Here is a 72,089-nt window from a genome sequence, read left to right as displayed (position 1 = left end):
ACTTGCATGTCTTAACCACTTAGCACATATTGCAATGACATGTGTTGGACATCTAAACTATCAAGTCAACTTGACTTGATCTAGATTGACATATCTGAGCTCCAACATCCTGCAAAGGTCACATAGAATATATCCAAACATAGGAACAACCCAAACTAAAGATCAAGGTGAACTTAGCTCTTTTGGGCTGCTTCCAGTTCTGGCTTTGACACTGCTCCTCCTTCTCATGACCTTGTTCACTTCTTAAGCTTGATCTTGATCCTTATGACTTATACCACATAATTGTAGATGTTATCTCATTGGTTGTAAGTCATGTCCTTATGTAGTGATCCTTGATGTGTCATAACTCTTCTTAACTCGATCAACCTTGACTTTGCAAGTCTTCTTCTTCACCCCTGGCTTTGGGTTCTTGGTCTCCTTGACCTTCTCCCGTGCACTCGGTACCTCAAAGCTCTTCTTGCCTCCATCCTTGGCCTGATCGGTTGTCTCTGAGTTACGCACACCGAGTCTCACCTAAGCAATGTCCATCTTACTTGTGATGTCCATTATCTATAGATAATCCAGTCTTTGGACCATCACACTTGTTCACTTGTGTTGAGCCCTGTTAGCTTTGCATTAAGCATCTGTTCAACACTTAGCACACTTGTTAGTCTTTTAATTGGGTTATCATCCTAACCACCAAAACCCACAAGAGAGCTTTCACCTCCCCTATGCAATATGCATAATGTTAATAATGTAGCATGACCTTTTTGTGCCAACATTTGTAACTGGAACCATCAAATACATTTGTAACTACCAAATGCCTACACAAGTAAAGTTATTGGATTTTGAAGATAGGGTGTGTCGTTGTGCTACCTGCCTACCTTGTATGAACCAAAGTTTACCAAGTCGTCGTGCATTCCATTGTCATCAGTGCAACTAGGGGTGGTAATGGATCACGATCCAAATGCCTCTTCACAAAAGTTAAGGTCCTTAAATAATATTAGTTCAAAAATGAATAAGAATAGAACCCAACTCTAATCCGATTCGATCCTTAAAATTTGCAGTGTAAAGTTTATAGCCCATTACCACCCCTAACTGCAACTAATTAGTGATGGGTTGTTAAAAGCGAAAATGAAGTGTGTTTCCCCTTGCTTGCGTTTTAAGTTCCTTGCAGCATTGTGCAGGAGAGAAAAAATGTTAGGTCAAGTGACCTGACCTGCACATCTGGACGTTACGTATAAATGGACGTACATACGTATAAATAGAAGATGCAGGTGCCAAATGATATCAATGAATATTTGGATTGCCTCAACGAAGCAAATTGCTCGAATCAGTTCCTCATCAAGTTCGATGACTCCACTAATCACATCCAACACCACTGAAACAACTTGAGAAGCCTAGATGGAGTCTCCCATGAAAAGAAGAGAAAAAGGTGGAAAGCACGAGCAAACCAATCCAAACGAATCTATAGGTTGTCGTGCCGACGAGGTGAGGTCAGCAAAAGAGGACGTGGAGTGAGTCGTTCTTGGTGGCTGCGCACACGGGGCATGCCTCGATAGCCGCCTCGCACCCACCGCAAAGGCACAAATGCCGGCACGGCAGCAGCAGCACGCACACATCCGCCGGACCACACGCCCTCGTGCCACAGACCTTGTCGTCGGCACCTCCCTGCTCTGGCTAGAAGTAGCACGACCGTGTGTCCTCGACCTCATCCTGGCCCTCGTCCGCTGCTCCCGCTCTCACGCCCGCGCACAGCGTCGGGAGGAGCTGCTCGATGGTGGTGCGCGGACTCAGAGATGGAGCCAGAAAAAAGTATATGAGTGACTGAACTAAATTGCTGCAATATAAAAGCTCATTCTATATTATATTGTATACATTTTAGATTAGGGGAGGATGTAGTGGGGCTCCATAGAATCCAAAGCATTAGGGGGGGCTCGAGCCCCGCCTGCCCCATCGCTGGATCCGTCCCTGCGCAGACCCGCGGCGATAGCCTCGTGGCCATTGGCGATGCCCTGCCACGTCTGGCCCTCTGCGCCCATCTGATGGACCCTATCGCCGAGCTCCGCATTGCGCTCCAGCGCGCGCTCAAGGTCGGCCTCCGCCGCCCGCAGGCACCACGTGGCGGCGCGCTCCATGGTCGACACCACGGCCAAGATGTGCCGGCGCCGGGCCTCCTCCAGGCCCGCCCGCAGCCTCTCGTTCTGCATGCACGCGGGAGTCAGTCTGATACTTTTAAAAGTTAAAACAGACGCGGGTTTGTCGCTGAGAAGCGAATGCAGCGCACCTCAAAACGAACGAGCAGTGCACCTAGGGCCGGCTCTGAGGGGGTGCTAGGGGTGCCACCGCACCGGCCCCCCATAGCTATTGGGTCCCCATCCCACCAAAAAACAGTGGCCCCCATATCTCTATTCCACAGACCCTGCAGGAACTAGCAAACCAGGAAGTTGGAGCGATCGTGAGCTGTGAGGACTCAACCACTGCCAGCCGCGTTCGCCTGTTTGCTTGGCATCTCTATTGAAGAACTATTTGAGATCAATAATGACTCAAGATAAATTAAATGGTTTGGTAATTCTGTGCATTGAGAAAAAGCTGTTGGATGAGATTGATTTTAATGGTATAATCGATGACTTTGTATCATAAAATGGTAAAAGAAATTTCTAGCATGATATCAGGTGACATGTGACAAGTAAGTGTTATGGCTCTAATTTATATTTGTTATCTTATAAACTTTAAGTCATGACATATAAGTTTTTTTCTATTGAATGTTCAATAATTTGTGTTTATAATTATATATAGTGTATATACACTGTGGATGGGCCTTCATATTGGATTTTGCCCCAGGCCCCCAAAAATTCAGGAACGGCCCTGAGTGCACCCTGCTGCCCTGTGCATTCCCCGCGGGCGCCAACGCCTGCGTCATGGCAGCAGCACGCGCTGCCCCTCCATGATCAGGCCAGCGCCCACCGCGTCGCCGGTCCACGAGGGCTTCTTGGGCAGGGACCAGGTGGCGTCGTAATTGTTCTTGCAGGTGAGCTCGCTGCATGGGTTGCCAGCCACAACCTCAGCCTGGCGCTGCACCGCGGCAGGCTGCAGGTGGCCGCAGCCGCCGCCAGCGTTGTGCTCGACGAGGAAGACTGACGCAGTTATCGTCGTGTTCTCCAGCACCGGCCTGTTAGACACGAGACACACAAATGCACCGGTGGTGAAGATGAACCGACGGACCAGGAAACATATAAATAAATGAGGAAGATGGGGAAGGAGGGGAGCGCAGGACTAGAGATGGCCAAACGGGTCGTCAGGCTCGGCCCGGCCCGGGCCCGGTGAAGTCCAGCCTGTTTTGGTCCGGCTTGTCAGGCACGGTTAGAAAATCGGACCGTGTCGTCTGAGCCCGCAGGCTCGTTTTTCTGTCCGAGCCTGGCCCGCAGCGGGCCTAAACGAGTCGGACCGGCCCATTTAGCATGGAAAAAGCGGGCCAAAAACGGGCGAAGCGGGCTAGTAAGCATGGTTTAGTGCCAAGAAACGGGCTATCACACCCGGTTTTAAGGGACAAAGCCGGGTGCATCTCATACATGCGCCAAAGAAGACAACATATATAATAACAGAGTGTATAGAGATAAATGTCACAATATAATCAGAGTACTTATTACATAGCAGAAGTCTTACAAAATAAATTATAAATATAAAAGGATCTAAAATCCATCCTTGGCGCCAGAAAGTCAACTGGAAGACACCACCTAGATCGAAACGAACTCCTCGATATGTGGCTCCTCTTGAACCACCTGATCTTCTCCTGTGGGGTGTGTGAGACAGTAAGGGTGAGCTCACACATGTTCATCGCTCAACAAGTTGTGGGGAATAATGTGACATGAACTCACCAAAGATGGGAGATCATGTAAAGTGTAAGGCTTACAAAAAGAATGGTTAAAGCTGAGCATTGCTTTTAAAGTTGGTCAAAATTTTATTAGCAGTTACTAAGTGTAAGTAAATACCAAACCATAATAAATAATAGAACAAAATTAATAACGAATCCCATGCAATGCATATGACAAATTGAATTTAAGTTCCATAAATTAATCATGCGAGAGTCCTGAGCTGCTCTTGACCGTGAGCTCGGCTAGTATACCGGTTTTATACTCTGTAGAGGTTGTACCCTTTACCCACAAGTCATGTTTCCCATGTCACCAGGGTTTGCAAGGCCCTTAGACACTACTGAGGTGAATGGCTAGGGATCCACTACGAGGCCTTTACAAAGTTCCACTAGCTTCCGAAAACCCGCTACAGTTTATGGGAAGAGCACTTGCAATAATCCCTCGTCTGACCGCCATCGCAGCAAAGTCAACCCGAGAACCTCCTTGCATGCAACTCCCCTACTGCCCTTGCCCCTTTCGGGTAAGGTAGTCTTCCACTAGCTTTCCTAATTAGTTAGCCAAGGGGTCCCATTCCTCCCTTGTGGTGGCACGTGTTTCTCAAGTTAAGCTCCATGTTCCAATTAAAGATAATAATGATCTTGATATGAACATAAATAAAATAATAGAACAATTGGAACATGGATATAATGAAATATTAACCCAAAACCAAATAATGCAATAACATAACTACCCAAATGATTCAGGGGTAAACAAGGTAAACACGATAAACAAAATAGGGTGACCTATTGGGTCCCATCAAAATTAAACCTATGCATGAATAAGTGATATTAAAGAACATTATTAGGTAAAAAGTGATCAAGGGCACAACTTGCCTGGCACTTGAGATTCCAGTTACCAGGGTGATTCTTCAGATCCTCGCGACCTCACTGCTAATCGTAGCAATACAAACAAACATGACATGTATAAAATTAACATCACACCAAACATAAGAACAAACTGAATAATAGTGATCTACACGTTGCTACGAGATCGGGGATCGAGAATTACTAAGATCGAAGTTACGATTATGGAGGTATAGAAGATCTGTGTGATTAAAATATTAAATTATATTATAAATTAGTTAATATATATCATATGAGAGGTTATTCTCTAAATAATTATCTCAACTTGAATCTAAGTTATAAATTGATCATAGATCATTTTCTATTGCATTGATAAGCAGATTAACAAGACTAACCAACATAAATTAAATAAAGATCCAATTATAAATAATGAGACATGATACAATAAGTGTTGTTATTGCATAGTAAATATTTATACGAGACTAACACAACTTGAACGGATCAAATCGGAGTTAAAACGGAGAAGTTATGAATTTCCTAAGGTTTTATGTATTTGATATGGGTTTAATTAGGAAATAAATTTTAAAGTGGCTTTCATGTAAAATCAGTAGCACTATTTGATAAACAATAATATTATAAAATTATAGAAACTGAAATGGACTCATTTGGACTTAATATGAATTTTATATGAATTAAACCAATTTCAGCATTTATTTCTACATTAAAAATCTATTTCTAAATTTATTTCCTGATTTTTCTAATCTTCTGGACTGGGCGCATGAATTCTGGAAAGTGTAGGGGCCTCTGTGCGAACAAATCCAAGACTCAAATCGTTATAGCTTGGACTACGGGTTGATTCTCATTAAATCCGGGGACTCTTACGCAATTCAGACCCGCGAAGGGGTAAGATCGCATCTGAGCCGCATGATCTAAAGTCTATGGTCTAGATTAGATCGCCTAAAACTGAACCGGTACGGGATCACCACCATCCATTTACGGATCAATAGCCTGGGTTTTATTGAAGCGCGCCTTGATTCCGGCCACTAGATCCCGATCGGAGGGTCCTGATCACACGCGAGGGACTCTACATCTAGGATCTAATCTGCCCGTCCATTGGTCGATCAATGGCTGGTCGTCATTCTCCTACCACAGTTCGAGTTGGGTGACGATGCCCAGATCATCTTCTACCTCTGGCAGCACCCAAGCGGCGGTGAGTGAGCAGGTGCTCCGCCAACCGAGTACCAGTGCATGCTACCCTCCTATGGCAAGCGCTACGCAGAGCGGATAGCGAATCAAAACAAAGGTTCTCCACACTTACCGGAGATCACGTCGTGGAGACCAACAATCCTGGCGGGAGGCGGTTTGGCGGTGATCCGAGAACTTCGACGAATAGTTCGTCAGGAATGGGGCAGTGTTTCCCCATGGTGACACGAGCGACAGCTCTGAAAGGGAAATAGGCTTACACTTTTTTCAAATTGATTTTGGTGGTTGAATTGCCCAACACAAATAATTGGACTAACTAGTTTGCTCTAGATTATAAGTTTTACAGGTGCCAAAGGTTCACAATTGACCAATAAAATGACCAAAAAGGGGTTCAAACAAAGAGAGCCAAAGACAACCGAAGTGTGCCCTGGTCTGGCGCACCGGACAGTGTCCGGTGCACCAGGGAACTCAGCTCCAAACTCGTCACCTTCGAGAAAATTAGAGGGCGCTCCGCTATAATTCACCGGACCGTGTCCGGTGGCGCACCGGACTGTCCGGTGTGCCAGCGGAGCAACGGCTACTTCAGCCCCAACGGTCGACTGCAACCGCATTCAATGCGCTACAGTGCGCGCCAGAGTCAGAGCAGCGTCAGAAGGCGCACCGGACAGTCTACAGTACTTGTCCGGTGCACCACCGGACAGCCAGAAGACCCCACCTGTCAGAGCTCCTACGGTCGAACCCTAACGGCCGGGTGACGTGGCTGGCGCACCGGACAATGTCCGGTGGCGCACCAGACTGTCTGGTGCACCATGCGACAGCAGCCTCCACCAAACGGCTAGTTTGGTGGTTGGGGCTATAAATACCCCAACCACCCCACCATTCATAGCATCCAAGTTTTCCACCTTCCAACACCTTACAAGAGCTATAGCATTCAATTCTAGACACAACCAAAGAGATCAAATCCTCTCCCAAGTCCGGAATCTCTCCAAATCAAATAGTGACTAGAGAGAGCGACATTTGTGTTCATTTGAGCTCTTGCGCTTGGATTGCTTCTTTTCTTTCTCATTCTTTCTTGTGACAAACTCAATTGTAACTAAGGCAAGAGACACCAATTTTGTGGTGGTCCTTGCAGGGACTTAGTGTCCCGTGTGATTGAGAAGAGAAGCTCACTCGGTCTAAGTGACCGTTTGAGAGAGGGAAAGGGTTGAAAGAGACCCGGTCTTTGTGACCACCTCAACGGGGAGTAGGTTTGCAAGAATCGAACCTCAGTAAAACAAATCCTTGTGTCTCACTCTTTATTTGCTTGCGATTTGTTTTTCACCCTCTCTCTCGGACTCGCTTATATTTCTAACGCTAACCCGACTTGTAGTTGTGATTAACTTTGTAAATTTCAGTTTCGCCCTATTCACCCCCCCTCTAGGCGACTTTCAATTGGTATCAGAGCCTGGTGCTTCATTAGAGCCTAACCGCTCGAAGTGATGTCGGGAGATCACGCCAAGAAGGAGATGGTGACCGGCGACAAGCCCGCTACAAGCCACGGGAAGGCTCCATCGGGAGAGTCCCACAACAAAGGGAAAGAGAAGGAATCCTCTTCCCTCAAGTCGCATCAGAGTGGCGATAAGAAAAAGAAGATGAGAAAAGTGGTCTACTACGAGACCGATTCTTCATCGCCATCCACCTCCAGCTCCGACGCGCCGTCCATAACTTCTAAGCGCCATGAGCACAAGAAGTATAGTAAGATTCCCCTACGCTACCCTCGTATTTCAAAGCGTACTCCTTTACTTTCCGTTCCACTAGGCAAACCACCAGTTTTTGACGGTGAAGATTATAATATGTGGAGTGACAAAATGAGGCATCATCTAATCTCACTCCACACTAGCATTTGGAACGTTGTTGAGTTTGGTGTACAGGTACCATCCGTAGGGGATGAGGACTACAATTCGGACGAAGTGGCCCAAATTCATCACTTCAACTCCCAAGCCACTACTATACTCCTCGCCTCTCTAAATCGAGAGGAGTATAATAAGGTGCAAGGGTTGAAGAGCGCAAAGGAAATTTGGGACGTGCTCAAGACCGCGCAAGAAGGAGACGAGATGACCAAGATCACCAAGCGGGAGATGATCGAGGGGGAGCTCGGTCGCTTCATGCTTCACCAAGGAGAGGATCCGCAAGCCATGTACAACCGCTTGAAGACCTTGGTGAATCAAGTGCACAACCTTGGGAGCACCAAATGGGATGACCACGAGATGGTCTAGGTTATTCTAAGATCCCTCGTTTTTCTTAACCCTACGCAAGTTCAATTAATTCGAGGTGATCCTAGATACAAGCTAATGTCTCCTGAAGAAGTGATAGGAAAATTTGTGAGCTTTGAGCTAATGATTAAAGGCTCAAAGAAAATCATCGAGCAAGGCACCTCCTCCACGCCCGAGGCACAACCCGTCGCATTCAAGGCAACAGAGGAGAAGAAGGAAGAGTCTACATCAAGTAGGCTCCCCATCGATGCCTCAAAGCTCGACAATGAGGAGATGGCTTTAATCATCAAAAGCTTTCGACAAATCCTCAAGCAAATGAGGGGGAAGGATTACAAGCCCCGCTCTAAGAAGGTTTGCTACAAGTGTGATAAGCCCGGTCACTTTATAGCAAAATGTCCTATTTCTAGTGACAGTGACAGGGGCGACGACAAGAAGGGGAGAAGAAAGGAAAAGAAGAGGTACCACAAGAAGAAGGGCGATGATGCCCATGTTTGCTGGGAGTGGGACTCCGATGAGAGCTCCACCGACTCCTCCTCCGACGAGGACGCCGCCAACATCGCCGTCAACAAGGGACTCCTCTTCCCCAACGTCGGCCACAAGTGCCTCATGGCAAAGGACGGCAAAAAGAAAAAGGTTAAATCTAGATCCTCCACTAAATATGCCACCTCTAGTGATGAGGCTAATTCTAGTGATAATGAGGATGATTTATTTACTCTTTTTGCCAACCTTAACATGCAACAAAAGGAGAAGTTAAATGAATTGATTAGCACTATTCATGATAAGGATGATCTCTTGGATAGCCAAGAGGACTTCCTAATTAAGGAAAATAAGAAGCATGTTAAGGTTAAGAATGCTTATGCTCTAGAGATGGAAAAATGTGAAAAATTAACTAGTGAGCTAAGCACTTGCCATGATGTTATTGCCAACCTTAGAAATGAAAATGCTAGATTAATTGCTAAGGTTGATTCAAATGTTTGTGATGATTCATATGTCAATCTAAAAAATGATCATGCTATTTCTATTGCTAAGATTGAAAAATTGAATGCCTCTCTTGCTAGCCTTAGGATTGAAAATGAAAAATTGATTGCTAAGGCTAAAGATTTAGATGTTTGCAATGCCTCCATTTCCGATCTTAGAAGTGAAAATGACATTTTACATGCTAAGATTGTTGAACTAAAAACTTGCAAACCCTCTACGTCCACCATTGAGCATGTTTCTATTTGCACTAGATGTAGAGATGTTGACATTGATGCTAAAATGATCATATAGCAAAATTAGATGCTAAAATTGCCGAGCATGAACTAGATAATGAAAAATTTAAATTTGCTCGTAGTATGCTTTATAGTGGGAGACGCCCTGGCATCAAGGATGGCATTGGCTTCCAAAGGGGAGACAATGTCAAACTCAATGCCCCTCCTAAAAAATTATCTAACTTTGTTAAGGGCAAGGCTCCCATGCCTCAGGATAACGAGGGTTACATTTTGTACCCTACCGGTTATCCCGAGCATAAGATTAGGAGAATTCACTCTAGGAAGTCTCACTCTGGCCCTAATCATGCTTTTATGTATAAGGGTGAGACATCTAGTTCTAGGCAATCAACCCATGCTAAATTGCCTAAGAAGAGAACTCCTAGTGAATCAAATGAACCTAGTATTTCATTTAAAACCTTTGATGCATCTTATGTTTTGACTAACAAATCCGGCAAGGTAGTTGCCAAGTATGTTGGGGACAAACACAAGGGATCAAAGACTTGTGTTTGGGTACCCAAAGTTCTTGTATCTAATGTCAAAGGACCCAAAACTGTTTGGTACCTAAAATCAAAAACTAAACTTGTTTTGTAGGTTTATGCATCCGGGGGCTCAAGTTGGATCATCGATAGCGGGGGCACAAACCACATGACTGGGGAGAAAAGAATGTTCTCCTCCTACGAGAAAATCCAAGATCCCCAACGAGCTATCACATTCGGGGATGGAAATCAAGGTTTGGTCAAAGGATTGGGTAAAATTGCTATATCACCTGACCACTCTATTTCCAATGTTTTTCTTGTAGATTCTTTAGATTACAACTTGCTTTCCGTTTCTCAATTATGTAAAATGGGTTACAACTGTCTTTTCACGGATACAGGTGTTACTGTCTTTAGAAGAAGTGATGATTCAGTAGCCTTTGAGGGAGTATTAGAGGGTCAACTATACTTAGTTGATTTCAATAGAGCTGAACTCGATACCTGCTTAATTGCTAAAACTAACATGGGTTGGCTCTAGCATCGCCGACTAGCCCATGTTGGGATGAAGAATCTTCACAAGCTTCTAAAGGGAGAGCACATTTTGGGACTAACAAATGTGCATTTTGAGAAAGACAGGATTTGTAGCGCATGCCAAGTAGGGAAGCAAGTTGGTGTTCATCATCCACATAAGAACATCTTGACGACTGATAGGCCACTCGAGCTCCTCCACATGGACCTATTCGGCCCGATCGCTTACATAAGCATCGGCGGGAGTAAGTACTGTCTAGTTATTGTGGATGACTATTCTCGCTTCACTTGGGTATTCTTTTTACAGGAAAAATCTCAAACCCAAGAGACCTTAAAGGGATTCTTGAGACAGGCTCAAAATGAGTTCGGCTTGAGGATCAAGAAAATTAGAAGCGATAATGGAACGGAGTTCAAGAATTTGCAAATCGAAGGCTTCCTTGAGGAGGAGGGCATCAAGCATGAGTTCTCTTCTCCCTACATGCCACAACAAAATGGTGTAGTGGAGAGGAAGAATAGAACTCTATTGGATATAGCAAGAACCATGCTTGATGAGTACAAGACTTCGGATCGGTTTTAGGCCGAGGCGGTCAACACCGCCTGCTACGCCATCAACCGGTTGTATCTACACCGAATCCTCAAGAAGACATCATATGAACTCCTCACCAGTAAAAAGCCAAATGTTTCATATTTTAGAGTCTTTGGTAGCAAATGCTTCATTCTTGTTAAAAGAGGTAGAAAATCCAAATTTGCTCCTAAGGCTGTAGAAGGCTTTTTACTAGGATATGATTCAAACACAAGGGCATATAGAGTCTTTAACAAGTCCACTGGACTAGTTGAAGTTTCTTGTGACATTGTGTTTGATGAGACTAACGGCTCCCAAGTGGAGCAAGTTGATCTTGATGAATTAGATGATGAAGAGGCTCCGTGCGTCGCGCTAAGGAACATGTCCATTGGGGATGTGTGTCCTAAGGAATCCGAAGAGCCCATTCAAGCACAAGATCAACCATCCTCCTCCATGCAAGCATCTCCACCAACTCAAGATGAGGATGAGGCTCAAGATGATGAAGAAGAAGATCAAGAAGATGAGCCACCTCAAGAAGACGACAACAATCAAGGGGGAGATGCATTTGATCAAGACAAGGAGGATGAGCAAGCTACAAGGCTGCCACACCCAAGAGTCCACCAAGCAATCCAACGAGATCACCTCGTGAACACCATCCTCGGCGACATTCATAAGGGGGTAACCACTAGATCTCGTGTTGCACATTTTTGTGAGCATTACTCTTTTGTTTCCTCTATTGAGCCACACAGGGTAGAGGAAGCACTTCAAGATTCGGATTGGGTGATGGCAATGCAAGAGGAGCTCAACAACTTCACGAGGAATGAGGTATGGCATTTAGTTCCACGTCCTAACCAAAATGTTGTAGGAACCAAGTGGGTCTTCCGCAACAAGCAAGATGAGCATGGTGTGGTGACAAGGAACAAAGCCCGACTTGTGGCCAAGGGATATTCACAAGTCAAAGATTTGGATTTCGGTGAAACCTATGCACCCGTAGCTAGGCTTGAGTCAATTTGCATTTTACTTGCCTATGCTACTTACCATGGCTTTAAGCTTTATCAAATGGACGTGAAAAGTGCCTTCCTCAACGGACCTATCAAGGAAGAGGTCTATGTTGAGCAACCTCCCGGCTTTGAAGACAGTGAGTATCCTAATCATGTTTATAGACTCTCTAAGGCGCTTTATGGGCTCAAGCAAGCCCCAAGAGCATGGTATGAATGCCTAAGAGATTTTCTTATTGCTAATGGCTTTAAAGTCGGAAAAGTCGATCCTACACTCTTTACCAAAACACTTGCAAATGATTTGTTTGTATGCCAAATTTATGTTGATGATATTATATTTGGGTCTACTAATGAATCTACATGTGAAGAGTTTAGTAGGATCATGACTCAAAAATTCGAGATGTCTATGATGGGGTAGTTGAAGTATTTTCTAGGATTCCAAGTCAAGCAACTCCAAGAGGGCACCTTCATTAGCTAAACGAAGTACATTCAAGACATTCTAACCAAGTTTGGGATGAAGGACGCCAAGCCCATCAAGACACCCATGGGAACCAATGGGCAGCTCGACCTCGACACGGGAGGTAAATCCGTAGATCAAAAGGTATACCGGTCGATGATAGGTTCTTTACTCTATTTATGTGCTTCACGACCGGATATTATGCTTTCCGTATGCATGTGTGCAAGATTCCAAGCCGATCCTAAGGAAGCTCACCTTAGGGCCGTAAAACAAATCTTGAGATATTTAGTTTTTACTCCTAAGTTTGGCCTTTGGTACCCCAAGGGATCCACATTTGGTTTAATTAGTTATTCCGATGCTGATTGGGCAGGGTGCAAAATTAATAGAAAGAGCACATCAGGGACTTGCCAGTTCTTGGGAAGATCTCTGGTGTCTTGGGCTTCAAAGAAGCAAAACTCTGTGGCTCTTTCAACCGCCGAAGCCGAGTATATTGCCGCAGGCCATTGCTGCGCGCAATTGCTTTGGATGAGGCAAACCCTCAGGGACTATGGTTACAAATTAACCAAAGTTCCTCTTCTATGTGATAATGAGAGTGCTATCCGCATGGCGGATAATCCCGTTGAGCATAGCCGCACTAAACACATAGTCATTCAGTATCATTTTCTAAGGGATCACCAACAAAAGGGGGATATCGAGATTGCATATGTTAGCACCAAAGAACAATTAGCCGATATCTTTACTAAGCCATTAGATGAACAAACTTTTACCAAACTTAGGCATGAGCTAAATATTCTTGATTCTAGAAACTTTTATTGATGTTTTGCACACATAGCTCATATGTATACCTTTGATCATCTCTTTCATGTGCTATGACTAATGTGTTCTTTCAAGTCCATTTCATGCTAAGTCATAGATTGAAAGGGAAAAGGAGTCTTTGGCGAAGACAAGGCTTCCACTCCACTCCATCGAATCATTCATCCTTTGCCATCGCTCCGCACAACTCTCCAACTTTGGTATAATCTTCACTTCTATACTTCTATCCAAAGGGGGAGAGAGTAGCTTAAAAGGGCTTATATTTCACTTAAGCATCCGTTTTTGGCGATTCATGCCAAAGGGGGAGAGAGTATTAGCCCAAAGCAAAAGGACTGCACCACCACAATTTCAAAAATGTAGTTTTTTAATTGATGTTAAAAGAAGTTTTTCAATTAGTATCTTATTTTGATATAATTTCAAATTGGTATACCCTCTTCAAAATTAACATCTAAAACCCTCTTGAACACTAAGAGGAGGATTTCATTAAGGGGGAGTTTTGTTTAGTCAAAGGAAAAGCATTTGAAGCAGGGGGAGAAAATTTCAAAACTTGAAAATGCTTCTCAATATCTTATTCATTTACCTTTGACTATTTGCAAAAGAACTTTGAAAAAAAATTTCCAAAACTTTTTGCAAAACAAAACATGTGGTGCAAGCGTGGTCCAAAATGTTAATAAGAAGAAGAGCCATCCATGCGCGTCTAGTAAGTAATATTTATTGGTTTCATTCCAAGCAACCTTTGCACTTACATTATGCAAACTAGTTCAATTCTGCACTTTCAATTTGCTTTGGTTTGTGTTGGCATCAATCACCAAAAAGGGGGAGATTGAAAGGGAAATAGGCTTACACCTTTTCCAAATTGATTTTGGTGGTTGAATTGCCCAACACAAATAATTGGACGAACTAGTTTGCTCTAGATTATAAGTTTTACAGGTGCCAAAGGTTCACAATTGACCAATAAAATGACCAAAAAAGGGTTCAAACAAAGAGAGCCAAAGACAACCGAAGTGTGCCCTGGTCTGGCGCACCGGACTGTCCGGTGCACCAGGGAACTCAGCTCCAAACTCGTCACCTTCGGGAAAATCAGAGGGCGCTCCGCTATAATTCACCGGACCGTCTGGTGAGGCAACGGACAGTGTTCGATGGCGCACTGGACTGTCCGGTGTGCCAGCGGAGCAACAACTACTTCAGCCCTAACGGTTGACTGTAACCGCATTCAATGCGCTACAGTGCGCGCTAGAGTCAGAGCAGCGTCAGAAGGCGCACCGGACAGTCTACAGTACTTGTCCGATGCACCACCGGACAGCCAGAAGACCCCACCTGTCAGAGCTCCTACTGTCGAACCCTAACAGCCGGGTGACGTGGCTGGCGCACCGGACTGTCCGGTGCGCCATGCTACAGCAGCCTCCACCAAACGGCTAGTTTGGTGGTTGGGGCTATAAATACCCCAACCACCCCACCATTCATTGCATCCAAGTTTTCCACCTTCCAACACCTTACAAGAGCTATAGCATTCAATTCTAGACACAACCAAAGAGATCAAATCCTCTCCCAAGTCCGGAATCTCTCCAAATCAAATAGTGACTAGAGAGAGTGACATTTGTGTTCATTTAAGCTCTTGCGCTTGGATTGCTTCTTTTCTTTCTCATTCTTTCTTGTGACAAACTCAATTGTAACCAAGGCAAGAGACACCAATTGTGTGGTGGTCCTTGCGGGGACTTAGTGTCCCGTGTGATTGAGAAGAGAAGCTCACTCGGTCTAAGTGACCGTTTGAGAGAGGGAAAGGGTTGAAAGAGACCTGGTCTTTGTGACCACCTCAACGGGGAGTAGGTTTGCAAGAACCGAACCTCGGTAAAACAAATCCTTGTGTCTCACTCTTTATTTTCTTGCGATTTGTTTTTCACCCTCTCTCTCGGACTCACTTATATTTCTAACGCTAACCCGACTTGTAGTTGTGATTAACTTTGTAAATTTCAGTTTCGCCCTATTCACCCCCCCTCTAGGCGACTTTCAAGCTCCCTCACACACAAGCGGACACCATCGACAAGGGTCCAAGGCGGCTGCAGCCCACTGCTCCTCCACGGCGTGGATCTTCTCCAACGCGGCATTCACGTTCGCGCGTATGCGATGGAGGGGAAACTAGGCGGAAGAAGGCATTGGTGGCGGCATTGGATTTCTGGACGGCTTCGGAAAGGAGTGGCGTGGGAGGTCACCGTGTGGACGAACATGTGGTTGGGCTACGTGGGGGTGGGCACGGAGGTGGACTAGTGGTGGAAGACAGCGAGCTCGTCGGCGAGGGAGGTTGGAACTGGGACGCGGTAGCCGATACCCTGCGCACGGCCCGGTAGCAAGAAATGGCAAGGGAAGGATGCGGCACACGGTGAAGTGATGGACCGGGTCTGCACATTTATGGCCCCCAGGAAGCAAGGGAACGACCCCGGCAAACTCCTAGGCGAGAGAAGCGGTCCAGCCACAACCACCCAAGGAAGAAGACCCGGCCTGAGCAGTAAAACAATACCGGAGGAGGAACACAAGAAGGTAGAGCACCAACACCCAACTTGGTGATGCTCGCCAACACCACCATCGCTCTCATCCAAGAAGGTACGATCAAGATTAATCCCTTAGATTAGTCTAGGACCCTTTACTTCATCGAGGTTAGATTGGATTGGCCTTCTAGAGTTTTACTAATGGCATTGGAGCCAACCTAAGAACCCTAGATTCCCTAATCCAACAAGTTAGAGTCAAGAATGTCTCTCGACCCATAATTAAGAACCCACATAGGGATTTAAAGAGGTAGAAGAAGAGCAGTAGGGGAGCGAGTGGTAGCCCTAACCCAAACACCCAGAATTAGCAGAAAGGGGTTCGAGTTAGGTAACCCTAACACTAAATCCCCAATAACTCAGAGGAAGGAGATGGACCGTAGAGGGACTCAAGTTAGATTAAACTAACCCTAATTCCCAAGTTAAGGAAAAGATCACTCGGGGGAGGGGGGTTAGGGGTGTTAAATCCTACCCCAATCCCCAAATCATTAGAAAGGGAAACAACATAGAGGACCTTCAGTTAGGTAACCCTAACCCTTAATCCCAAATCATCAAAAGGAACTGAGGACAACCCTAAATTCCAACCTTCCAGAACCTTACAAGGGGCTCAGGATGGAGATCCAAAGCCCCAAAGCACAGGTCCTGAACATCGAGACAAATTAGGGTTTTGAACCCTAAATCCTTCCCCAAATCATATAAAGAAATGTACCAAAGGCGGCCGGAGAGTGCAAATTGTTTTTATAGAGACAACTATCCTTTCTACGTGCCACTGTAACTCTATTAAATCTATTTGTACAGTATGTTGTAAATTCCAATCATCTCAGAAAACATATTTATAGAGAGACGTCTCTCATTTCTAGTCCCCTCTATAAATCTCATTTCTAGGAACAGTTACAATGTGTTTGGTTTGAGGTTAAAGTGGGATGAGTCAGGGGCGACACCGTCTCCTCATTTTTTTGGGATCATGCCGCCATCAAAATTACTACGGGGTTTATCTCGCCCCTACGTGACTCTCATCCAAATATTATTAGAACTATGGTCGTCCTATTTTATCCCTCCATATATATCTAACCAAACACACCCGGCCAGCCACCTATACAAATCATTTATTTACAGTAAGGACGACTGGCCTACACGAGACAAGGCCGCCGTCTCTTAGATCTTAGGTGCTGTTTGGTTCACATATTTATAACGCAATGGGTAACTGATAACGTTAAATCATGTTTGTTTTAGTCCAACCGTAATCAGATACCACACTAAAAATTGATACCAGCCTATTCAAATTTGTTACCGCCAGTAATCGAGCGTAAACTATTACCATTACCATTTGCGTTACATTTCTTGAACCAAACAACACCTTAGTTCGTAGCAGTGGATCAAACGCCGGTTTCATCCGATTGCTATTCCCCAATTATAATAAATCTCCATCGTGGTCAACATTAAAAAAAAAACTCCGTCGACCCTAGTACTGCTACTCGCTAGAATTTTATTTTGTCTTCTAGACGAGTTACTGATGTTTGCTTGCTGGCCCATCTAATCCGCAGGAGAATTGAAGAAGCAAGCGCTGTTGTCCTGTCACACAGCTAGCTCGGTCCCTCTATCATTGTTGAATGGTTTATTCCCGGGGAATATGCCCTCGCTCCTCTGGCATCATCCGCAGCATATATCCTCCGTCTCGTCTTCCACCTCGGATCAGGTAGGCGCGGCGCGGACCGCAACACGCCAGCTTTCTTGCTCTTGTCTCTAAGCAGCAGCAGCTTCCTGTCTCTCCAGCCACCATTCCATTCTCGCTCCTTGGTAATGAGGCTGGCTAGCCAGCTAATGCAGCTCCGAACCTGTTTTGTTGGTGGTCATTTAACCATGCATGCTTCGATCGATGGATTGGTGCATGCATGGATTATTGCATAGTGTGATGCATGTGGCGCATCAGTGCATGGTTAGATGACCATCAGCAAACATGTTCTTGAGGCATGCAAGTTCTCTAGCTACACATATCAGAGATCGATCACCACTGCGGCGCCATGGCTACTTAATTGAAATGGAGGTTTGCATTTCTCCGAACCCGGATGTCGTGATTCTGCTTCCGTTCTTGATCCAGGATCTTCCGGTCTTGTTCCCACCATTACTTTCCTTAGGAAACTGGAATGGTTTCAACCTTAATTTGTTTATGTGTGTGTGCACATGCAGCGTGTGTTTCATATGGAGATCGGTGCACTCACCTTGTAGCTTTAGCTTGCATCCCCTTCGCTAACAGAGAGTAAGATATCTTAGTCCTCTCGCCATCTCTCTCTAAACATATACGTATCATTTTGTTTCCGACGACTCTCCCAATGAGTCGTTCGATTCTCCTGCAGGATCTGACGACGAAAGCGATCATCAATCATATGCCACATGCTATATTTCACAGGTTCTATCTGGTTAAGTAAAGATCTGGCGTGTGGCAGTGCTCATTCTCATGACGATATGCAGATGCAGTGTATATCAATCGTATCCAATCAGCATGCAAGTGGTCTAAACAATGTAACACCTAAATGCTATTTTCACCGTATATAAGTTTTCTCAATAGTGAGCTTGCAACCCATTACCCATATTTGAATCTGGGTATACGGTATGGATAATGGTTTTATTCAATAGAAATATGTAGACTGCACTCTCAGTTAATCATCTTCTAGTAGCAATGGAAAAATCAGATGAGTCAAGTTTTGTTTTAGTTTCGGATTTCTGATTTAGAGGATGTTTGGTTCGATGAAACTAAACTTAATCTCTCTTTTTTAGTCTCTAAATTTTCAAAAATAGAACTAAAAGAGGGGATGAAATCTGATTTGTTCCCCTTTAGTCTCCATATTTAAGGGTGTTTGGTTTCTAGTGACTATTTTTTAGTCCTTCCATTTATTCCATTTTAGTTACTAAATTACCAATACCAAAACTAAAATAGAGTTTTAGTTTACATATTTAGCAATTTAGTGACTAAAATAGAATAAAATAAAGTAACTAAAAATTAATCCCTATAAATCAAACACTCCCTTAATAATTTAGGGCCCAAAATAGACTAAAAGAGATTACCTAAAGTTTTGTCCCACGGAACCAGACAGCCCCTTAGGCCCCACATATTGATCTTACATAGTACTCCCTCCATTTCAAATTATAATTTGTTTGACTTTTTTATGCCACGTTTGATCGGCTCGTCCTATTCAATTTTTTCCAAAAAAATCAAAGCTACATTTAAAGTATATTATATGCTAAGCAATATCACAACAAAAATTAATAATAATTATAATTTTTTTAATAAGACGAACCGATCAAACATAGGGTAAAAAGTCAAACGAATTATAAATTGGAACGGAGGTGGTAGTATTAGTCTGCACAAAGTACTGACTTCTATATTGAATCAGCTGTAATAAAATTTATTCAATTTCACATAAATTTAAAAGTGCAAAGGCTAGATTTTTCTTCTCGGCTCATCTACATGAAGTAGACCTCGGTTATAACGAGTCATTTCCAACTAATTTCAGTTAATTCCATGAAAACTTCAAGATGTAAAGAAGGCTTTTTTTTATTTTATGGGTCTACTTTTCAACATAGGGTCCATATTTAAATCTAGACGCACCAATGTCTAGGATGCATGAAGTAACCTGCTGCTAAAAGTTTCAATCAATGTTGCACAAATTTTTAAGTGTTAATGTAAAGTTTTAGTTTTAGGGTTTCGCTTTTAATAAATGTCCTATATATAGGTCTAGTCTTATTAATCCCTACAGGTTAAAATCTATTGTGATGAATTATTTTAGCAGGTTTCATTCAATTTCATTAAAACTATACGTGTAAACGCGAGGTTTTTGTTCCAGTCTATGGAGTAATATAGAACAATGGAAGCTAGTAGTAGTTAAACTCAAAGTAATGAGTACTAATAAGATCGATTATTATTTAATTTGTGTGGATAAGATTAATAAGGATGACAAAACAGATAACAATGACATGGATTTGGACATATATAAGCATCAGTTTATCGATATCCTCGGAAGTGGCAGGTCATATGGAGACTATGAAGTTGTTTGTTTAGGATTATAATCTGTCTAAATTATACTTCGTTCGGTTTTTAGCTGATGTTTTTTATGTACAGCTGCATTAGCCAACGTCAAATAAAAAAAGAGGTAGTATAATCCAATAAATTTTGAACTAACACTTAATTTAAAATTTGTTGGATTATATAATCTGGGCAGATTATAATCCCAAACAAATTCCTCCTAAACTTTAGTCCCTATCACATCGAATGTTTAAATACTAGTTAGACGTATTAAATATAGTCTAATAATTATACAGATTAGGACTAAACGACAAGACATACATATTAAATCTAATTAGTTCATGATTCGTTCAGTAAATATTTTCTAATCATGGATTAATTAGGCTTAATAATTTCTTCTCGACGCTTAGTCTTCGTCTCGGTAATTAGTTTTATAATTATACTACGTTTAATACTCGCAACTAACATTCAAATGTTTGATGTGATATATACTAAACTTTTATAAAGAAAACCAAACACCCCTGCATATGTTCTCAACGCAATGTGGAGCATGCGCAGAAACCTGTCCCGGCCTCTTCAGACGAATGCTCGTGGATCCATATGACTCCACCTGAGCCACACGACTAGTACCATGGCATTCTGTCTAGTCACGCTTGCCGTCATTGTTACTGACTTTTTGTATACAACTGTAGTTCTTCATGGAATCCATGAGCTTTTCATATGCATTGTTATTAATTTACTAGGTATGTGTCCGTGCGTTGCAAAGGTATAAAAATATTCGATAAAATATTAGTGTATAACGATTACATATTAATATGTGAAATTAATACATGAAACTTAATATATGAACTAAACCGATACATAAAACATAATATATGAACAAATACATGAAACAACTAAACCCAAATCTAGTCTCCCTGAAGTTTATACAGAATTAAATGTCCATGCAATAGGAAGAGTATCTATAGAGGCATTCACCGGGCATCTCTACTTTACATCGTTGGAGCTCAAAGATGAGAAAGGGTACATCAAAGGAATGAGGTCCACACATTATAGCAACCTAGAGAACTGGTTTGCCGTCCATCTGACGACTTCACACATTATAGCAGAATGGGAATAAGTTCTCCAAATCTGCGTAGCCATACATGAGACCATGGTTATAAAACCAAATGTGTAAAAATAATAAAGGGTAATCATGTTTCAAATGAATTATAGCTCATAAAATTAAGTTTAACTATAATATGTAATACATGACCACATTTTTAGAAGATAATGCTACCTTATTCCCTCAACTCGTGGTTATGAAGTAATGATACTTGAGCATGTTAGCAAGCAATGAAAAATAAAAACAAAGGACACATGGAACAGAGAAAGTGAGCCTCAATTTTAGTCCTATTTTAGTGTTCAACAGGGGACTTCAGATCACGCATGTGACAGAGCCTAAGGTTAAAAACCAGCATGTGACAGAACACGTGCATCACGGTAGGATGGCGAATCTCTCCATAGTTCACAATTTCACAGGAGTTTAACACAACACAAATGTGAGATACTACGCTCTTGAAACATTCTTATAAAATTAATAAGAAAAACATAAACCATTTCACCACTTGCTGCAAATGTATCTTTATCTTATAGCAAAGGTACTCACACTGATGTTGTGAAGACACATACTAACTTGTGAGTATACTTGTAACCCCATCAGTGTGTTAGGTTTAGAGCCGACTTTATGGTCAACAAGCATTAGCCAGATGGACATGACCACACTACTCTAACAAAAGAGTGGTAAAGGAGAGATGCAAAATTTCAGACATCGATCAAATGGTTTTCAAATCAACTAATCGACATAGTCACCATAGCACCAACGAGACGAACTAATTGCAATCAATTGTAGTGCATAACTGATCCCCATGGCACCGATAAGCCCCACTAACCATGATTAGTCAAAAAACATGATAATGTCGATCAAATGTAATTTGTTGACGTGGCACAATTGAAAACAAAAAAAAACTATCCATTACGACTGGTCAAATAACCAGAAGGCAGGAAGCATAAGGCACCACTCTGGGTCTAAAGAATTTGAACCTTGCTGCATCCCCACCAGAGCATTTGATCCCTATGAGAAACCACAGAATGAGAAATGGAACAAAGAGGGAGATTGGGGATCGGATCAGTTCTCTAAGAGTATACATAAAGAAAAAGGGGTTAGATCCAAAAAGAGGAAGGAAATCAGTGGCCTTGCTAATTGCCTTAAAGGGGCAGACCCAGTTCTAGAAGTTTCCACATGAGGGTTTGTCTGGTTGCATCTAGATCGAAGGGGATTGGAAGGGATGAAATCCCTCCCTAGTCAAAATTGAATAGAAGGGAATTTAATACCCCTCAATCTCATTCGATCCAAAGGCAACCGAACAAGGCCTCAGTGGGGTCTGAGGAAGGGATAAAGTGGGGCAAGCCTACCCCCGCAAAAGTAGAGAGGCTACTTTGAACCCACAACCGGGTGACCTAGTGAGACAACTCTCATCACTGCAGAAAGGCTGGCATCCTAAAAACATGTTGGTTATGAAATAACTTACAAATTGGTCAACATATGAAGGTAACTCACTTGGTCTAAAATCATACCCTTTTATATACAATATCATAAGATCCCCAAAAACAGTTTCCTATTAGATATTTATTTTGATGATTATATTTTCAAATTATTTCTTATGTCATATTAATGATACTTTTCTTAAGCATGCATACAAATGGAAATCATGCATATAGACACACTCAACAACAATTGCAACATGAAAGATGGCATGTGTCTATTAAGCTTGCCTATGGGACACCTAGGTACAGAGAAGTTGTCACTAACACGACTTCGATCAAGGTTCAAGAATGATAATTGGGAATAGCCATGTTGTATCATATGAATAACAAACAGATATGGACGACATGTTTCACCTGATTAGTTGTAGTTTTAGTAGTTTTAACTGAAAGCTTTTTTGCCTCTTTATCCAAAGCTAACCACATCAGAGAAGCATGAGGTTAATGGTCAACAGAACACACCTTCAACTATTCTCGATAAACATAAACAAAGCATAATATACATACCACCCATCTAGACCCTTGTAAAGCAGCGCCATCTGCATTCATCTTCTTTGCACAAGTGCCTCAAACGAACCAAAATCCTCATCAATGGCTCAGCCAAGTTTCCCATGAGGCAGCCCCTGTTATACGAGTATACAACATGTAGGGGTGATTAAATCTGGTAACTGGAAATTTGAAAAGATAGAAAATAAGAATACATTATGCTTCTCTAATCAATGCCAGATCAATATTTCAGGCACGCACGACATTTACTGGTAAAGGTTTAAAGGAACAATGCCTCATTATTATCATGATATGTTGCGTTTTTTCTTATTGATTCAGCAACTACGATTATACAGAGAAATAATTATCTCGTCACTGTAAAGTGTAAATAATTCTGAACAATGGTGGTTACCAAGCCTTACAGTTTGGTTTACCATTGGGTAAAAGCGATCTGGTTCTATTTTAGTATTCTGCCTTTGTTGATTTCAGATAGATGCTAACATGAACGGAAACATGTGGCGCGATATGCAGATGCATAGAAATACTACATTTATTCAACACGAGCAAAGAAAAAAACGGTATGTTTATGTAGTAGATAAAAGAAATTCTTATTGCTACAGAATCAATACTTCTAATAATAAGATAACATCACACTTTTTGCAAAACATCAAGGAGTGGTTTTTTATTATAACTAATTCAATTGCTTTATTTATTGATTGTTCCATAAAACATACATGTTTGGTGCTACACAAAAGGGCAGGGCTGATTTTACAACATACCTTATTTTACAGGTTCCAGTTGGTACAGTGATTTGAAGAATAGATAATTGGAATATTTGGATTATTTTATGATCATAGTAAAGAGAAACACACTGATGAACTCTCCAGTCAACTTACAACTTTAATTGAAGAAACAACATGATGTTTCTTTGGTCCAACGCATTAGATGGCAGCCTAATAATTGTACAAAAGTCATCTTCCCAAAGCACTTTCTTTAGTGACAAACAAATGCATAAGCACCAAATTAGTTAAAAAGGAAATCAAGGTAAGAAATGTGGAGGACAAGAAGTTACATTGAACGTCTCTTTATCGTCCTCAGTAAAATCATTCCTTGTAAAGCGAAGCTTAGTGAGGGTCTGATCCATAAGAAAAGTACAATTAGGGAATTCCCATGACATATTGTAGATGCTAAATTTCCAAATGTTTTTATTGCTTCGAAAATTTCATGGTGAACAGTAGTTACACAAGTACAAATCTCCGTACTCGACATATACTAAGGCATTTCATTACTCGTATGAAACTAATTCTTTTTAATAATAAGGACTACAAAAATGAATTATACTGCATATCTAGGATATGCATACATGTTGATAAAAGATAATGCAGGCACTGAATTATTGAAATGAGCACTAAAACAACAAATTTGAGCAAAATGTTTATAAAACAAGAGCTTCAAAATACCTAGCGATCATTGTTCCTTCTCCATCTCCTGTAAAATTTTTAATAGAAGTGATCCATCTACACATCCTTTTATAATATGAACTCTTTGAATGCCACCCTGACATTTCGAAGGAACAAATAGATAGTCACCTAACAAATACAGACTTTAACCAAATGTACTACCACAAATCTCACGATTCTATCCAACTCAGTCATGAGAATGAGATGACGCAAAGAACAGAAAAGAGGTCGTGGTGGTGGCATTGCTTACCAGGAAGTTATGGTGGTGGCTTCCACTGCGCGTCTGGTACTCGTACACTTGCGATCATCCTTGCTTCTGTAAGCTACATAAAGAGAGGTGATGGTCTTTCCTGTCAGATGAGAGGTTGGAAGGCTTGTTCTTGGCCATGTCAGTAGACTGGTATGAAGTGAGTAATTTGGATGTGCTGAATTGGTAACTGTACCTTTTATTCTTCTTCGCCTTCCTCTTTCTCTTCCTCCTCACTTTCTAGTGAAGATATATATGCTTCTGAGCTTTCATGCAGTGTTAGATGATCCAGATCCAAGAGTTATGCCTGATATAAATTTATGTTTCTATTAAATCACAAAATGAACCATATACCTTCAACCAGTGTGTTGCCCACAAAGCCAAGGCCAGCAGCCCTTCTCCACCACACGTGTCCTGCACCCAACAGAAGCACAAGCACAACCAACAGGTAGGATAACTGAGGATGCAAAACACAATTCCTAGTAATCTTGCATGGGAAATTTTAGATTTTAACAAAAAAATATGGCTTCAATCTTTCCTTGGCACATATACATTTGTATTATACTATTATTTAGTAAGTAGTATATTATTTTCATCTGATTTTCACTTTTATTGGGATAAGACAAAACTGCATTATAAACATTTCTCCTTTCTCTACAGTATCTAACTGATCGACATGGAGCTTATTTGTATTATTACTAATATAAAAGGTGGGAGCCTCACCTGCCAGGTGTTAGGTTCATTTAGCCCTTCCTTCTATCATGGCTGTCAACAAAACCGAGCTCAGCGAGCCCAGGGCCGCGGGTCCAGATTGTCACACTATGTAGTCAAGCTCGAGTGGGCCCATATTAGTTGTTGAGCTTATAGTCCAGCTTGAGCTCGACTCGAGCAAAGCTCAAGTTCAGTTCGCTGAAGCTCGGTAATGCATATCTATCACCAGACAACAACAATGTTGTAAGGTTGAATCTTGGAGAGGAAGAGGAACTCTCAATGGAATCATTAGATTTCAAAAAAGACATTAATCAAGATTCAAGATCTGGTCCAATGGATGAAGCAGGAAGGAAGGAACAAGAGAAGCGAAGAAAATATTCATTGTGATTCTAGATTTCTAGGAAGTGTGCATGATAGTCCGGAACATAGCCAGACAAAGAGTGGAGGAGATGAAGGGGAAGATTTGGTGCTTACTTGACAGTTGGCACTCAGGCCTTGTTCATGATGAGGTCAATGTAGGTAGTGACATCTCATGGTTCTCTCAGACTCTAGGGGGGTGTAATTTGCTTATTTGCTTGGGACATAGACAACATTTGTATTATTTAGTAAGTAGTATATTATTTGCATCTGATTTTCACTTGTGCCGGGATAATACAAAACTTCACTGTAAATGTTTCTCAAGTTATACAAACAGCTACACGGAATCTAAAGAGCAGCTTGGTACAGGGCTTTGGACCCAAATTGAATCAGAGACCATCTCAACAACGCAAGGCCTACTCATCCTAAGTGCCTACATTAATGCCCTAGTATGCGCAGGTTTTATATTATACCATGGAATCATGAATAATTGCGGAATAGAACGCTTCTGGTGCAAATATGGAGAAATTAGCATGGCCGAATTCTAGGAACAGTCATTGCCCGAACCCCAAACTGTATCCTTCAATTTGGTTAGGTGCCCTACCCAACCAAATAAACCTCAACATTGTGCATAAACACCCATTTTGAGCTAAAAATAACGACAAAGGAGATTGGTACAGGGCTTTGGACCTAAATTGAATCAGAGGCCATCTCAACAACACAAGGCCTACTCATCCTAAGTGCCTACATTCGTGCCCTAGTATGCGCATGTTTTATATTATACCATGGAATCGTGAATAATTGTGGAATAGAACGCTTCTGGTGCAAATATGGAGAAATTAGCATGGCCAAATTCTAGGAACAAAGTCATTGCCCGAACCCCAAACTGTATCCTTCAATTTGGTTAGGTGCCCTACCCAACCAAATAAACCTCAACATTGTGCATAAACACCCATTTTGAGCTAAAAAATAACGACAAAGGAGACACACGATAGATAAATCTAAATCCAAAAGACAGTCGATCTGGGTATTCGAGAGATCTACTTACTTAATCTAATATAGCATGCCACTTCTCCCTTGCTGCCTTGCTCACCTGATCCACCAACACGAACAAAGAGGACATCTGCAAACACACCAAAAAAATAAAGGAAGAACTTTTAGGTGGGCATTCTAGATAACTACAAAGACCTCTTCATCAATAGATGGAAGTTTAAATAGCCAAGAACTTTGCAGTTTTTGCAATAATGGCTTCTACATCTATACTTGCTAAACAGACGGTTTAAATTACAAGTACCAAAATTATTTAAGCTACTAACCTAGAGCCATGATAAGAAATACATAAATTTAAAAAGGAAAAACAACTCAACCATCTGTTCATTTGTTTGCTCAGAATTATAATCTGGCAGCTGCCCATATATTTTGGCCCTGACGTTCAAAAATTGTAGTATAATAGTATCAACCTCATATAATGCTCATACTTTATTTTCAATACTGGCTTGCATTCCATGCAATTGTAGAGACTAAATATCATGGTACCAGTCATGCTACCACAGAAAAAGAATTGGATGCACCAAAGCAATCTTATATCAGGGGATCATGCTTTGAGAAGTACTTCACAACATATCAACAACTTATTGGTTAGACCTCTAGTAAGTGTTATTCAAAATGACGATTCATGTGGACATGTTCCACAACCCAAATGAATGCAACCAAATGTAATCTGATGACCCACATGATGAGTAAGCAAGTTAATTAGCTGTTAAACCTATCCAATCAAACTCGTCCCATTGTAGAGCACACCATGAAACTAAACTATACTATCCACACATATAACTTTCAGGTGGGCATTTTAGATAGGCTCCCTGACATGCATTGGATAACCACCCCAAAATAGGTACAACATCTCCCCTTTCTCTCTCCAAGTTTCTATCCAATGAGCAGTGTACGATGAGATACATGTGTTTAATGATACCAGAACTCCAAAATTTTCAAGGAGCCTGGAGGCAGTCCAGCACATTTTGTACACCTTTGGAGATCATGTTCATCCCCATGGCATCCCCTGTGCTGCAGCTGCAGCTGCACCTCTTGTAAAGGTTCCTCCCTGCAATCGCACGCTTCACTCCCTGCAGCCTTCCAAATCTGCTCGATCTACACAAATGTTTCCAAAAATAGGTCGGTCACATAATCCTAGCCTAAATCCAACATATTTTTTCTGAGATTCAGCATCTGCATATTATGCGGGTAAGGAAAATGAATTATACTTGGTGTTGGAGAACTCGTAGAGCATGCTGGTGCTAGAGATGATGATGAGGCCAATCTTCGCATCACAGAGGATAGAGAGCTCCTTCATCTTCTTCAGCAGTCCGTTCCACCTCTTGGAAAAAGTCACCTGCCTACTCATCGAGTTGTCTATCCTCCTTACCACTATCTTCCCCTCCTCATCAAACAGAACTCGATGCCTCTTGATTGACTGCTACGAAATTAAAATCTTGTGAATTACGGCTGGAAATTGGAGCTCACCTTCACGAGCTCACAGTCGTGTGGTGTAGCTGTGGTCGGGAGAGGAGAGCGCCAAGCAGAGAGCGGCGGCAGCGTGCGGCTAGGAGCACGTGGCCAACTGCTGCTGGGAATTAAACATGACATCCTACATGCTTGCACTAAATTGTGCCTTCTAATGGCAGTAGGCGTGCAAGAGGAAAATGATGTATTTTTGGCATCTCTACATTGTCTTTGTAGGTGATGCTAGCTGCTACTTGCTAATAGGTAATAACTCAGAGGAAAAAGGATCTCAAGTATTGATTTTTGGTTGCTTGTGTTCTGATCAAGCAGGAGACGAAGACAGTTCAACTGATATATAGATCAGAGTTGAACTTCATCCATAGATGTACTGATGATTGCTACTTCAGTAATAAGACCCTATAAATTACATTGTTGAACAACGACAAGCTCATGCATAGCTCTCATATTGATAGAAGTATTATCCCACAGAGGAAAATGAATAAGATAACAAATATAGTCTAGAGAACACATCGATTCTGTCATTTGCGCCAAAGGATATGTTTCCACAGACTAAAGCAGTGTTATAACTAACTGGTAATGACAAAGCGCTAGAACTGTTTTTTTTAAATAATGGCAAATCACATGACTATTATGTAATAACAACTTAAATTATGGTATTCCCAAACACAAATGAATAGAATCAAAACGAGCACATCGATGAACGAGCCATGGATGCTCACCTGGGGCGGGCAAATGAGATCTAGAGGGGACGATGTCGGATGTCAAGGCCTACCTCTTCTTTAGATGGTTAAAGATCCATGAAAAACCCCTGGAGAGCATAGCGAAGGTTAGACTCCTGGTGCCTGAGCCCCGTACAGGAGCCACATTGTTTGCCAGGTCAGTCCATGTGGCTGCCCTAGTAGAGTTAACTATCGCCGCACTTGGGCCTAGATCTCCATGAACCTGATGGCGTGGCTAAGACTGAGGTCGGCGATCTTGAGCACCATGGTCTTGTGGTCCTTGAGAAGGATGTGCAACTTGAGCTCCCGGTGCAGCACCTTGGGGTCGTGGACGAAGGCCACGCTGTTGCAAAGCTGGTACATCAGGATCTGCGGACACAAACGTGGATTAGACATTCGCACAAACACCTGGCGTGTAGGGCGTTGGGATGGAGGAGGAAGGGCAGGAAACCGCGTCGACCTTCATTGTGGCCGTGTGGATCTTCTCGTGGTTGCTTCGTTGCCCTCGGATGAACTTCTGGCGGCGCTCTGGTGTGTACTCCCTAGCAGTGGATGAGACGGAGCTGGAGAGCGTGAGGCGGAGGTTACCAGGGCTTGGAGGTTGAAGGGGGAGCGGGCGAGCGGCGACTGGGTGCGGTGGGGGAGGAGGTGGAGTCCGTGCTGCCGAGCCCGAGCCAGGAGGCCAAGGCCGAGGCCGGCTTGACCGTCTTCTTCTCTGGCTCCTCCGCGGGGGACAACGGGGCGGGCGTAGGGCGCGCGCTCGACGAGGCGGTCCTTGCGCTTGGGGTGGAGGTCGTGGGTACAGGAAGAGTCCGCTGACCGGGGGGTCATGGGATTAGGGACGATTGTGCCGCGCATGAAGATGAGGGTTGGGTGAAGGCAGCCGATGGGGGAGGAGTTGGAGGAGCTGGAGGCCGCCATTAGGGAGGTGGGGTCCGACGGTGCGGTGGGGGAGGAGGTGGAGTCCAATGGTGGGGTGGAGGAGAGGGAGGGGAGGCCGCCGTAGTTGAGCGCAGTGGAGGAAGCTGCGCGAGCCCGTGGCTGCAGCCGCCGACGGTGATTAGATCAAATGAGAGAACGCGGTCGGCCGTGGGCTGCACGCTGGGACGGTGGGCTGCACGATGGGACGATGGGCCTTAGGTCCACACGAAAATCATTGGGCCGCATGAACCGCTGCCACAGGCGCGCAGGTATGCTATCTATTTTATTAGTGCCACATCGTCCATTGAGAGTGACGGAACATGGCTTATAAGCACAGCTGTGTATTGTGTGTTGCTCACTAAGAGAGATGGAACTGGATGTGGCTCAAAAACTTGTGTATGTACTGTTTATTTTTGTTACGCGGGACTGCATGGTGCGTATGGCCGGTGGGGCCCACATGTAGCGGCTGTTGGAGGCAGAACGCGTCGGAGGCAGAACACGTCAGAGGCAGACTACTATTGCAGTCTTAATAAGTAGTAGAGATTAAAACGCACTAATAAGATAATACACTTATTCTCTAATACTCAAATTCTAGTGCACAAACTGGAGAGATCTTATGCTCTCAATAGCCCACTACGAAAACCTTCACTAGGGAAGCTATTGTGCACTACAATGCACACAGGACAGCTCTAGTGCATTCATATGCTATTTTTCACACGATGTTAGAGCACTGTGTGAAACCTTGCACACTAGAAGGTAATGTGCAAGCAATGCAAATTCAGTTAAGAATTATGCCACCAGGTAATTCTGGTGCAACAAAAATAGCTCTTTGAGTTTCGTTTTATAACATTTTTCAAATGTGATAAACTGCTAACTCACAAATTTTGTCTAACTTAACATCATCTACTCCACAAACTTGAGAAGCATTTCCATGCGATAGAATTTCACAATGTGACATGTGATCTCAATGTTGCATTTTATGAACTAGCAAAGCTTTGGTCCAACTGAGTAGAAGAACTAGGCATGGTCTTTGTTTAGGAACTTATTAAGTTATCTATCAAGGAGCATGTTGTTGACTCAACTGACACATAAAATGCCCAACCGACAAGTTATGGTGATCACACCAGATTGGAATTAGGTCTTTATCGACTACATCATAAATCGTACATTGCTAGAGGACATGGTTCAAGTAGAGCAAGTCACCGAGAGCAGTAAAAATTATGTACTACTCGGCGATAAGCTATACAGATGAGGTGTAACATATAGAGTACTTATGAGTTATGAAGTGTATCACACTAGCGGATGGCAGATCAATCCTCAAGGAAATCCATGCGAGGTGTTGCAGCAATCACGGTGCCTCTAGAACTTTAGTTGGTGTTGGTCACTTATTCTCAAATGCTATAAATCAAGAACAAGGCAACACAATTGTTAATAGTTAAAGACCTTCGTCCTTCGAAGCATTATTTCCTTTTGGATATAATGATCTTCAGACGAAGGTCATGAAGGACATGCCTTCATCATTTTAGCATATAATCGTAAATATAAATAAGAATGCGAAAGAACATTAAATACTGTAGATAATGACTAGGTCTTCACATTTAATTTATATCCATAGACAAGAATCAACATTAATAATATTCATAGTACAATAATACCTTCGGCTCACGAGAAGGTATGAATGCAAAGATGACGCAAGAGAGATTACAATCCAGCGTGAACAGTACGGGGGTACTGTTCATCTATTTATAGGCGCGGGACGCGACCCAGACACAGTTACATTTATATCCCTAACATTTACATGCAATCATAATGCGAGTGATCAAGGACTAAACATTATTTTTCCCTTAAGTCGGTGGCAACCTTCGGCTTCGTCATAATACTAAGTCGAAGCTTCTTCAGCCATAGCTTCGACTTTCTTTCGTATCATCATGTCGCGTATGCCTTTGTATTATCTTATCGAAGGTGTTTTTGCCTTGAGGACCTTCGGCGAGGAAGAAGACCCCCAACAGTTGGGAAAGCATTAGATCCAACTACCATTGGCCAACAACAGTTGTAGACGTGAAAGATTTAGCATGTCAGTGAAAAGGATACTAATTCTTTGCAAAACAAACACATGTTCCAACACACAACCTTGTATGCATACCTCCATCATGGCATTTCTCTTGTTGGAGGTTTGAAATGGCAGAGCCACTGACCAATGCACTAGGAGGTTTCAAGTTCATCTTTATTGGTGTTGATAAGTTTAGAAAGTGGATTAAATACAAACCATTGGTCAAATTCAACTCAACAAAAGAAATCAAGTTCCTACAAAGGTTATGCATGCCCAATTAGACCATTGCAGACTTGGGCTCACACTTCACTAGTACATATTTCAAAAAGTTGAGCCAAAATTACAGGAACAACATAAAGTATGTTAGTGGCCCACCCATGGGCTAACTAGCAAGTTGAATGTGCCAATGGGTTACTACTCCAAGGACTCATGCCTAGACTATATGAACCACTTAAGAAATAAGTCACAAAATGGATGCAAGAGTTGCCTAGGGGCTATGAACTAAACAGAGCAGGGCAACAGGCCAATCCCCTTTTTGTTGGTGGCCTTCCTCTTCCGAAGGTACTCAAAAACATAACTAACATATTTTCCAGTATAATAAACTGTTTCAGGAAGCTTCGGCTTTAAGATGAAGGTGTGTGTGGTATGAAGGTGCGGTCTGAATAAAGGACAAGCTAGCTCCGAAGATGTGGCTGAAGGAGCTTCGGCTCAGCATATTAACGATGGTGAAAGGAGAAACCGACTTAAAGCGGAAAAGACTATGTAGTCCCTGATCTGTACTGTAAATATAATTAGTCATCAGGGACATGGATGTAATTTTGTCCGGGCTGTGTTCCATGCCTATAAATAGATGAATAGTAACACAATATTGTTCACGCTGACTTGTAATCACTCACGTGTCACTCCCGCTTTTTCACCTTCTGTCAAGCCGAAGGTACAAATGTAATATAAATATCGTTGATGTTTATTCATGTTTATATAAAATAAGAATATGAATAGTCTAATGATTTAAAATGATTATTCATATTCCCTTTGTGTTTCATATGTCCCTGTTTACATTCTTGCTTACTGAAATGATGAAGGTATGCCCTTCATGTCCTTCGTCTGAAGATCATTATATCCCAAGGGAGATAATGCTTCGAAGGACGAAGGTATCTAATCGTTAACAATTGTGTTGCTTTGTTCTTGGTGTATAACATTCGAGAACAAAAACCAACATTGGCGCCCACCTCCGGTGAACTCATCTAACCACCTTCGGCAAGCATCACCTTTGTCATGTCGTCGAAGAAGACAGTCAGGCCAGGGGCTGCACTGCAGCCGCTGGATGTTAATCAGGAGACGCTACGCGAAGCTATGAGCCAGAAGAGGAAGGCTACCAGCCCAACACCTCAGGAGTAGCAACTGGGCCAAAAGATCAGGGACCTTAAAGCTATCCATCAACAGGTTCAAAAGAAGAAAGAGAAAATGCTTCGGCTCGCCGATCTCCAGAGAAAGATTGATGAGGCCGCCGAAGGAATGTGCCATCTCACCGAGGAGGACCAAGATCGAAGGCTCCATCACAGAGAGCTTCGTCAAGAGAATTCATACAACGATGATGAATGGTTTGGTGATTTTCATCATGACAATTTTGCTTTCGATGATGCTTCTCCTTTGGCAGCAGAATTGCAGGCTACCCCATGGCCCCCATCATACAAACCACCTCAGCTTCCTATGTATGATGGCATTCAGACCCCAAGCAGTTCCTGATGAGCTACGAAGCAACCATATCTTAAAATGGGGGCAATACTGCAGTCATGGCGAAATCCTTCGTCATGGCAGTCAAAAGCGTAGCACAAACTTGGTACTCTTCTCTCTGGCCAGGGACAATCACATCATGGCAGAAGCTCAAGGATATGCTAATCACTAGCTTCCAAGGCTTTCAGACGAAGCCAATCACTGCTCAGGCTTTGTTTTAGTGCACGCAAGACTATGAGGAATACCTTCAGGCGTATGTCCGAAGGTTCCTGCATCTAAGAGCACAAGCTCCTACAGTGCCTAATGAAATTGTCATCGAGGCCATGATCAAGGGGCTTCGGCCAGGACCTACGGCTCAATATTTTGCCATGAAGCCCCCCACAAACGATGGAGAAGTTTCTTCAAAAGATGGATGAGTATATCCGGCCCGACAATGATTTTCGCCAAAGAAGGGAAGAAGCATACAGGTTTTCTGAGATGGCCAGGGGCTTCGGAGGAAGAATTCACCCCAGGCATGTCAGGTCGATCCATAATTCCAACCCAAGTGATGACAGAGGAAGTCAACCTCAAAGGCAGCAACACAGCTCCCAGTCTTCAGTGCCACAACAAAGCTCCTTCAGGCCACTAGCCCCAAGAGGCAGAGGCGACAGAAGCTTCGGAGGAAGATACAGAGATCAGCCCAGAAGACTATTTTGCTTGTTCTGCGGCGAAGATAAAGGCCACACCACAAGAACATGCCAAGTCACAATTCAGAAACAAAAAGAGATTGCTGAAGCTGAGGCACGACAAAATCATCTGAAGCAGGTCCTACATACTGCTTCGTGCTATTCTCCCTATATCCCCAGAGTACGTAGGTAATCAACAACCTACGGCTTCTGTCGCTTCGGCAAGCCACTCTCAAGCTTCCTGGGCCTAGCTCCCACCACCACCAACGCTACCACCTACTCTGACCCGAAGCCAGCAGCCAGAAGGGCACTAGCACGCTCAATAGCAGCGCAATTTTTGGGAGGAGTCCGAAGCTCGCACAGTCAATAGTACTGTGCCTGAATCCAAACATATCTACTAAAGAATATCCTACCCTTTGTGTATCTTTATCTTTTCTGCCATTTTATTTTTCTTGTATGAAAAACAAGTTACAAAGGACTGAATTCTGATTTCATGTAATAATTGTGCTCGTATCATTGAGTAAAATGCTTCCTCCTAACAAACTTCTGAAGCTATAAAAGTCATTTTTAAAGGAGCATAGAGTAAAGATTCGAAGCTACAAAAGTCGTTCCTAAGGAAGCGCAGAGTAAGTTCCGAAGCTCAAAAGTCGTTCCTAAGGGAGCGCAGAGTAAGTTCCGAAGCTCAAAAGTCGTTCCTAAGGGAATGCAGAGCCAAAATACCATCAAAATATAAGGTGAAGAAGCTCCAAAGTCATTCCTAAGGGGATGCAGAGCTTAAATACCACTAAAATAGAAGGTGAAGAAGCTCCAAAGTCGTTCCTAAGGGGATGCAGAGCTTAAAGACTCCAAAGACGTCCCTAAGGGGATGCAGAGTCTTGAGGGTTTCAGTGTGGGCATGTGTCTTCGGCATAAACATCATGTTGCATCATATCATTGCATCATTCCGCATATCATTACATCATACATCATATCGCATCAACAGCAGACTGAGCACGAAGCAAATCTTCGGCAATAACTTGATGAATGAAAGTGTGTTGAGACACGAAGCGAACCTTCGGCAAATACAATTTTACTAGGAAAGTCTGTTGACAACAATATCACACAACAAATTTGCCATAAAAAGGCTTCTTTCTTTACGAAGCATGAAAAGAAGGAAAGGTGTTTTTTCGCCGAAGGCTCAAAAATGGTATGTGCGTAAATTTCATGCATCACAAAGAAATATATTACATTAATTTACATGTTTGTTAATTGTCTCTTACACAAATGTTACATTGTATCATTACAACAAAAGCCTAATCTTCTTTGAGAATTTTCTCGGCAGCCTCATTTAGCAGTCTATCGATGACTTCGTCGACGATGGTATTGGCAACATTCATCACATCCAGAGCCTCTTTCATAACGGGATCGGCCTGGAGGTCGTACGGCTCAGGTAGCGGTGAAAGTTCAGCTGTAGTAAGCAAATCATTAGTCCGAAACCAGAAAACAAAACACCGAAACAAGAATTCAATAATAATACCTATACGCCTTGCGCGCTCGGTAGCTTCTTCGGCTCGCTTAGCTTATTCTCGAGCATCATGGGTTTCTTTTTCATTTTTCTTTATAATTTCGTTGGGCATTTCTCGGCCACAGTTCACCCATACATTGGAATAAAACTTCCCGCCCACCAAAGTGGCTTCGGCCGAGGGGTCTTTCGTGTCGTCTGTGGAGAAGGCGGCTTCGGTCTGGGCCACAACTTTAACATGGTCACAACCAACCTTCTCTAGAATTGCTGCAACCCCTCGAGCGCCAGCAAAGGCACAAATATCACCATGATCACTAAGGATCTCTTCAAAGGCTTCGACTTATTCACCTATCCAATCAATGACTCCCTCGGGGTCACCTCGAATGAACTTTTCTTCGGAAGAATACGCACCCACCTTGGCAAAACTAGTTTTCAGTTTTCTTACGCAATCCAAGGATTTCTCAAAGCATCTCTCCTTGGATTCACGAAGCTCCTCAACATTCTTTTCCAGCCTAGCATTCGACCATTCACTTATTTCTTGCATTCCTTTTGCAAGTTCAAAATTTTCATTAGCTTCGGCAAGTTTTTTCTGAAGGTTCTCAACTTTGGTTTTATGGACATCAGATTGAGCATTGAATTTTGCCTCGTCTTTCTTCACTCTGTCCACGAAGGAAAGCAGAATTTTGTCATTTTCTGCAGCTTCGTTCCTCAGTCTGATAACCTCCGATCGAAGGTTGCTAAGCGCTATCTGACAACTTTCATCCTCAGCATTTTTCTGCGCCCTCAAAGCGTTGCAAAGAATTAAGCCATGCAAAAAGAAGGGAGATACAGGATCAGCACGAGAATAAAAAACAAAAGATAATATATTTATAAGTCCATAACTTTCGTACCTTCAGACTGTTGTACGCAAGGCTGTCTGCGAGGTCATCCTTTGACATGGCAGAGAGGCCAACTTCAAGCTTCAGAAATCCTATGTTTTTTGCCATCTCCTGGCAGACATACATTTCCTTGTTGTCCGGGAGACAGTATAGAAAATCATCTTCATTGGTGCCATTGTACACTAGGGCCCCCTTCGGGTACTTCAATTCCCGGGCGTAGTGTTTGGCTTCCGCGATTTCTTCTTCAAACAACCTTTTACCCAAAGCATGTCATATAATAAAGTCAAGATCTGTGGAGGGTGCTTCGGGAGTAGAAGATTTAAATTTTTTGGGCGCGTCTTTATTCTCTAGAGCCAAGCCAACATTTGAAAATTCTTGTTCAGTTCTCTGCTCAGTTCCGGCAGGCACTGCCTCAGTGGGCACTAAGGGCCCAGCTTCGGCTTCAACGTGAGCCGTAGCAGCTTCGGCAACCTTCTTTGCAGGGGCAAGGTCAATGCCATTGTCAACTCCATGATAGCGTCTAGCACGCTTGCCATCCTCCTCCTCTTGGGAGTTATTGCAGGAGCTTTTGACACCTTCGACAATTCTGGCTCCGGTGGCGGACTTAAGATTTTTGGTGGTCTTGTCGTTTCCTCTCGGTCTGGCTCTTCGACTACCTTTCATTTGGCTTCGGTAGTATGTTTCGGCGCTTCGGCCGATCCGGATGCAGGAACCTTTGGCACTTCAGCCGATGCTTCGGTGCTTCGTCGACAAGAGTAGACTATCCTGGCTCCGTGATTGAAGATGTCCCTTCACCAAGCTTCGATATCGTGGCTGTTTCAATATACCTAGGTTGGTGCGTTAAAACCTTAATCTTTTTGCCTTTCGGCACAACAGAGATAGCCAAGGCAGCAGTTTTCCTTTTCTTTCCCTACTTTCGCGAGGGATAAGTGTAGTCCGGGTACACGAAGCCGATAACGTCGAAAACTCTGTTCAACCTTTTCTTGCCTCGTCCTCCGAAGGCTAAGGTCATGGCATCATCTTCGGCTCTCGTGTACGCCCCAAGCAACTCATCGCTAGTCGCCTCAACACAGGTCAACCAGTCATCATTCGGCTCGTCAAACTGGTCTCTATATCTGAAGGTGTATTCCAAGTAAACCAAACCACCTTGACTGGACCCGGCAGCAGTCTCCTTCGGCATCTCCCAGTCATTCACAAGATGCCACACTCTGTAGGCTATGTGCTCCTGAACTAGGTCTCTTGTGCCAATAAAAGCACAAACATTGTTGAAAGCCTTCTAGCAGGCTTCGATATCATTCCCAAGTGCAGTAGCTGGCCTTCTGATGCCGAAGCGAGACTATATAGGGCGTTGGATAATCCCCTTTATGTCTTCCCTTTCAATCATATTATTCTTTACATAGAACCATTCCTCCATCCAGGCCCCGGGCCACCTTTTTCAAAATGTTGGAACTGGATAACTTACATCAGAACGAGGAACGAAGCCATAGCAACCGAACTTGTTGTGAAATTGCTCCTTGCCAGTAGCCTTCGTCTCGTACAATAGCTCATGCATGTTACAGAAGCACTTTGCGCTTGGTTCTAGCCCTTGGCTCCTCACCGCCCAAACAAAAACCCCCATCCTAATAATGGCTTCAGGGGTAATCTGATGAATGAAAATTTCGAAGGTCTTCAGCACTTCAACCAAAAATTTGCTCAATGGAAACCGAAGATCTGCCTTCATGAAGCTCCTGTAAACAACAACTTCATCTTTTCTCGGGTGTAGGGGCAGCACTATCCCCTCCAGTTCTCACAATGGACATATCTCGGAAATATCTTCCCTTCATGGCATCAATCTGACTCTGTTTGATGGACGACTTTCCGAAGATAGTATGACTTGACCGCCAGGGTCGATCTTCGGCATCTTCGTTCCCACTTTCCACATCAAAATTGTCGCTATCATCAGAATCCTCAGACAACCCAACTAATATTTCATTTGTAATGTTTTCTGTGTTTGTCTTTTCCATAGCTTCGTAAAACCCAGCTAGAGCAGGGTCCACAACCTTCTTCTCCTCAGACATCTTCTTCCCTTCAGGCATCTAACGAGCACTTGTGTAAATAACGAAACTCACAAATCAAGTGAAATCTGACAGCAAGAAATTCCAAGCTTGAAACAATAGCACAAGCAATTGAAAGGTGCAACAAATGTTATCGTTGCGGGTTCCTATTTATATGCCCAGTGTATTACAACTGGGCCGGCCCTGCATGTCATTGACTTCCGCTATTCTAGCGAAAGAAGGTGTTTTTTCGGACCTTCGGCTAAAGGCCTTCGTTCACGTCGCAGTCTAAATTTGTCAAATGCAAAAACAAATTAATACTGCGAGGGGCTACTGTTGGGGGCCCTCCTCTTCCGAAGGTCCTCAAAAATATAACTAACATGTTTTCCAGTATAATAAACTGTTTCAGGAAGCTTCGGTTTTAAGATGAAGGTGTGCGTGGTATGAAGGTGCGGTCTGAACAAAGGACAAGCTAGCTCCGAAGATGTGGCTGAAGGAGCTTCGGCTCAGCATATTAACGATGGTGAAAGGAGAAACCGACTTAAAGGGGAAAAGACTGTGTAGTCCCTGATGATCTGTACTGTAAATATAATTAGTCGTCAGGGACATGGATGTAATTTTGTCCGGGCTGTGTCCTGTGCCTATAAATAGATGAACAGTAACACCGTACTGTTCACGCTGACTTGTAATCACTCACGTGTCACTCCCGCTTTTTCACCTTCTGTCAAGCCAAAGGTACAAATGTAATATAAATATCGTTGATGTTTATTCATGTTTATATAAAATAAGAATATGAATAGTCTAATGATTTAAAATGATTATTCATATTCCTTTGTGTTTCATATGTACATGTTTACATTCATGCTTACACTACTAGAAAACCCCCCTTGTAGCTATGCTTTTTTGGACAATAGGCACGCTTTAATTCGTCTCTATATGAATGTACGCACGCTTTCCAAAAACGTGTTAGAAGCGTCTTCGTATGGACCGTATCAGACTTTGTAGAAACGATTATCGTAAGCGTATATATTAGATGAATAGACGTTTCATAGACACGTTAGATGCATGTTTAGACACATTGATACGCTTTTATAGATGCGCATATAACATGTGTCTATTATTGTTGTTACGTCATATAGTAACGTTTTATTATGTGTGAAAAAATATAGATACGATATTATAGATACATTCATAATTCATGTGTATTACTATAGTCACGTTTTATAGTGACGCTTTATTGCACATTAAGGAGTATAGAGACGATATAGTAGGTGACACGAATGATGACATGGCAGGTGATGTGGATAGGTGACATGGCAGGTGATGTGGAAAAATGACGTGGCAGGTGATGTGGAAAGGTGACGTGTCAGCTGAACTGGCGAGTGACACATTTTATAGTAATGCCAAAACGCGTGTTAACAAAAGTAGAAACAATAATATAGCCACGTTTGTATTGTGTGCCTACGCATATCAATACGTTATATAGTAACGTCAAAGTGTGTATTAAGACCTGTAGAAACGATTCTGTACATACATCTATATTTGTTTGTAATAATATAGACACGTTATACTGTAACACTTTATTACGTGCCAAAAAAAGATGTTTTCATTTATACATTTATATATATAAATGTGCATCGAGATGAATGTTAAAAAAATCAAATTATAAACCCTCAATAATATTGCTTTTGGCCTTGGCAAAATATCAAGAAGCTAACTAACTCGATAGCAAACATGTTCAGTAACTGCCAATTGTGTTCACAAAGAAGCAAAGCCAAAGTGGCAATATCATACAAATATCACTTAAAAATTTTAGTAACTACTAGAATCTAACTGATTCACTTTGCAATTATACTAGGCTTCCCATCTAGCTTTGTCCACGCCATCTAGCTTTGTCCACGTGCTGCAGGTACCAACTTGTTGCGGGTACAAGATGAGCTTCTAGCTTGTTTCACCTATGAAACATGTGTTAGATCAATAACTCAATTTGAAGTTGTTATGGGGACACATGTACTATTTCAAATAAAAAAGAAACTTACATGTGTAATTGGCCAAGGAATAACATAGCCAATAGCATCAATTAGTGTACGAATCTGATTAGATGGTCTAGGTACCTCCTCATATATAATATTGCCAAGTTCAATATTTTCAAGGCCTTCAACAAGAACCCCACAATATTCTGGTCCAAGCTTTGCTCCTAATATTTCTCTTTGGCTATCTGTAGTCACTAACTTCCCTTTGGCCACAACTCTGCCTTTGTTTATCAGTGAAATAAGGTAGACTTGCTTTTGTCTCTACAAATTACAAAACATGAACATATGATCTTTTGGTAAAAACAACGTCATAATTGGAAAGAAACAAGGCAAATAAAACCACATACTGATTCTGATATGCCCATGCTGGCAGCTTGAACCCTTCGAGTTCTCTATAATAAACATCAAATCATAGCATCACTTAATCAAATTATGCTTTATATTTTAATTGAAACAATAATACAATTAGCTTAGACATACCATGTTGTGCAATATAGGATCACTTGGCAAATCTTTGACTACATTGCCATCAAGTTGTGCCTCCTACAGGTATAGTTTCACTCAATTATTATAGAAAAAGAAAATTATAAATATTAGATTTTAACAGGGAATGTAGACGAATAGGAACCAATTACTGAACCCTAGAGTTGCAAAAGAAAGCTAATCCTTCCAAAAGCTAGCAGACCAGTTCTGAACATCTTATAACAGTAGAGTTGCTTTAGGATTCTAGATGATTCAGCACACGTTAGTATATATGAGAATTCAGCATCTAACTTGAAAATAGTTCTAACTTTACAGGCACTACATGGAGCCCTTAATTAATGTATCACATATTCTACCTGCGGATTGCCTTTTGTAGGCTAGCCTTTGTGTAAGGGGAAAGGAAATGCTCTACAAGTACTGTGAAAAATGAGGTGTTGCCCACAAACGAATCAGCAAACTCATCGTTGCCACTGGTGCTGCAGAGGTTCCAAAGCTGAACATGCTTCTCAGAAATGCCAAAGAAAGCGGGGTGGATGATCTTCAGTTGATGGAGGGTTCTGAAGCTATGGAGATGGTGTTGCATTTAGCCATTCTGTAATCATGTCAATATGTTATCAGTGCATTTAGCTGCATTAGCTCGGGTAGTTAAATTATAAATCTGTTTGTGTACCGCGTAGAATCGCTGGTGTACTGGAGACTGCCCAGTATGGGCTCTGTTGTGATCCAAGACCGTAAGAGTGGTCATAAGGTTTTGACTGATGTTTATTACATTCCTGAGTTGAAGTGTAATATAGTAAGTTTGGGTCAACTGGAAGAAAAAGGTTTTCTTTTTGAGGGCAAAAATGGGAAGCTGTGCATTTATGATCTGGAACACAACCTGTTGATTTCTGCTCCTAGAACTGGAAATAGGCTGTATACTGTCAGATTTGGTTTATCTTCACCTATATGTCTGTTAGCAAATTCAGATCAAAAGGCATGGCAGTGGCATGCTAGGTATGGACATTTGAATTTCAGAGCTTTACAGGAATTGGGTGAGAAAAATCTGGTAGTGGGGATGCCAAATGTGAAGAAAGTAGAGCAAGTATGCGATGGGTGTGTCTTAGGAAAACAACATAGAAAGCCTTTCCCACAGGTATCTGGTTTTAGAGCAGAAGAAAACCTTGATTTGTTTCATGCAGATTTATGTGGTCAAATAACTCCTAAGAGTGTGGGGGGTGCCTCATATTTTCTGCTAGTGGTAGATGATCATAGTAGATATATGTGGGTGGAGATGCTCAAAACAAAAGATCAAGCATTTGAATTGTTCAAAGGCATAAAAATGAGGGCTGAAGTTGAATCTGGTAGAAGGCTGAAAGCCATGAGGACAGACAGGGGTGGGGAATTCATTTCAAATTTATTCTCAAATTTCTGCAGCCAAGAAGGAATTAAACACTACACTACTACTCCATACTCTCCACAGCAAAATGGGGTAGTGGAAAGAAGAAACCAAATAGTGGTGGAAATGGCAAGGTGTTTGCTGAAGACAATGAAAGTTCCTTCAGTGTTTTGGGGAGAAGCTGTTAGAACAGCTGTCTATCTTCTGAATAGATCAACCACTAAAGCTCTTATCTCAAAGACCCCATATGAAGCATGGCATGGTAAGAAACCAAGTGTTGGTCATCTAAAAGTCTTTGGATGTGTAGCACATGTAAAGCTAGCTGGTCCTGGTTTGAATAAGTTAGCTGACAGATCAAGAAGGATGATGTTCATTGGCTATGAATCAGGTTCAAAAGGCTATAGATTTTTTGATCCTGCCACAAATAAACTGGTTGTTAGCAGAGATGTTGTTTTCGAAGAAAACACACCATGGGACTGGGAGAGTTTAGTGCTTAACACAGGTGATAAGGTGACTGAAACATTTGTTGTAGACCATCAGTTCTGTGACCAAACTCCGACAATATCAACTGAAAGCAATATTGAAGCATCCTCTGAACCAACTACTGAAGGGGATCTCTCAGCAAGCCAGGGGAGTGCAGTGGGACATGATGCAGTTCCCAGCTCACCACACACTCCATTGACAAGTACAGCTCAGACTACAGGTATGGTGTCTCCTCCTGTACAGAGTCCTCAATTTTCAGAAGGAGTACCATTGAGGTACAGAACACTAGCGAATTTGTTTGACTCAACTGAAGAAATCCAAGATTTCGAGTACAGTGGGCTGTGCATGTTGGCTGCCGATGAACCAAAAAATTTTGAGCAAGCTATTGAACAAGACTGCTGGAGGAATGCCATGGAAGAAGAGATAAAGTCAATTCATCAGAATGAGACCTGGGAAGTTACAGAACTGCCAAAAGATCACAAGACTATCGGTCTGAAGTGGGTGTTCAAGGTAAAAAGGGATGCAACCGGAAAGGTGGTAAAATACAAAGCCAGGCTAGTGGCAAAAGGGTATGCACAAATCCATGGAGTTGATTATGATGAGGTTTTTGCTCCTGTTGCAAGGCTGGAGACAGTGAGGTTACTCCTGGCTTTGGCAGCTCAACGTGAGTGGGAGGTACACCACATGGATGTTAAGTCTGCATTTTTAAATGGAGATCTTACTATCACCTAGTACTGGGATAATTGACTCTCATTCACTCATGCTCTCCCTTTTGGTATGATGACCAATTGACCATCATATAAATGAACACAATTTAGAATTTTAGGGCAAAAGTCTTAGATCAATCTGAATTTGCTTTCACTGTAATTTTATTTTGATTGTTGGTGTGATTCAGGCTGATGCTAAAAACTTGATTCAGGCTGCGGGGGAGGCTTAATCATTTGCAAAATAACAACTTTGAAGCAGGTAACAAAATACAAAAAAATACAAGATACATGTGCATTGGTAATTGAGTAGGCCTTTCTAACATACCTTTAAAGGTGTTTGCTCATGTGGTGCAGATGTATGGACTTGAGCTCGTCCAAGACTTCTATGGCCAGATTGTTGTTGCTGCTGCTCGACATGAACCATGTTCTACAAGCCATTAGCAAGAGCTTGAATATTATTATATAGTAGCTAATGATATTTAATAATTGAAATAAAGGAAGTATACATGCACTTCATTTGTTCGAGAGGTCACGTCAGCATTTGAATCTTCTTGGATGCTACTCGTATCTTTGGCAGCATAATTTTCAGATTTGTCATCTTCATTGCATTGGTCATAACTATCACCACCCTGAAATATTTGAACCAACATACTGTTAAAAATATGCTCTTATTCTAGAGAGGGAGGGGGCCATTGTTGAATGCAAGCTTACTTCATTTTGTAAAGCTTCTCTCATTTCTGGGGTTAAATCTTCTGGATACTTTTTTGACATAAAAGTAAGCCAATGCTTCATGAGACCACTCACGGATTCCATTTTATTGTCAATTTCATTTACTTTCTCTTGGTACATTCTTTCTTCCTCCGTTTGATTAACAAACGGTAAACCTTGAAAAGCTTGTACTTGACTCCAGTACTTATCATCATAGTACCCACGTGCTTTGAAATCCTTGGCAACAATATCATTGAACACTTCATTGTAATCTTTAGATGAAAGACGATTACCATCATTGTTCCCTCTCCTTTTTTTAAATTCCTCATAAGATGCAGCCTATTGAAACAAAGTATATATGAAGGTTAAGGAACTATAAGCTGATTTTTAGATCAAGCATAAATCATTTATACCAGAAAATGTACGTACCATCAGTGTCTCTGCCTTTTCTGTTGTGTATCTACCATTCTTCTTTTTATGAGCTGCCTCCCATAGTTCTATCCTATGAACCTTTCGTTTAGTTCTGGTTTCCTGCATAATTTAGTTATTTGGCTATCATTTCAATCCTCAGATAGATGATAGTGAAATTTAACAAATATGGATGAATATTTATCACCATCTCTTTTTTTAATCTAGCAAGGCTTTTCCTCCCACATGTGTGTGCAGTTTTCTGTTCTTTTGCACAACGAGAGTTTGTGGAACATAATTTCTGCAAAGACAGGCAATGATTAAGCAATAATGTAACATTCCTTGATTAAAAATTGATATAAACGTGTTGAGTAAATAGATGGCACCTTATGTTGCTCTTGGCACCAAATTCCAACTAGAGATCTCCATTGATGTTCATTAGTCGTAAGTGGCTTCTCTCTTATTAGGATTTCTTCTAGAGTTCTCTCGTCACGATTGAAGTATTGTTTCTTCAACTTAGATTTGTACGCTCGCCACCTATTATTAACTGTCCTTAGGATCCAGTCCCTTGTAAGATGTATGGTTTGCCTTGGGAAGGCAAACTTTAGCTACATACAGGAAGGTAAATGTTAGTACATATATAAAAAATGAAGGTACATGCTTGCACCGATAACAAAAAATTACCTCAACATCCTTTATTATTTGTTCCTTGTGTGAATTAAACCTGCTATTGTCAAATCTTGGGATGTCTAAAGGGGCTAAGGTTGGGCTTTCTGCTACATGGCCAAGGTGCTGCCCAAGAATGGAGGCTGACCTTTCATTTGGGACACCATTTTCATCTGTCTCTACAATTACCTTTCCTCCTTGTAATGCTAGTAAATTTGAAAGTGTGAATTCCCCTATAATCTGTCTAACCTCTCCATTTGGCCCTGCATATATGAAAATGTAAGATTTCACATTGTACCAAGATATACAAGAACAAACCTGAAACTTACATATGATCTTAATTGGACTTCGAGGTTGGTGTGGCAGGCGGACTAATAAACCATCAACATCAGGAGGGGACTGTAAACTTTCATTGTTCTCATTATCTGCCACATTTTCGTGCTCCTCCTGAGCAGCTTCTGCACCATCTCCATCAATGTTCAAATTCTTTAATCTTCGAAGTCCTCTTGTCATGATTGATTCTGCTTATTACATATAGGAGATCAAGAAAATAAAAGATGAGCATGTTAGTTGCCTTGTGAAATTGCATTCTCAGTTAAGAGCTAAGATTAGAAATTAGGAATTTCATTATCCAAAATTTAGGCAAGAAACAAACATTTCATTCTATAATTTTCATAAACAAAATAGGCAAACACATATCAGATTATGTACAGGTTCAATACAGCCTTCAGAACAGGCAGAAATTGCAGGTGGCAGTAGCAAATCATATGGACAGCATGTTAGTCTGAATAAGATTCACTAGTTAGTATTAATCTCGTTGGATAGCTAGCTTTTTATTCTTGCTGTTTTCTTTAGTGGATAGCTAGTTAGAAAAGAGAGAAGAAAGAACAGAAACAGCCAGAAGCAAATGTGGCTGTTGCAGGCGAAGACCAATGAGAACGATCCATTCTTGCATCCCCTGCAAGCACGTGCCAGTCTGATCTTAGATTTCACCCTTTAGACCAAAACTTGACAGTCTGAAATTCTGAAATTCTGGGTTCAGTTTTCAGTAGAGTGAAACTATGGTCCATGTGTGATATGCCTCACTTTGGGGCTCTATAACTCGAAACATGTAAGGTATTGACTCTGGAAGTTTACAACAAATTGAAAGATCAATGTTCAGTGAATAAGTTTGATGTGGGAGGGTAGCTCTATTCTTATGGAGAAATAGGAGAAAAGGGAGGCTGAATCTGGGTCTGCAGTCGACTGAACTAGATCGGTACAGTTCTGTTACTAATATTTATATCAAAGCATTTGCATTCTGACTACATGCATTCTCTCCTTCTCTAGTGGATATATGGCTCCTGAATATGTGTCTGATGGCCTTCTCTCGATCAAGTCAGATGTTTTTAGTTTCGGGGTCCTGCTTCTTGAGATTATAAGTGGAAAGAGGAGCTCAGGTTTTCAGCACAATGGAGAGTTCTACAACCTTCTTGAATACGTAAGCAACCAAGGACTCGAAAATCTGTAGAATTGGTAAAACAGATATGTTTTCCCTTATAACAAGATTACATTATACTAACAGATCAGTAACTATTGATAGTGTATCTGTATGGTGTTGTACATTATTTCTTTCCATGAAGTATAGGGCTCAAAGCATAGGGTGTTTTCCTGTACCTCCCTGTTTTATTGCTATTGTCTAGCACTAGGAGTTGTAGATACATCTAACAGCTAAAGCTATACCACCATACACATGTAAAGAATCAATTTTCTTTTCAGGCCTGGGAACTGTGGAAGGATAGAAGATGGAATGAGTTCATTGATCAATCCTTTGGTGATGACTACGAACTGGAAGAGCTGATGAAATACCTTGCTGTGGCCTTGCTGTGTGTTCAAGAAAAAACAGTAGATCGTCCCACAATGCCTGATGTCGTTGCAGTTCTTATCAGCGATAGCGTCACTTTGCCAGAACCAAAGCAGCCAGCTTACTCCTATGCGAAAGTAGATGTGTCAGTAATATAGGATGTTGCAAGACCTTATGTAATGTCGCGAAAAATAGCTCTCGTTTCAATAAAATATAAAAATAATCATATACGTTAATAAATATGTGTGCTCATAAATCATAATGATCAGATGAGCAAACACAACTATCTTTTATTTTAACTAAGCAAATACATCCATCCTGCAAGTCAGTAATAACTAATACAATAGTCACTACAAGCACATGCTAGCCAAAAACTGGATGGTGTTTGGAAGATGGGGACATAGTAGAAGAGCCTATCCAAGCAGCAGTGTAGTGTAGAGGGAAGATCAGCACTATGATGGGATTCGAACTATGAACAAGAACAATCATCACAGCCAATGGAGATCGGAAATACCAGTTTTAGACCTTTTCAGGTTTCCTAGTCGTATGCTCTGTAAGATATACCAGAGCCACTGCACCTAGCATTCAATGTATGCCTATACTGATCTTTAATACATAACTGTGCCTCTACTAATTTTTAATATGTAATTGTGTCTCAATCTGTTTTGCAGATACCTACAAATATATGATAATATGCTATTCCCTGTAATCACTCACCATCTGTAAGAATATGAGACCCAAGCTATATATGTCAGGAAGATTCAGCTGCCACACGACTCCGCCTGGCGTTCCCGGACTCCCCCTACGAGCGCGGATCCCTGGCGTTCCCAGACTCCCCCTACGGCGCGCGCGTGTGGCTCGACACGCGGATCCCTGGTGTTCCCGGACTCCCCCTACGGCGCGCGTGTGGCTCGGCACGCGGATCCCTGGTGTTCCCGGACTCCCCCTACGGCGCGCGTGTGGCTCGGCACACGGATCCCTGGTGTTCCCGGACTCCCCCTACGGCGCGCGCGTGTGGCTCGGCACGTACGACAGCGCCGAGGATGGCGTCGTGCCCTACGACCGCGTCGTGTACCGCATGCCTCACCCATCGGCACCCTCCTCGACGGCACCATCAGAAACACGGATTGGGGAAGAGGAAGGAGGAGGCATCACCTGGTGGCGCCGCCGGCGAATCGAGCGGATCGGACCTGATGCGACGGCTCGGAAACCGCCCTCTCCTCCCCAGATGGACCGGCGGCTGGTTATAAAATGAAGCGTATCCTTGCGCAATGGAGCGTATCTTTGTCTGCTTGGGCGAACCGCGGAACAGGTACCACGGAACAGAATTAGGTGTTGTCACGGTTTAGGCCCACCAGCAGCTGAGGCTTGCGGAGGCCCGAGCGTCGCTTGCTGAGGTCCGACTGTCCAAGGCTCTGAGCGGCTAACCGACTGACCAGTGACCGCTGAGGTGCTGCTGACTGCCTTCTCTATCCCGCTAGTAAATTTGTGTTTCGATTGGAGTTGTTGATAGATTGCTAGTAGAGATTTAGACAGATAAATTAAACTGGTTTGGATAAATGCTTACGGGTTTTATTCAACTTTAATAGGTCATAATATAAAGATTGATGGATCGAAGTTGGATGAAAGAATCAAGATTGGACACTGCATACAAAAATGGCGTTGAGGAGTTTTTAGCATTTGCTTACCGGGACCTTCCACAAGGTAGCGAGATACTTTGTCCATGCATAAACTGCAAAAATAGATATAACCACAGCTGTGATGAGGTCAGGACACATCTGAGATGTGATGGTATTATTAAAGGTTATACTATCTGGGTTCATCATGGTGAAAAATATGACAGGCCATCTATAGAACTTGCTGATGTACCAAATATCAGTGCAAATTTGACTACTTCAGGTCCAATACGAGACCACCAGGATGGAAGATTGGATGACATGCAAGAACTCTTGCAGGCTGCATTTGGAAGGGCTGCAAGTATAATTGGTGCTGAAGCAGATGATATTCAGTCTGGATCTGTAGATGTGGAACATAATGCCACTGAGGATAATATGAATCTAGCGGAAGGAGATACTTTGGGGAGGCAACAGAATATATATGCAAGCTTATTGAAGGATGCAGATGCAAGAATATTTTCTTCTGGGTGTAAATATTCTAGGCTGTCATTTTTAGTCCACTTATATCACTTGAAGTGCTTACATGGTTGGTCACAAGAATCATTTACAGGACTAATGGATCTGCTATCTGGTATTCCTGGAGCTAATCTACCCAAGACATACTATGAAGCGAAGAAAATCATCCGTGACTTAGGTCTTGATTATGAGAGAATCCATTCTTGCCCCAAAGATTGCATTCTTTTTCGAGGTGATTTTGCCAAACAAGATTTTTGTCACGTGTGTGAGAGCTCTCGTTGGAAAGTTGATAAGAAGGATTCAAATGCCTCTGTAGTGAAACCTAAGGGGAAAAGGAAACCAGCCAAAGTGTTGCGTTACTTTCCATTGATTCCTAGGATCCAAAGGTTATTTTCATCTACCAAAACTTCAGATGACATGCGTTGGCATGATGAGGGGCGAACAAAGGATGGAAAACTACGCCACCCAGCAGATGGTGATGCTTGGAAAGACTTTGATCGTAGATATCCTGACTTTAAAGAAGATGCTCGTAATGTACGCCTTGGTCTAGCTAGTGATGGATTTAACCCTTTTGGGAACAAGAATTTAAAGCACAGTACATGGCCAGTAATGCTTGTTCCCTACAACCTTCCACCTTGGATCTGCATGAAGCAAACATCTTTAATTTTGTCAATGATCATACCTGGACCAAATTCTCCAGGTAATGATGTAGATGTATATTTGCAGCCCCTTATCGATGAACTATTACTTTTGTGGGCGGGAATAGATAGAACACCTGATGCCTCCTCAGAAAAGAATTTTACTCTTCGAGCTGCATTATTGTGGACTATAAATGATTTTCCTGCACTAGCTTACCTATATGGATGGACCACGAGCGGTAGATATGCATGTCCTTCTTGTGGTCCAGCTACAAAATCATTTCACCTGAAGAAAGGTAAAAAGATGTGCTATATGGGACATCGTCGCTGGCTGCCAATAAATCACAAATACCGAAGGCAAAGGATGCAATTTGATGGCTTGGTAGAGACTGGACTTTCACCTGAAAAAATGAGTGGAACTACTGTTTTGAAAATGTTGGAAGGCAAAGAGTTCGTGTTAGGGAAAGGGGAGAGAACATCCAAGGTGGGTAAGAAGAAAGGCAAGAATAAGAAAGTCGAAGATAAAAGTGGTCAGAAACGCAAGCGTACAAGACTAGGAGAAAAGAAGGAATTAGATGGGGGTTCTGGTAAAGTGGAGAAGAAACCAGAAGATTGGCTGAAAAAGAGGTCAATTTTCTTTCAACTACCATATTGGGAACACAACAAACTAAGACACAATCTAGATGTAATGCACTTAGAAAAAAATGTGTGTGACAACTTTATCGCCACTCTATTGAATATTTGTCATAAAACAAAGGATGATCTGAATGCCCGACTAGATTTAGTTGAACTTGGAATTCGAGAGGATCTTCATCCTGTTGTAGATGCTCAAGGAAAGCAAACAACTCCTGATGCACCTTTTACTATGTCTAAAGACCAAAAAGAGATTTTTTGCTCAGTAATTCAGAACCTCAGGACTCCAGATGGGTATGCATCAAATATATCTAGGTGTGTAAATATGAAAGATTGTACATTGACTGGACTAAAGAGTCATGACAATCATATTTTACTGCATGACATTCTTCCAGTGGCACTGCTGTCTTGTTACCCTAGCAAGGATGTCATGAAAGTAGTTGTTCAGTTATCTAACTTCTTCAAGAAGTTGTGCTCCAAGGTCATAGATGTTGCTGAGCTGGAGCAGCTTCAAGACAGTATTGTGATGACACTTTGTGATATGGAGAGAATTTTCCTGCCATCATTCTTTACTGTAAGTGTGCATTTGATGGTGCACTTGGTGGAAGAAGTTAAACTAGGAGGTCCGGTTCAGTACCGGTGGATGTACCCCATGGAGAGGTATGTAGTCAACTTTAATTAATTTGCACAATGATAATCAATAATTCAGTTTTAACTTACATGTGTCAATTATTGCATTTAGATTTTTTGTTAAGCTGAAGGCACTTGTGAAGAATAAAGCTCAACCAGAAGGATCAATAGCTGAAGGATATTGCATGGAGGAGTGCTTGACCTTTTGTTCCAGATTTATAGAAGGAACTACACGTTTTACAAGGCCATCTAGAAATCCTGGACCATCTGATGAAATAGCAAACATGTATTTGTTTGATACTGCTGGTGAACCTATTGGAAAGAGTACTGTCGTCAACCTTGATAAGCAGCTTCTTGTTCAGGCTCATCGATATGTGTTGCGGCATTGTGATGAACTTGAAGATTTCCGCAGGTGCGTTCAGTATTTCTAAAACACACAACATCACATTTATTATAACCAGTAACTTGTATTTATTTTTTACTGCTATTTGCTGACATGACACTGATACTATTGTTGTAGAGAATTCTTGGATGAGGAGAAAAGAAAATTACATCCCTCAATTAATCTAACACCTTCCTCCATTCAGAATTTGATGGATCAACACTTTCCTGACTGGTTGGAGCAAAAGGTCTGTACATCTAAAATTATTGCAAATTTGGCATAGAACTAATAAAAGAAATGTACGTGAGCGTTTTTCCTTATATACAGGTTATATTAGGTGATGGAACAGGGATCACGACAAAGGTCCGAGCTTTGGCTGCAAAACCAAACAGATATGGAGTGACATACAATGGTTACATTATTAATGGTTTGAGGTTCCACACTTTGAGTCGTGAGGCTGCACGGTTGACACAAAACAGTGGTGTGGTCAACATTGCTGATGACGGGGTTAATTATTTTGGCAGATTATTAGATATAGTTGAATTGTCATATGCAAACTACAAGGTAGTGCTTTTCAAGTGTGAATGGTATGATGTTCATCATAAAGCTGGGTTGCGACAAGATGAGTTCGGATACAGTCATGTGAATTTTTCTCGGAAAATACACACTGGTGATAAACTAGATGATGATCCTTTTGTATTTTCATCACAAATTCAGCAAGTCTTTTATGTCCAAAACCCAAAAGCTGAACCATGGAACACTGTGGTGAGAGTTAGCCCAAGAGATAATTTTGACATGGGTGTATAACTCGATGAAGAAAGTTAGCAGACAAGGCTTAGGTTTTCTGGTCATCTAATGCTATAAAAGAATATTGTGGGTTTTTTACTTGCACTGTGAATCAGAATGAACTAATATGTGTTACTTTAGATAGGAGGTGCCAACTTGTTGGGTTAATGTTGTTTAGTGTACAAATTTTTCTATTTGATTAAATACTACAATCCATGAGACTTGTAACATGGCTTATTTAATTATTCTTAGCTTTGATGTTTTCTGGTTATGAGTGTGCCCAAATCAGGCGCTTTTTCTATTTATTATTATCGAGTGAGTGACCATACTTTTTCCCATTTCAAGTGGGCATGACCATATTTTTTTCTAATTTATTATTATTATTATTATTATTATTATGCCTTTATTAGACCTATACAACATACACTAGCTAAACACAATTAATGTTAACATTATATTGTTTTAGCCTCCTATAATATATGTCATGTTAGCTCTAGTGGAAGATATACCACACAACAACTATGGTGACTAATATACCTCGGTCGTAGGTTACATGTTTTAAATTTTACACCAAAAACATCTCTACATGGTTAAGGATAAATTGCTAATACACATTAAAACGTGTCTTCAAGTAGTAACGGTTAAAAGCGTATCTAATTTCATATCAACTAGAGATATTTCGTTATCACATAAAAACATCTCTATGTGGCTAATAACGGTTATTCGATGCGCTTTATGACGTATCTTCATGTTAGTCACGTATTGAAAGCATGTCTAACTATGTCATTTTTATACGTTTTTAATTGCATATCAAAAAGCGTCTTAAGGTTCCTATAGACGATTTTAATACGTGTTTTGCAACGTGTCTATAGGTTACTGACGATTGAAAGCGTGTCTAATTTCGTGTCATTCTAATACGATTTTAATAGCGTGTTAGAAATTGTGTTTAGGTATCTCTTCACGTTGAAAGCGTGTCAAATACCGTAACATTTTGATGCGTTCTTAAAATTGTTTCAAATAACATCTTTATGTACCGCCGTAGAGACGCTTTTGTGTGCGCTACAACTAAAACGTACTTACAAGGGGGGTTTTCTAGTAGTGTTACTGAAATGATGAAGGTATGCCCTTCATGACCTTCGTCTGAAGATCATTATATCCCATGGGAGATAATGCTTCGAAAGACGAAAGTCTCTAATTATTAACGATTGTGTTGCTTTGTTCTTGGTGTATAGCATCCGAGAACAAAAACCAACACTTTTCTTCCTAGTATATGGTTCTGAAGTCATCTTACCCGTCGACTTGACTTAGATCTTGCCAAGGATCGAGTTATACAATAAGGATGAACGAAGCCGATTCTACATGATAGCTAGAGATTAACACTCTAAAGGAAGCCATGATCATAACTCTATTTCAGTCGACAAGATATGCAAGGACTCTAATGCTATCATGACAAAAATGTTTGACCTTGGATTTTCAATATTAGAGACTTAGTACTACGCTGAATTCATAACACTTTCCAACGGTACCTTCTATAGTTCTATGCCCCTTCTCTATTTCTGTCATTTTACTCTAAATTTCTATCCTATATATATCTTATTCCTCTCTAAAAGCATCTCCAAGCAACTCTCTATTTTTTACTCTCTCTATTTGACTCTCTATTTACCTCTCTATAAAAATTAAACTCTATATGTAGCATATCACTCAAACAGACTGTACAACAGCCAAATTAGTTTGGCTAACCGGAGTGGCTAGCTAAGTTTGACTAGTGAGAGAACTAATTTAGCTAGAGAGCCAGATAGTTTGGTGAGTTGAATGTCTAGTTTATTGAAGAGTTATTTTGCTATTAAGTAGCCAAAATTTGGTTGGACGAGTCAGTTAGATAGTCTCTTGTAAATGCTCTATCAATGTCATCTATACCTCGAGCTGACTCTATACATCAAAGACCTGTATTATGAAAGGACACGTTAACAGAGTGTAAGCTAAATACCATCGCATTCCTCTTGTGGGCCTTGTCACCCACCACGCCTGCAAGCCCAATATCTTGTTTGGTCCAGCTTCTGGCCCAACCGCATCGCTAACACACTACTAGTCCTTGCTGTCCGTTCCTGACTTCCAGCCACCAGCCACAGCCGCCCGTCGATCATATCGATCGGCATGGCTTACAACAGTGAAAGCTTTGGCGTGGACTTTGCACGTGTCCGCTCGCAGGCACCATTTCTATTCTTTTGGATGATGGTGGAATGAGAGGGTGAAACACAGTGTTACCGCTGCCACAGTATACACTACCAAACTTAATTTGCCTATCACACGCTGAGGGCATCCCCAACAGCAACTCAAATAGCTAACACAAATTATGGGTCCGTTTGGTTCGTGACTAACTGTGTCACACTTTGCCTAAAGTTAATCGTTCGAATTAAAGAACTAACCTTAGGCAGAAAAGTTAGACAAAGTATGACAAGTTAGGTAGTAAACCAAACAGACCCTATATTTTATTATTATACACAGAAGAAATAGATTAGCTAAAACACAGCCTCTAGCTAGGACTCAAGCATCAAGCTCACACGAAGCCCAAAGAATCTACTGTCCTTGGCTCTGTGGTCCCCATTTTCTTCTAACGTTTTCCTCTATTTTTTTTTTTATTTGCTCTGCGCTAGCGATTTGTATGCAGTATGTGTATGTTGGGGACGCCCTAACCCAACGTTCAAATAATCGATCTAAACCAGATCTGGATGCCAAGTCAGAACGCTTTAAACCAGAGATCTGTAGACAACTGAAGCTCAGCACGGTCTGCAACAGCTTCACACGCATGCTGGCTCCGACGGCATCTCCGAATGCATGTCATGTCTCCTGCAGGGAGCAGGGGCGGATTTACGACCGGGGCTGCCTGGGCTGCAGCCCCGGTCGCGGCCCAGTAACGCGAGCAATAGGTCCATCGCGATTTTATGCCCAGCTCTGCCTCGTGCTGCGATTTCGTGCCCACTGTCCAGCCTCGCGCGGCCGCGCCTAACCTAATCCAGCCGCCGCCTGCTAGGCCGTCAGCCGTGGAAGACTCGCGGCACCGCGCGTCCGCGCCACCGCCCAGGCGCTCACGGCCCGATGCCCGCAGCACACAGCGGCGCAGGCACGCAGCGTTGCTTGCCTAGTCGCTGGAGGCCAAAGCTGCCGTCCGCTGAGCCGGACCGCCGCATGAGCGGAGCCCGCAGGCCACCCCTGGCCGTAAATCCGCCCCTGGCCGCAGCGACGCTTACCCCGCCAGCGCCTGGACCCGGAGCACCGCCGAGGCCCGGAGCACCGCGGCCACAGGCCACCGCCCACCGCTGTTGTCCAGCCGAGCAGAGCAGGGGTTTGTGATTTGAAGTTTGATTTGAATTTGATTATTTATTTGATAGTAATTTCGTGTTTAATTATAGGAATAAGATGGACATGATGTTTAATTATTGCTTGATGTTTTCAATGTGCATGGGCAGTGGCGGATCCAGGGGTTTAATTATTTTTTTGTTTGGTTTAAATTTTTTTTTGTTAGTCTTAGTAGCCCCCTCTTGTATCAATCTTGGATCCGCCACTGGCAGGGAGCGCAGCGGTTCACACGCTAGTGTGTGCATGCTGTCAACTATCGCCGCACGAGTGTCTTCTCCATCCTCGCTACCTACAGGACGGCCTCAAGAGTTTAATTGGTCTAGTCAACACGACGCAAAGGCATGGAAAACGCCAGTGACCCAGAACTGGAACACGTCGTAGAGTCGAGGCTAAGGTCTCTCTCTCTCTCTCTCTCTCTCTCTCTCTCTCTCTCTCTCTCTCTATATATATATATATATATATATATATATATATATATATATATATATATATATATATATATATATATATATATATATTCTCACGTCAAGAAAACAGAAAAATTGCTTGGTCGTCGTTCATAAATCATACTTCATACTCCATGCATGTGGGGCATGTTTTGCCAAATACCAATGGATTAGAACCGGATAGTCCCGTTGTCGTCGTCATCTCGTATATATATTCTTCTTGGATCGATCGCGCGTCATGCGTGCACAGCACAGCACAGTGGAGTTCGACATCACCTCCTTTATAAATTAATGATGGGAAACCAGAGCACGCTTATTTTATGACAGGGGCTGCTTGTGTACCATGCACGTTAGGTTATCTTCAACGGAAGACTTCACATACCCTCTCTGCTCTAATATATATGCATGTAGAGAGAAGACTACTTCTATAACTTCCAATGGTGTTCTCTAAAACTCCATCTAAATAATGTAGAAGACACTCCTTCATCCTCTCTACGTATAAATTCTCTTTTCTCTCTTATATCTATTTTTTATACTTTAGACATAATGGATTAAGCAAAACTTAAATATGTATATAAGACATTTGAGGATATAACAGATACGTACGTACAAAAAAATAGAGCAAAGTATGTCTCTAATACGAGTCTTTAATGTATAGAGAACGAGATATAAATGACGACGTGGGAGAGGAATGAGATATAGACGAGAAAAATCTCTTAGAACCGTAAAAGATAGATATAGATGAGAGATATAGAGGGATGCCCCTCTAGGGGTCAGACAACCTTAAAACTTTTCGCTGCATGCGTGGATTTGATCGAGTTTACCTACAATATGCAGGGTGGGTGCCCCAGCTACTCGACTGATCCATGCTAACTAATTAAGTTGTTAGATCTTCATTCGTTCAAAATCACTAGTACAGAGAAGTTCTATAGTGGCGGTTGTAAACCTATTTATAGTGGCGTTTTTCGTAACCGCCAGTGCTAGGGGCCAGTAGAAATCATCATTTGTACAGGCGGGTAACTGAGGACCGCTAGTGAAAATCGATTTTCACTGGCGGTCGGCGTAATAAAACCGCCAGTGAAAATCGATTTTCACTGGCGGTCGACGTAATAAACCGCCAGTGCAAATCGTTTCCAGGAAACATAAAACATATTTTAAAAATAGTTAAAAATTTTATTTTTATTAGGCCCACCCCAAGTCGCAAGTCGCGGCATTTTTCGCGCAAAATTCGCGCGCTACGCGGTTGTTAGTATTCGACCTCACCCTCGCGCGTACCCTCCCCTACCACTCCGTCTATGACATGTCTTGTGTCTAGTTTGTAGTTGTTTTCTCCACATATTACAACCATTTGAGTGTAAATTGCTTATTTGAGACCCTAAACGAATTCAAATAAAAAAGTTGTCAACTACAAAGATAAATAACTTTTGAAGTTCTACAACTTTTATTTTGACACTTTTTTCATCCGAGGTAGTTTGCAAAATTTGAATTTTAAATTTGACATACTTAGATTCAATTTTTGAGAACTGAAATGAGTTCAAATAAAAAAGTTGTCAACTACAAAGTTTCATAACTTTTAGAGATCTACAACTTTTATTTTGGTGGTTTTGTCATACGAGGCCGTTTGAAAAACTCGAAAAATTAAGGATAAAAATGATTTCTAGTGGCGGTTTCTTAAGAAAACCGCCACTAGAAATCGTATTTCTAGTGGCGGTTCCTTAAGAAAACCGCCACTACAAATCATGGATTTCTACTGGCGGTTTTCTTAAGGAACCGCCAGTAGAAATACGATTTCTAGTGGCGGTTTTCTTAAGGAACCGCCACTAGAAATAACACAGTCGGTGGATAACCGAAACCGCCTGTAAAAATATATCGTCCCCGCAGGCTTTGAGCCTTTTTGTACTAGTGAATTAAAGCTACAAGTACTGAACAACAGTAACTACACACAAGTGTACGGTCACTATATATGCATGGACCACGCACACAATCACTGACCTAAACAGCGCAATCAACCGTAGTAGCGAGACGGACCGGACACGCCTCCTCCTTTTCCAAGATCTGAGATCCCCTGCACTGCACTGCATTCCCGGCGGAATCGAATCGAGGCCACACCACCTGGCAGACTGCGTGCATACGTCGTTGCTGCTGCGTGCTGTGCTATCGGTTGATGCCAGTTGTGCCGGGGAGCGACGACGACCGCGATGGACAACAGGACAACGGGTGATGGACATCGTGTTCCCGCTGATGATGATCGAGAGACGAAGCATAGTATTATTACAGTAACAGGACAGCAGACCACCACCACCACCACCTTCTCCTTCTCTCCTCGCCTAATAAGTAATAATAATAAACTCTTGATGGCGACAAAACGAGGTGGTGGTGTAGCTGCCGTGCTCATTTGACCTGACCGATCAAGTTATTCACGTTGTTAGAGTATATTAAGTATGTTAGAGTATATTATGTAACTTCTGATACGGTTGTTTTAAAATTGACTGTGATCTCGGATACCTTCCTTATATTTAGGATAACCTTTCCTATCTCTAGGATAGACTTATTGTCCTCCAAATCATATACTCATATATATTCTCTCTATAGACTCAATGCAATATATCCCACACATTATACGCATTCTCTACTTCTTTCATGGTATCACTAGTTTAGGTTTTTTATCCAACAAGCCTTTTCCGCTGCCATGCACTACCGGAATCGCGTTCTTTGTCGAGTGTCTAAGACACTCGGCAAAGGCTATTTTACACTCGGCAAAGGCTTTGTCGAGTGTAACACTCGGCAAATATTTCATCGGCAAAGGGTTTTTTGCCGAGTGCTTTTTTTCGGACACTCGGCAAAGACTTTGCCGAGTGTCAAAAGCACTCGGCAAAGAAAAACACTCGACAAATTAAGAATCGAAAAAATTTTAAAAAAACAGCAAAATATTTTTTAAATTCTAGGAACAACTCTCCAACCCTACCCGTTGCCCTATCATTTTTCACTATTATTTTGAATCAAATTTATAAGTTTTGTAAATGGTGAGATTCGAACTCGCAATCTCTCTCGCGTATACTATACTATACCACTACACTACTACACCAATTATGTTTATATTACGTTTTCATTCCCCATGTACTATAACAAATCGAGAGTAATTTGATTATTTAAGGCACTAAATAAGTTCATTTGAAAATGTGACCAACTATAAAGTTGCATAACTTTTTCAGATCTACAAGTTTTATTTTAATAGTTTCTACATCCGAGACCGTTTACAAAATTTGAATTTTAAATTTGAAAACTTCACACGAAATTTTCAATGATAAAATGATTTCAAATCAAAAAATTATCAACTACAAAGTTTCATTACATTTCAATACCTACAACTTTTATTTTGGTGGTTTTTCCATCCGAGACAGTTTAAAAAATTCAAATTTCAAAATTCAAACATAGTTTTGCATAACAAGATGATTTCAAACTAAAACATTATCAACTACAAAGTTTCATAACTCTTCAATACCTACAACTTTCATATTGGTGGTTTTTTCTTTCGAAGTCGTTTTCAAAATTCAAATCTTAAATTTTTAAAATTCAGACGTAGTTTTCGTTGACAATATGACTTCAAATGAAAAAGTTGACAACTATAAACTTCTATAACTTCTCAAGATCTACAAAGTTTATTTTGGTTGTTTGGTCATTTGTTTATCTCAGATGATGGTTCTAACAATATGCACAAATTCTATACGTCTCTCTCGTAGTTTCATAAACTACGAGAGAGATATAGGTTTTATGAACAAATTTATTTTTATTTTGTCATATGAAGAAATGTTCAATATATAAATTGTACATCAAGATGAGTTATACAAATTTGTAGTTGAAAACTTTTTCATTTGAATTAATTTACTACTTTAAAATGTGATTTTTAAATTGTCTTTGCCTAGTGTTGGAGAAAAAACACTCGGCAAAGAGCTCTTTGCCGAGTGTTGTATTTGTGACACTCGGCAAAGAGCCCTTTGCCGAGTGTCAAAAAAAGGCACTCGGCAAAGAAACCCTTTGCCGAGTGTCAAAAATAAAACACTCGGCAAAAAGTTTCTTTGCCGAGTGTTTTCTTTTACCGAGGGTTTTTTGTGTGGCACTCGGCAAAGAGCTCTTTGCCGAGTGCCCAAAATAAAACACTCGGCAAAGAATATGACACTCGGCAAAGAGCCAAATTCCGGTAGTGATGGTCGCGCCGCCCCTAAGGAGATCATCCTCCGCAGGGGCAGCACCCTCATAGGATGCGCGACCGGTCACTCTGATCTGTCGTGCCCATCATCGTCATCGCGTCAAGTCGGAGTAGTAGCAGATCGGAAAACTCACTATCATCACCCCCCATCGACCTGCACCGGCCGAATCCGGCACCTCCACACGCCGTCGTGGTGACGGTTGTGGCCGGTCAAATCCCCACTGTCGCCTGGTCGTGCGCCGACATGGTGGCGGGTCCAACTCTCGCTGCCAGTTGGTCCCGCCGGACCCGCACGCCAGGCTTGCACGCTCGCGCTAGAGCCGCGTGCCCACGCTGGGGACGATGTGTCCGCGTCGGGGGTGCGACCTCGCCTGGCCACGCCGCGCTGTGTCCATGCCCGCTCGCTGTCTGGGCTGGGACCACCGCACCCAATCTGAGCCGCCGGGGTCGCGCCAGTGAGCCGGGACCATGTGGTTGCTCCATCGGGCCATGCGCCCACAGCGGACACGTCTCGGTACCCCGGTGAATTCCCCAGATATGTTGATGTTGCATCTTTTCTATTTTCCCGATCAGTGATCGGGTTTGAGTCTCCATCGCCCACCGCCAGTCGACTCGTGCGCCCTCGACATTGGCTTCAACAACACCGACTTCTTCATCTTTGAAAGTCGCTGTTGGAGCGAAGGCAGAAACGCCACCCTTCGCTCGAAGTCTCCGCTGCTTAGCCGCTGCTCTGACAGAGACAAAGCAGGCAGGGACACCCTCCGCTTGATCGGCACCAGACGAAGACCGGCGACGAAGGCATCCCACAGTGCGGCCTCGTCCAGCTCAGAGGCCCACGTGCGATCCGGCCCATTGTAACGGGCCCTGCGTGGCCGCCGCGTGTTACGGGCCTAATTTGTAAAGGCATCCCTGTAATTACAGTCTGTAACCCTGCTTTATGGGAATATTCTGGGGATAACCTAGGTAGCTGAGGGCACATGCGTCCTTAACACAAGGCGCTGGGCGTTCAGGTACCTATAAATACCCCCGCACAGTGCCCGTGAGAGGCCTGGTTAATAGAGCTATTTGCCATCTCACGCGTAACCCTACTGTCCACACTGTTTACCCCTGTTGGCTTTCTTGCGACTGATAGCAAGTTCCAACATTTGGCGCCCACCGTTCGTGCTACGACAAAACCACCCGCGATGGCACCCAAGAGAGCTAACCCGAAGGCTGACGAGGCTGCGAAGGCAGCACTGCTTGCCGCAAGAAAGGGCAAGGCCCTCGTCCTCACCCAATCCACCCACCAAGAGCCCACTGAAGACAATGTTCCCCGCACCTGCGAAGACGACACCTTCCGCACCTGCGGGCCCGAAGGACAATCACAGCCGCCCCCAGGCTTCGCCCCACTGGAAGGCGCGGATCTCACTGAGGACGGCGAGGTCCTCGGCGTCTCAACAGAAGAACAGCTACAGCTGCGCGCCCTGCGCCTCAAGAACCGCAATCTCCAGAGGCAGAAAGAGATACTGGAGGCCAAGCGCCAACGTGTGTCTGCACTAGCCAAGGTGCGGCAAATGATACGCGACGAGGAGCAGAAGGCCCAAGACCTCGAGCGCGAGATCGCGCTGATGCAGCGCGAAGGCCACCTCGGTCTACAGCAAGAGCCACCCCTCCAGCAGCGCGCACAACCGGAAGACACGCGCGAAGGCCACCTCGGCCTGCAGCATGGCCCACCCCTGCAACACCGAGCGCAGCCGGAGAACCCGCGTTTCTCCCAGCATGACTACACCTTCCAGCACGGCGCGCCATTCCAAGGGGTCAACTACCTCAACGAGCGAAGTCCCCTGGCGCCACACCTGCAAGTGACGCCTTGGCCAGCTAACTTCCGAGCAGGGACCTATCCCAAGTACAACGGCAGCACCGACCCGGCGCAATACATAATGAGTTATCAGGTCGCCGTTGCATCCACCGGAGGGGACGACGCCACAATGGCGAAGTCTTTCATCATCGCCCTAGAGGGCCCAGCACTCACCTGGTTCACCAGATTGCCTCCGCTGTACATTGATTCATGGAGAAGTCTTAGGGACAAGTTCCTGCTCAACTTCCAAGGGTACCGCCCAGACACCGACGCCTTGGCCGAGCTCTCGCTTTGCAAGCAGCTGGAAAAGGAGACTCTGCGGGAGTATTACCGCAAATTCTTAACACTCAAGTCACAGCTGCCCTCCGTCGATGATCAGATCGCTATCCACTACGCCATCAGTGGCCTTCGTGCCGGCGTCCTCTACAGTCAGTGTATCAGAGATCCACCCAAAAACCTCCAGGAGCTATATCAGCTCTTTGAAAAATATGCCAAATCCGAAGAGCTCCACCAGCGCAAGGTTGAGTCACAGCGGAAGCCCAAAGATGCCCCGCAGTCCAGCCGCACATGGATGAGGACTCCGCAGCTAGACTCCGGTCGAGACGGCCGCAGTCAGCAGCAAGTGCACAACATCGCCAACCAGCATCCCGCTGCTGACCCCCCTCGCCGCCAGGAATATCCCCCCCAAGGCCGCGGAAATGGAACTCGTGGCAGGGGCCGAGGGCGCGCACAGCCGCCGCGCCGATTCTACTGCCTTTTTCACGTCGAAGACTGCGCCCACCAAACCAAAGACTGCCCCGAAACGAAGGCCACCAGAGACAGAATGGCACGGGCGCAGCTAGCCGACAACCCCAGAATTGTCGCGCACAACTACCAGCAACCCCCTCCACCATATATCCACGCCCCCGCTCCGCATCCACCGCACCACGCTTACCAACACCATCAGGAAGTACAAATCGTACCTCCTCCACCCCCACCTCCACATCAGCAACATCAAAACATACCCCATGCCCCAAAGCAGGAAGACTTCGCTGATCAACCATATCGCGGAGTCATTCACATGATAACAGGGGGGTCAAGCACTGACTTCGACACCAAGCGGCAGAAGCGGGACCACTACCGCAGCATCAACCATGTCGCCATCACTGGCCCAGTCGTGCAGACAAAGTGGTCCCACATACCGCTAACCTTCGACGCACGAGACGTCGACCTGCGCAGCGCCCCCCACATCGACGCCATGGTCATCAATTGCAGCGTGGCAGGCTGGGACTTACACAAAGTCCTAGTCGACAACGGCAGTCAGGCGGACATCATCTTCCTCCACGCCTTCGACCGCATGGGTATAAGCCACAACCTGCTCAAGCCTTCGGACAACCCGTTGTATGGCTTCGGCGGCAAGGGCACCTTTCCCGTTGGCAAAATAGAGTTGCCCCTCTCCTTCGGTGTAGCACCCAATGCCCGAAGTGAGCAAGTAACCTTCGACATTGTCGACATGGTATATCCATACAACGCCATCATGGGCCGGGGCTCCATCAATAAGTTCGAAGCTGCCATCCACGGACTGTACCTATGTATGAAGATACCAGGTCCGCTAGGCGCTATTACGATCTACGGCAACCAGCAGACGGCGCGCAACATAGAGCGGGACTTCGTGCCTGGTCAGAGGAACGTGCACTGTCTCACGACCCAGCGCGAGGTCCCTGTGCCCGCCAGCCCAACCGATAAGCAGCATGACAAGGCACAGTTGTAGAGCCAAGACGGGACCAAGACTGTCCCCCTCGATCAGGCCATGCCCAAGCAGACAGTCACTATCAGCGAAGACCTTACCTCACATGAAGAAGAGAAGCTTCTCTGCTGCCTGGCCAAGAATAAAGATGTCTTCACCTGGTCCGCCCTCGACCTGGTCGGAGTCAGCCGATCCATAATTGAGCACAGCTTGGGAATTGACCCTTCGGTGCGACAAAAAAAGCAAAGGCTTCGCAAAATGTCCGACGAAAAGACAGAGGCCGCCAAGGCGGAGGTGCACCGCCTCCTAGAAGCTAAATTCATCGAGCCAGTGGCTTACCCCACGTGGCTCTCCAATGTCGTAATGGTGCAGAAAAAAAGCGGGAAATGGCGAATGTGCATAGACTTCACCAGTCTCAATAAGGCCTGCCCAAAGGACAATTTCCCGTTGCCGCGGATCGACAAAATAGTCGATAGCGCGGCCGGATGCGAGGTCATGTCACTCCTCGACTGCTTCTCCGGCTATCACCAGATATACATGAAGGAGGAAGACAAGGCTAGCACCAGCTTTATAACACCCTTCGGCACTTATTGCTTCATCAGAATGCCGGAGGGACTCAAGAATGTCGGGTCCACCTTCTCCAGACTCACCAAAACAGTACTTGAAGGGCAGGTTGGTAGAAATATATTTACATATGTGGACGACATCGTCGTCGCCAGCAAGAATAAGGAGGACCATCTCGCCGACCTCGCCGAGACATTCGCGAACATGCGAGATGCACGACTCCGCCTAAACCCGGAAAAGTGCGTCTTCGGTGTTTGCCAGGGCAAGATATTAGGCTACCTGGTGTCACACCGCGGCATCGAGGCCAACCCAACCAATATCCAGGCCATCGTCGACATGTCGCCTCCGCAGTCCGCCAGGGACGTCCAGCGTCTGACAGGCAGATTGGCCGCTCTCAACAGATTCATCTCCAGGTCCGCCGAGCGAAGTCTCCCCTTCCTCAAAACACTCCGCGGTGCAAAAGACTTCGCTTGGGGACCAGAGCAAGCAGCGGCCTTCGCCTCACTAAAACAGTACCTGTCGGAGCTGGCCATCCTCACGAGCCCCGACTCCTCGCTCCCCTATTGCTCTATGTCACGGCTTCGCCGCACGCGGTCAGCGCGGCACTAGTGCAGGAGCAGACAGTTGAGGGCGCGGTCAGACAGTGCCATGTTTACTATGTCTCCGAGGTCCTGACACTGTCCAAATGCAACATGACAGAGCTGGAGAAGATCGCCTACGCAGTTGTTATGTCTTCGCGCAAACTGTGCCATTACTTTGAAGCATTCAAGGTCCGAGTCACCTCAGACAGGGGGCTCGGCGAACTATTCAGAAACCCGGAGGCATCGGTGAGGATTGCCAAGTGGGCAGCCGAACTCTCCGGCTACCACATCAGCTTCGAGCCCAGGACAGCCATCAAGTCACAAGTCCTGGCAGACTTCGTCGTCGACTGGACTGGGCCAATAACACAGCCAGACCCGTCCACAGAGAAGGTTTGGACCATCCATTGCAACGGCGCATGGTGCCATGCGGGGGCAGGCGTCGCCGCAGTCGTCACCTCACCAGCCGGAGTCAAACACAGATATGCAGCACGCCTCAGCTTCGCTCTAGAATCCGACAGGTGCACAAACAATATAGCAGAGTATGAAGCGGTTATTCTCGGCCTCCGCAAGCTAAGGGCCCTCGGAGTCACCACATGTATCATCAAAACAGACTCCAAGATAGTTGCCGGCCAGGTCGAGAAAGACTATGCAGCAAAAGACCCCCGCTCATGCAATACCTCGCGGCCATCCGAAGTCTCGAGAGACAGTTCAAGGGATTCACCTTGCAGCATGTGGATAGGGCCAAGAACGAGGAGGCCGATGCATTGGCCAAGGCTGCTGCTAGGGGCGAGCCCTTGCCCTCCGACGTGTTCTTTCACACCATCGGCACGCCAGCCGTCCGGAGCCCCGAAGGGCTCCAAATAACTAATGATAGCGAGGGCCACCGCATAGTCAACCTAATCATGACCGAAGACTGGCGGGCACCAATAACCCTGTTCCTACAGGGGTACTATCATCCAACCGACGTCAGTGAGGCCAAGCGCCTCAGACATCGAAGCCGGGACTTCGCACTGATTGAGGGCCAACTCTACAAGAAAGGGGTCAGTCAGCCAATGCTTAAGTGTGTCACCGAAACCGAAGGCATGCAGATCCTACGTGAAGTCCACAGTGGCACGTGCGGCTCGCACGCAGGGCCAAGGGCCCTAGCTGCCAAGGTGATCCGCCAAGGGTTTTACTGGCCCGCAATGATCTGCACCGCAAATCGGGTCGCAAGGTCCTGCGAAGCCTGCCAGAAGTTTTCTCCTCGGTCAGGCAGCCCCTCGCAGTATACAAAGCTGATTGCCCATACATGGCCTCTCCAGCGCTGGGGCCTGGACATTGTCGGGCCCCTGCCCACCGCTCAGGGGAACCTCAAGTTCGCCTTCGTAGCCGTCGAATACTTCACCAAATGGATCGAAGCGAGGGCTGTTTCTACAATAACATCAAAGACTGCCCAAAAATTCTTCTGGCAAAACATCGTTTGCCGCTTCGGAGTACCGTCCGAGCTAACAGTTGACAACGGCAAGCAGTTTGACAGCCAAGATTTCAAGGATTTTTGTTTTTCCGTCGGCACCAAGCTTGCCTTCGCTTCAGTCTATCACCCGCAGTCCAACGAGGTCGTGGAGCGCGCCAATGGGAAAATCTTCACAACTGTCAAGAAAATGCTCCTCGATGAAAAAAAGGCAGATGGATCGATTTGTTACCGGAGGCAGTCTGGGCGCTAAACACAACCGAGTGCAGGGCGACTGGGTTCACTCCTTTCCGCCTTCTATACGGATCGGAGGCCATGACCCCGCAAGAAATAAAGCATGGGTCCCCGCGTACAGTTCCGTCAGCCGTCCCCGACGTGGACGAGCCAACTTCAAAAGATCTCATTGACGGAGGCCGGGTCTTCGCCCTACAGGCCCTAAACAAATACCAAGCCCAGACCAAAGCATGGCGCGACCACGCAGTCATCCCGAGGGAGTTCAGCGAAGGGGACTCGTACTCGTCCGAATAGCTCGGACGGAGTCCAGGGGCAAGCTGGAGCCCAAGTGGGAGGGCCCCTTTATAGTCAAGACAAAAGCTTCCCCCAGCGCCTACAGGCTCACAACGCCGAACGGCGAGGACCTGGAGCACTCCTGGAACATCGACAACCTTCGCAATTTTTTTGTTTGACTCATCGGGGCTGATTCTGCCCTTGTAATTCGCCAAAAACAATCTTGTACCGGCCCGCACTCTTTTTCTCCCGGGGGGTGAGGTTTTTAACGAGGCGGAGCCATGTAATATATGTGTGAAAAATCCCCCGCAAAAACATGCGTCGAAAAAAGACCGCGACGACGGTCTTCGACATTCGACCAATTCGAGGTCACCGCGAGGCTAAGCGCTAGCCACCCTCGCGTGCGACAAATCCGCGCAGAAGTCGCCTAAGGGTGCAGCCGGACTAGCACAACAAGTGCGAAAAAACACGAAGTCTATCGCGAAGACTATCCGCGCAGAAGTCGCCTAAGGGTGCAGCCGGACTAGCACAACAAGTGCGAAAAAAACACGAAGTCTATCGCGAAGACTATCCGCGCAGAAGTCGCCTAAGGGTGCAGCCGGACTAGCACAACAAGTGCGAAAAAACCCGAAGTCTACCGCGAAGACTATCCACGCAGAAGCCGCCTAAAGGCGCAGCCGAACTAGTACAACAAAAGCAGAAACGACAGCATCAAACCGTCCGCGCTAAGACCGACTATAATCACACCAGCACAGCATAACAAAACATACCAGACAAAGTACACAACGCCTCCGCAGGCACAGGCAAGCGAGGGCACACAACTTCATCGTACAAGCCTTTACACATATACCCGCGAGGGCGCCACACTCTACATCGGCTCAACCTTAGGAATAATTCTCATCTCCCTATAATTAAATAACATTATCCTAAGCTCCTCACCCGCAAAAAGACTTCGCAGTTCCCCTTCCCCTGTACTCGCGGCGGCCGGCAAAGACAACAGTTCCTGCCGACCAGCCCTACTCACACGAAGCCGAGACCTTTCCTCCGTGCTAACTCTACGCTTTGCAACCGCCCTTCGCCGTCGGCGCCCGGTGCTAGGACCTGGCACATCTTGCGCGTCCGCAGCGTGCGGCGAGGTCTCCGCCGCAGCCACATCCAAAGCCGCGAAATAGTCCAAATCCTCCTCCGACGACTCCTCAGTCCACTCAACCGAGCTCCCAGAATCAGCAACATCAAAAAACTCAGAAAATTCAGATCCAGATCCACCACATTCATTACCACCTTCCGCGGTCGAAGCCGCCAAAAATTTAGCAGTAGCGGTTGCGTGCGCAGGCCCAAAATCTTGAACCTGCGCAGCAACCAAAATTCAGTAACATATCCAAAATTCCCCAACCCTATCACACCCACTACGCCACCTGCGAAGGCCCTGGCGCTGCGGAAGCCTCCGCCTTTGGCTCCGCCGCTGCTTCCGCTGTCGTTTCCGCCGCCACCGCCGCGGGATCTTCAGTACTCGGCGCAGCAGCCGCGGGGGCATCAGGTGCGCCTTCGGCCACCTTCGGGGGCAGGTCTTCGCTGGCCGCTGTGGATGTGGGGGCATCCGGTGCGTCTTCCGCGGTCTCCGGGGTTGGCTCCAGGGCGACCCCGGACACGGCCTCCGCAGGGGTTGGCTCCGGGTCAGGCAGCGCGCTGTTCAACGCCCCGAGGTCGTCCACCCGCTCGCCACGCAACGCCTAAGCCAAAACACGCAAAATTCAGCAAACACACGCACGCCCCACATCCAACAAACGCCAAACAAACGAAAATGTTACCTGAGCCATCGCCGTCTCCGCCCGCTCCCTGACCACCTCGCGACCGTGCGGACCCCACATCCGGTCGTAGAGGGCCCCGGCAGAATCCTTCACCACGAGGTCTTCAACCTTATAGAAATCTCGATCAAAATCTTCATCCGCCTCGTCGAAGACCTCGAACTGCCGGCACCCTTCGCGGGAGAGCGCGTTCATCGCCCCCTCGCAGGTGACCAGGGAGGCGTACGACATGAACCCCCCCACGACGGCGGGGAGTTCCAGCAGCTCCTCCTGCACCCATTGCAGACAACGAAGCCCGGGCTCTCGGTCTGGCACCTCGAAGTCACTGGTCCGCGCACCCAGCTCACGATATGTATCCATAAGCTGCGTGCGCGTCCGTTCGGCCTCCGCACGCATCGCGGCCTCGGCCCCCTTCGCGCGGCTCTCCAGGGCGGTGAGCCGCTCTTGCAGATGTTCGGCGAGCTCCTTGGCAAGATTGCCCTCCGCCCGCGCAGCCTGCTCCTTGGCGATGGCCTCGTTGGCCTCCCTCCTCTGTAGCACCCAAAATCTTATTTTGGGGATTTGTAGAGGAAATGTCCCTAATGGATAATTATACTTTGGAATTGACCTTCTCTAAAATAAATAGTAAAATTTAAAGCAATTTGAGTTAAGATATATATAATAAAAGAGTTACAATTTATTATCCCCTTTAAGAAATATATAAAATATTCTCTTTTGAGTTAAAATCACCTTTTAATGAATGTTACACATTATAGATTTTTCTAAGAGTATTTCTTATTTATGACTCGTATGTTGAGAGCATTTTGCTAAAAGAAAGGATAATAAATAAATAACTAAAATTATACTCTTGCATTCATGTTGTAGTTTATTTGTGCATCTAAAAGTAAAATCTTGGAATTCAAACTTGTGTTGGATTTGAATTTAAAATAGAAACCAGAAAATAAAAAGGAAAAGAAAAGAAGACTTACCTTGAGTTTGGGCTGAATCCACTTCGTGGCCCATATTCACCACCAGCCCCGCGCAGCCCAACAAAGGTAGCACTGACAAACGGACCCCGCTCGTCAGCCTCACGCCAGCGCGCCTGTGACTTTGCTGTCTCCGCTAGGTGGTCCCCGCGTTGTCAGCTTCGCCTACCTCCTAACAGCCTTGCGCGCACACCGGACCGACCCGCGGATCTCGCGCTCGCGGCGCCGCTGGACTATCACTTCCGCTGAGACCGCACATGCGCCTGGACTCTTGCTCTCCATGACCGTCTCACTGCCCAGTGGGGCCAGTGCGTCAGCGTATAAACGAACTCCACGCGTCCTTCGCTTCCCGGGTCTCCAGCTTATTCCGTAGCCGCCGTCACCTTCAATCCCGCGCATGGCGGAACTACTCCCTGGATTCGAGCCGATCCGAACCCGTGTGTCCGTTGGCTGTCCGCCGCCGCGCGCAGCTAACTCCGCGTGATGCGGGCACAATCCTCCTCTCGATTCCGATCCAGGGGGGATTTAAGGTGGCCGCGTGCGCCCTTATCCCAATCCTTTGACCCTCGCCGCCACCTTCACCAGTTCTGCGCGCCGCCGAGTGTTGGGGTGGCAGTTGGAGCGCTATCGTGGGTACTCGCCGCCGGCTAGATTCAAGGGCCAGCGAAGACATTCGGGCGTTGCTCTGCTCTCGCGGTAGCTGGGGGACGATCCAATTGGAAGGGCACCAGCTGCAATCGGGGGAGAATCGGGCGCCGCTATTACCGCAGAGTCGACCAACACCACGCCAGTGGTCTCCTCGGCCCTCCTCAACGGTAACCTTCCCCTCTCTGTATGGCGGATCATTCCTTGGTAGCTAGGAGCTCACACCGCGCCGCGTTTGAACCGTCTAGTCCTTGTAATCGCTCGACGGAACGATTTGCTCCGCCGTGTATTAGACCGCACCGTGGGCCGAGGATCTGCGCTGCGCGACAGAGGAAATTGGGGGGTAAGATGGGTTCGGGAGGTCACGAATCTCGCTAGGGCCGGGCGAACTGGTGTTTTGCGCTCGGGTTGGCCGGATTCGTGGACTCCGGCGATCCCCGCCGCCGTGCGTGGGGGCTGAGTGCGCGGCTCGGGTTGGGGGGAAGGCGAAGCTTGCGCGGCCGTCAGATCGGGCGCGAGCGGTTAGGATTAGATCACTGCTTACCCCTTCGCACTTAAAATCTGATCCGTTGGTTCGCAGATGGGCGGCCAGACTGGATCATAGCGGCCCAGCTCGGGTGTAGGATGATGGTCGTTCGATCGATCCGAGGGTCGCGATGGAATCTCGGGTAATTAAATCTGGGCCGCTGCTTGGGGATCCAACGGTCTGTGTCGCGTACCGGTTCACTTAATGGGCAATCTAATCTGGGCTGCCAGATTTCGATCGGGTGGCTGTCGTGGCCCGATGCCCCTTCACCGTTTACATTTTATAAAAGAAACCCTCTGTTTTCATGAAACCAACCCGCCGTCCCCCGCGGGATACGCCTGAGTCTGGGAAATATTTCGAGTTAGCCCCTGCGTTTCTTTGTTTTTGAGGCCCAGTCCAGTGGGGTTATTAAATTAGAAAAATGAGTTTTTAAAATAAAAACAATACCTAGAATTTGTATAATTCATAGAAACTCCATATGAACTCCAAATTGGTCCATTCCAGTTCCTATAATTTTGTAATATTACCCTCTATCAAATAGTTACACTGTTTTGGCATGAAAGACTCATTTAAATTTATCTAGCACTTAACCTTGTATTAAGCACATAAAACATTAGAAAATCCATAACTTAAAATCTATACCTCCAAACTTAATGATTCCAGTTCCTGTGATCTTATTTTAATGTCTAGTTTATTACTGTATATTCTATTTGTATGTTTGGTGTAATGTTAATTTTGCCTATACAATGTTTGTCTGTATTGCTACGACTAGCAGTGAGGTCACGAGTCATCTGAAGATCATCCTGGTACCTGGAATCTCAAGTCTCAGGCAAGTTGTGCCCTTGATCACTTCTTTTTACCCAGCCATGTTCTAATTAATCATAATGATCTGCATAGGTTAATTTTGATGGGAC

General features: G+C 44.1%; 2 protein-coding genes, 1 long non-coding RNA gene, 1 other non-coding gene and 1 pseudogene across 5 annotated transcripts; 3 read left to right on the top strand and 2 right to left on the bottom strand.

Moving 5' to 3' along the window:
* Nucleotides 1-1,476: 1,476 nt before the first annotated feature.
* Nucleotides 1,477-2,341, bottom strand: LOC109939817 (probable BOI-related E3 ubiquitin-protein ligase 2; annotated as a pseudogene).
* Nucleotides 2,342-17,457: 15,116 nt separating this feature from the next.
* Nucleotides 17,458-18,461, top strand: LOC100274914 (MIR827HG). 2 transcript variants are annotated; one of them, NR_147617.1, is made up of 3 exons: nucleotides 17,458-17,810; nucleotides 17,954-18,023; nucleotides 18,121-18,461. It is a non-coding gene; the product is annotated as an MIR827HG (long non-coding RNA). The 2 variants fall into 2 exon arrangements; NR_147616.1 differs by having other exon boundaries at nucleotides 17,458-18,419.
* MIR827 (microRNA MIR827) lies at nucleotides 17,604-17,725 on the top strand. The gene has a single exon (NR_121177.1). It is a non-coding gene; the product is annotated as a microRNA MIR827 (primary transcript).
* Nucleotides 18,462-40,315: 21,854 nt separating the features above from the next.
* LOC103628670 (uncharacterized) lies at nucleotides 40,316-46,032 on the bottom strand. Its single transcript, XM_020538163.1, has 12 exons — nucleotides 45,845-46,032; nucleotides 45,534-45,778; nucleotides 45,236-45,457; nucleotides 45,058-45,150; nucleotides 44,871-44,972; nucleotides 44,445-44,780; nucleotides 44,240-44,362; nucleotides 44,059-44,160; nucleotides 41,166-41,228; nucleotides 41,033-41,077; nucleotides 40,692-40,946; nucleotides 40,316-40,607 (listed from the first exon to the last, which is right to left on the bottom strand). The coding sequence occupies exons 1-12, from the start codon at nucleotides 46,026-46,028 to the stop codon at nucleotides 40,539-40,541; spliced, it is 1,839 nt and encodes a 612-aa protein (XP_020393752.1). The 5' UTR covers nucleotides 46,029-46,032; the 3' UTR covers nucleotides 40,316-40,538.
* Nucleotides 46,033-46,851: 819 nt separating this feature from the next.
* On the top strand, nucleotides 46,852-47,531 carry LOC109939565 (cysteine-rich receptor-like protein kinase 18). Its single transcript, XM_020537748.1, has 2 exons — nucleotides 46,852-46,995; nucleotides 47,274-47,531. Exons 1-2 carry the CDS (start codon nucleotides 46,852-46,854, stop codon nucleotides 47,514-47,516), a joined length of 387 nt encoding a protein of 128 aa, XP_020393337.1. The 3' UTR covers nucleotides 47,517-47,531.
* Nucleotides 47,532-72,089: the final 24,558 nt, after the last annotated feature.

Source organism: Zea mays, chromosome 5 (assembly GCF_902167145.1).
Source record: "Zea mays cultivar B73 chromosome 5, Zm-B73-REFERENCE-NAM-5.0, whole genome shotgun sequence".
NCBI classification, from domain to species: Eukaryota; Viridiplantae; Streptophyta; class Magnoliopsida; order Poales; family Poaceae; genus Zea; species Zea mays.
The sequence above is the reverse complement of the archived record's forward strand: the minus strand, read 5'-3'. Positions and strand labels throughout refer to the sequence as shown.

Coding starts and splice junctions, on each gene's coding strand:
- LOC109939565 (XM_020537748.1), top strand. CDS start 46,852: ATGGCTCCTGAATATGTGTCTGATGGCCTTCTCTCGATCAAGTCAGAT. Junction 46,996..47,273: donor TCTACAACCTTCTTGAATAC/GTAAGCAACCAA, acceptor TTTTCTTTTCAG/GCCTGGGAACTGTGGAAGGA.
- LOC103628670 (XM_020538163.1), bottom strand. CDS start 46,028: ATGACAAGAGGACTTCGAAGATTAAAGAATTTGAACATTGATGGAGAT. Junction 45,151..45,235: donor GGTGCCAAGAGCAACATAAG/GTGCCATCTATT, acceptor CTGTCTTTGCAG/AAATTATGTTCCACAAACTC. Junction 44,973..45,057: donor CTAGATTAAAAAAAGAGATG/GTGATAAATATT, acceptor TAAATTATGCAG/GAAACCAGAACTAAACGAAA.